This window comes from Somniosus microcephalus, chromosome 9 (genome assembly GCF_052327205.1).
Source record: "Somniosus microcephalus isolate GS21.2 chromosome 9, FLI_Smic_1.0, whole genome shotgun sequence".
NCBI classification, from domain to species: domain Eukaryota; kingdom Metazoa; phylum Chordata; class Chondrichthyes; order Squaliformes; family Somniosidae; genus Somniosus; species Somniosus microcephalus.
In genome coordinates this window covers 121,313,775-121,385,863 of record NC_140995.1, presented here as the reverse complement: position 1 = coordinate 121,385,863, position 72,089 = coordinate 121,313,775, and the positions used below count along the sequence as shown (strand labels likewise).

At 46.5% G+C, this 72,089-nt stretch overlaps 1 protein-coding gene across 1 annotated transcript; it reads right to left on the bottom strand.

Moving 5' to 3' along the window:
- Positions 1 to 36,103: 36,103 nt before the first annotated feature.
- LOC147112638 (patched domain-containing protein 4-like) lies at positions 36,104 to 57,155 on the bottom strand. Its single transcript, XM_085997098.1, has 2 exons — positions 56,496 to 57,155; positions 36,104 to 37,022 (listed from the first exon to the last, which is right to left on the bottom strand). The coding sequence occupies exons 1-2, from the start codon at positions 56,928 to 56,930 to the stop codon at positions 36,504 to 36,506; spliced, it is 954 nt and encodes a 317-aa protein (XP_085853224.1). The 5' UTR covers positions 56,931 to 57,155; the 3' UTR covers positions 36,104 to 36,503.
- Between the last annotated feature and the right edge of the window lie 14,934 nt (positions 57,156 to 72,089).

The window sequence follows — 72,089 nt, the reverse complement described above, 5'->3', positions numbered from 1 at the left end:
CAGCATGTAGCGGATGATCATGAATCTCAACACCCGCTCTGCTGAGCACTGCCAGGCTCCTCCAGAGCAGTCCAGGCAGCAGAAGTGTTGCTTCAGCACACCAACCTAGAGACGGTGTCACACCCCGTTTTATATATGCTGATGACTTATGTGTCACTGCCCAAAGCACTGATTTTAACACCGTGGAGAAAATGCTTTCTGAGGCCTTGGAGGGACTAAAATCCTACTATGAAGAAAACCACCTTTGCGCAAACCCATCAAAGACGCAAGTTTGTGCATTCCACCTCAGAAACTGTGAAGCCAAACGCTAGCTGAAAGTAACCTGGTGTGGAGCAACACTGACGCATTGCGAGCACCCTATCTACTTAGGAGTCACCCTTGACCGATGCCTCACCTTCAAGAACCACATCGAGAAGACAAAGACAAAAGTGAGCGTACGAAACAACATCCTGAATAAGCTCACTAACACAAGATGGGGAACAAGCCCGAAAACATTGCGAACCAGTGCACTTGCTCTTTGCTATTTCACTGCCGAATACGCCTGCCCTGCATGGGAAAGGTCTACTCATGCCAAGAAGATGGATGCCGTTCTGAATGCAAGCTGCCGATTTATCACAGGTTGCTTAAAACCAACAAACACCAACAGCCTATATATCCTGGCGGGTATCGCTCCCCCTGATATAAGAAGAACGGTAGCCAGCAAGAAAGAGCGACTCTGTCAAACATCAGATGAGAGACACCCTCTGCATTGTCATACACCTACACCCAGCCGCCTAAAGTCAAGAAAGAGCTTCATGAACAGTGTTGTTCCATTACAATCAACCTCATCTGAAGCCTGCATCGCCTTGTGGAAAGACCGGCTCGCCAGTCTTGAACAACCCCCAGCGATGGAAATTTTACTTGATGAAAGCCTACCCCCAGTGATATACCTATCAATTCATCCAATGAAAAGCGATGAGTTAAGATGGTAACTATAGGTTTTTATTGGCTAAATAACAGAGCCCACCCTCGTGGGTGGTCGGGTCCAACAAGGAGGAATACCAGCCAGTCGACCACCTTTATACCTGGGCAAGCAGGCGGAGCCATGGGCGGAGTCAGCTGTGGTCAGCCCAGGTATAACAGCGTGACAAGAGGTGACCTTGTGTAGTGATACAACAGTGTAAACAGTGATAACCATAGTGTAACGATATAAACAGTGATAACCATAGTGTAACGATAGTGAACGATAAAAGTGGTTTACCACATTCACCCCTTGTTTAGATTTGAGTCCGGCGGGGTGAAGTGTACTACCAGTTCGGGTATGTCAGTCTGTCCGGAGGCCTCGTAAGTCTTTCTGATCGGCGCAGCAGCGGCGGCGGTGGTGCAGTATCCGATGTTAATGCTGGTGTCTGCGTGGTCGGCGAAGGCTCGTGGGGTTCCGGCATGCCGTCTACCTGGGCTGGATTTGGGGGAGTGGTGGGGGGTAACGGTGGTGTCTCAGGGGTGCCCGAGGGTGCAAGGTCTCGTAAGGAGACTGTGTCCTCCCACCCGTCTGGGTATGCCACATAGGCGTACTGGGGGTTGGCGTGCAGGAGGTCCACCCTCTCGACCAGGGGGTCCGTTTTATGGGCCCGCACGTGCTTTCGCAGCAAGACGGGCCCCGGGGAAGTCAGCCATGTTGGTAGCGAGGTTCCCGTAGTCGACTTCCTGGGGAAAACAAACATTCGTTCATGGGGGGTGGCGTTAATGGCCGTGCAAAGCAGTGACCGGATGGAATGCAGCGCTGCCGGGAGGACTTCCTGCCAGCGCGAGGTTGGGAGGCCCTTAGACTTTAAGGCTAAGAGAACGGCCTTCCAGACAGTCGCGTTCTCTCTTTCCACCTGGCCGTTCCCTCGGGGGTTGTAGCTGGTGGTCCTGCTTGCAGCAATACCTCTCGCTAGTAGGAACTGGCGAAGTTCCTCGCTCATGAAGGATGAGCCCCGGTCGCTATGTATATAGTTCGGGAACCCGAACAAGGCGAAGAGGTCGTTCAGGCATTTGATGACCGTGGTACTGGTCATGTCTGGGCAGGGGAAGGCAAAGGGGAAACGGGAGTACTCATCAATGATGTTGAGGAAGTACACATTACGGTCAGAGGACGGGAGGGGCCCCTTAAAATCGATGCTCAAGCGCTCGAAGGGGCGGGTGGCCTTGATCAGGCTTGCTCTGTCTGGCCTAAAGAAATGCGGTTTGCATTCGGCACAGGTTTGGCAGTTCCTGGTCATGGTCCTGACCTCCTCGATGGAGTAGGGCAGGTTGCGGGCCTTAATGAAGTGGTAAAGTCTGGTGACCCCGGGGTGGCAGAGGTCATTGTGGAGGGTCTGCAGTCTATCAATTTGCACGTTGGCGCATGTACTTCGTGATAGGGCATCTGGGGGTTCGTTCAGTTTACCAGGCCGGTACAAGATATCATAATCATAGGTGGAGAGTTCGATTCTCCACCTCAAGATCTTGTCGTTCTTGATTTTGCCCCTCAGCTTGTTGTTAAACATAAAAGCGACCGAACGCTGGTCGGTGAGGAGGGTAAATCGTTTGCCTGCCAGGTAATGCCTCCAGCGTCGTACTGCCTCCACGATCGCCTGGGCCGCCTTCTCGACCGAAGAGTGTCGGATCTCAGGGCCCTGGAGGGTCCTTGAGAAGAAGGCCACAGGTCTCCCCGCCTGGTTAAGGGTTGCAGCTAGGGCAAAGTCGGATGCATCGCTCTCCATTTGGAAAGGGATAGACTCATCCACCGCGTGCATTGTGGCCTTAGCAATGTCTCCCTTTATGAGGGAGAAGGCTGCGCATGCTTCTGCCGTCAGGGGGAAGGAGGTGGACTTCATGAGGGGTCTGGCTTTGTCCGCATAATTCGGCACCCATTGGGCATAGTAGGCGAAGAGCCCCAGGGTTCTCTTCAGCGCCTTTGGACAGTGGGGGAGGGGAAGCTCCATAAGGGGGCGCATTCTTTCGGGGTCGGGGCCGATGACTCCGTTCTCTACTACGCAGCCGAGGATGGCAAGACGCGGGGTGTTAAACACACATTTCTCCTTATTGTAAGTGAGGTTCAGCCGTTCGGCCGTACGGAGGAATTTCTCCAGATTAACATCGTGGTCCTGCTGGTCGCGGCCGCAGATGGTGACGTTATCTAGATAAGGGAACGTGGCCTGCAGCCCGTTCTGGTCAACCATCCGGTCCATCTCCCTTTGGAAGACCGAAACCCCATTGGTGACGCCGAAGGGAACCCTAAGGAAGTGGTAGAGGCGGCCATTCGCCTCGAAGGTGGTATACTGGCGGTCCTCAGGGCGGATCGGGAGTTGGTGATAGGCCGACTTAAGGTCGATGGTAGAGAATACCCGGTACTGTGCAATCTGATTGACCATATCAGATATGCGGGGAGGGGGGTATGCGTCCAGCTGGGTGTACCGGTTTATGGTTTGGCTGTAGTCGATGACCAGGCGGTTTTTATTGCCGGTCTTAACGACTACGACCTGGGCACGCCAGGGGCTGTTGCTCCTCTCGATGATGCCCTCCTTCAGGAGACGCTGCACCTCAGAGCTAATAAAAGCTCTGTCCCCGGCGCTGTACCGCCTGCTCTTGGTGGCGACGGGTTTACAGTCGCGGGTGAGGTTAGCGAACAGGGAGGGGGGCGGGACCTTGAGGGTGGATAGGCCGCAGGTGGTACGCGGTGGGCGGTTTAAAGGCTGCTGGTTGTCGACTGTGAGTGGGGGGAGGGGTCCACCGTATGCCAAAGTGACACTTTGAAGGTGGGATTGGAAGTCCAGCCCTAGTAGGACGGCAGCACAGAGCTGGGGCAGGACGAGGAGTTTAAAATTTTTATACTCCGTGCCCCTAACCGACAGGGTCACAACACAGTAGCCGCTGATGTCTGTAGAATGGGACCTCGACGCCATCGAGATCCGGTTGCGCGTTGGCCGGACAGTGAGGGAGTAGTGGCTCACCGTGTCTGGATGGATGAAACTCTCCGTGCTTCCGCTGTCGAACAGGCAGGTCGTGGCGTGGCCGTTTACTTTGATGTCCATCATGGACTTGGACAGGTGATGCGGGCGAGCTTGGCCCAGTGTGACGGAGGCTAGTGTATGGCTGAGCGAGCTGCTGTAGTCTGCGGGTGAGGCGGTGGTCGGGTCTGGAGACAAGGTGGCGGTCGAGTGTGGTGGACAAAATGGCGGCGCCCACGACGTTGAATAAAATGGCGGAGAAGATGGCCGCCCCCACAACTCACATGAGGCACTGCTGGCGTCGGTGGCCTTGATCAAAGATGGCCGCCCCCACGACTCACACGAGGGGATACTGGCATCTGTGGCCTTGATGAAAGATGGCCGCCCCCACAACTCGCATGAGGCACTGCTGGCGTCTGTGGCTCTCCCCCTGCAGGCCTTCGCGAAGTGGCCTTTCTTGTGGCAGTCGGAGCAAGTCGCGTTTCTTGCAGGGCAGCGCGTCCTCGGGTGTTTCGCCTGGCCACAGAAGAAGCAGCCGGCGGCCCGATCGCGGGGCTCCGAGGTCGCAGCCGGTACCGGGGGTGGCGGCCCCGATCGGTTCTGGGGCGCCGACGCTGAGGTAGGTCCCAGAGGCGGCGGTGCGAGGGGTATTGTGGCCGGGGTCGGGCCCGAGTCCCAGGGTCGCGCAGCACAGTACCTGGAGTACACCTCGCGGTCCCGATGGGCCACTTCCAGAGAGCGAGCGAGGGCTGCAGTTGTATTCAGGACGAGGTCCTTTGATTCGAGCAGTCTTTGCCGTGAGTAGTCGGACCGAAGGCCTTTCACGAAGGCATCGCGGATATTCCTTTCAGTATTTTCTGCAGCCGTTACAGCTTTAAAGTCACAGTCCCTGCCGAGTGTTTGTAGCGCCCGTAAAAATTCATCTACAGACTCTCCTGGCTGCTGCGAGCGGGATCTTAGGAGATGTCTGGCATACATAGAATTTGCCGGGCTCCGGTACTGCTCTTTCAGCAGGTTGAGTGCGTCCTCGTATGTAGCAAGGTCCCGGATGAATGCAAATACTTTAGGGCTCACCTGGGCGGTCAGAACTCTTAGTTTGGATCCCGGAGGCACGCCGGATTCTCCCAGGTAGGATTCGAAACAGCTCAGCCAGTGTTCGAAGTCGAGGGCTGAGTTCGCTGCCTGAGGGTTTAGATCCAGGTACGGCAGTCGGAGGGCTCGCAGCCAGGCCGGCTGCTGTGGCTGTTGTAGCTGGCCGTTTGGCTGGTCGTTTGGCTGCTCCGATCCACTCATTTCAAAATTTAGCCAATAAAATTGATATACCTATCAATTCATCCAATGAAAAGCGACGAGTTAAGATGGTAACTATAGGTTTTTATTGGCTAAATAACAGAGCCCACCCTCGTGGGTGGTCGGGTCCAACAAGGAGGAATACCAGCCAGTCGACCACCTTTATACCTGGGCAAGCAGGCGGAGCCATGGGCGGAGTCAGCTGTGGTCAGCCCAGGTATAACAGCGTGACAAGAGGTGACCTTGTGTAGTGATACAACAGTGTAAACAGTGATAACCATAGTGTAACGATATAAACAGTGATAACCATAGTGTAACGATAGTGAACGATAAAAGTGGTTTACCACATTCACCCCTTGTTTAGATTTGAGTCCGGTGGGGTGAAGTGTACTACCAGTTCGGGTATGTCAGTCTGTCCGGAGGCCTCGTAAGTCTTTCTGATCGGCGCAGCAGCGGCGGCGGTGGTGCAGTATCCGATGTTAATGCTGGTGTCTGCGTGGTCGGCGAAGGCTCGTGGGGTTCCGGCATGCCGTCTACCTGGGCTGGATTTGGGGGAGTGGTGGGGGGTAACGGTGGTGTCTCAGGGGTGCCCGAGGGTGCAAGGTCTCGTAAGGAGACTGTGTCCTCCCACCCGTCTGGGTATGCCACATAGGCGTACTGGGGGTTGGTGTGCAGGAGGTCCACCCTCTCGACCAGGGGGTCCGTTTTATGGGCCCTCACGTGCTTTCGCAGCAAGACGGGCCCCGGGGAAGTCAGCCATGTTGGTAGCGAGGTTCCCGTAGTCGACTTCCTGGGGAAAACAAACATTCGTTCATGGGGGGTGGCGTTAATGGCCGTGCAAAGCAGTGACCGGATGGAATGCAGCGCTGCCGGGAGGACTTCCTGCCAGCACGAGGTTGGGAGGCCCTTAGACTTTAAGGCTAAGAGAACGGCCTTCCAGACAGTCGCGTTCTCTCTTTCCACCTGGCCGTTCCCTCGGGGGTTGTAGCTGGTGGTCCTGCTTGCAGCAATACCTCTCGCTAGTAGGAACTGGCGAAGTTCCTCGCTCATGAAGGATGAGCCCCGGTCGCTATGTATATAGTTCGGGAACCCGAACAAGGCGAAGAGGTCATTCAGGCATTTGATGACCGTGGTACTGGTCATGTCTGGGCAGGGGAAGGCAAAGGGGAAACGGGAGTACTCATCAATGATGTTGAGGAAGTACACATTACGGTCAGAGGACGGGAGGGGCCCCTTAAAATCGATGCTCAAGCGCTCGAAGGGGCGGGTGGCCTTGATCAGGCTTGCTCTGTCTGGCCTAAAGAAATGCGGTTTGCATTCGGCACAGGTTTGGCAGTTCCTGGTCATGGTCCTGACCTCCTCGATGGAGTAGGGCAGGTTGCGGGCCTTAATGAAGTGGTAAAGTCTGGTGACCCCGGGGTGGCAGAGGTCATTGTGGAGGGTCTGCAGTCTATCAATTTGCACGTTGGCGCATGTACTTCGTGATAGGGCATCTGGGGGTTCGTTCAGTTTACCAGGCCGGTACAAGATATCATAATCATAGGTGGAGAGTTCGATTCTCCACCTCAAGATCTTGTCGTTCTTGATTTTGCCCCTCAGCTTGTTGTTAAACATAAAAGCGACCGAACGCTGGTCGGTGAGGAGGGTAAATCGTTTGCCTGCCAGGTAATGCCTCCAGCGTCGTACTGCCTCCACGATCGCCTGGGCCGCCTTCTCGACCGAAGAGTGTCGGATCTCAGGGCCCTGGAGGGTCCTTGAGAAGAAGGCCACAGGTCTCCCCGCCTGGTTAAGGGTTGCAGCTAGGGCAAAGTCGGATGCATCGCTCTCCATTTGGAAAGGGATAGACTCATCCACCGCGTGCATTGTGGCCTTAGCAATGTCTCCCTTTATGAGGGAGAAGGCTGCGCATGCTTCTGCCGTCAGGGGGAAGGAGGTGGACTTCATGAGGGGTCTGGCTTTGTCCGCATAATTCGGCACCCATTGGGCATAGTAGGCGAAGAGCCCCAGGGTTCTCTTCAGCGCCTTTGGACAGTGGGGGAGGGGAAGCTCCATAAGGGGGCGCATTCTTTCGGGGTCGGGGCCGATGACTCCGTTCTCTACTACGCAGCCGAGGATGGCAAGACGCGGGGTGTTAAACACACATTTCTCCTTATTGTAAGTGAGGTTCAGCCGTTCGGCCGTACGGAGGAATTTCTCCAGATTAACATCGTGGTCCTGCTGGTCGCGGCCGCAGATGGTGACGTTATCTAGATAAGGGAACGTGGCCTGCAGCCCGTTCTGGTCAACCATCCGGTCCATCTCCCTTTGGAAGACCGAAACCCCATTGGTGACGCCGAAGGGAACCCTAAGGAAGTGGTAGAGGCGGCCATTCGCCTCGAAGGCGGTATACTGGCGGTCCTCAGGGCGGATCGGGAGTTGGTGATAGGCCGACTTAAGGTCAATGGTAGAGAATACCCGGTACTGTGCAATCTGATTGACCATATCAGATATGCGGGGAGGGGGGTATGCGTCCAGCTGGGTGTACCGGTTTATGGTTTGGCTGTAGTCGATGACCAGGCGGTTTTTATTGCCGGTCTTAATGACTACGACCTGGGCACGCCAGGGGCTGTTGCTCCTCTCGATGATGCCCTCCTTCAGGAGACGCTGCACCTCAGAGCTAATAAAAGCTCTGTCCCCGGCGCTGTACCGCCTGCTCTTGGTGGCGATGGGTTTACAGTCGCGGGTGAGGTTAGCGAACAGGGAGGGGGGCGGGACCTTGAGGGTGGATAGGCCGCAGGTGGTACGCGGTGGGCGGTTTAAAGGCTGCTGGTTGTCGACTGTGAGTGGGGGGAGGGGTCCACCGTATGCCAAAGTGACACTTTGAAGGTGGGATTGGAAGTCCAGCCCTAGTAGGACGGCAGCACAGAGCTGGGGCAGGACGAGGAGTTTAAAATTTTTATACTCCGTGCCCCTAACCGACAGGGTCAAAGCACAGTAGCCGCTGATGTCTGTAGAATGGGACCTCGACGCCATCGAGATCCGGTTGCGCGTTGGCCGGACAGTGAGGGAGTAGTGGCTCACCGTGTCTGGATGGATGAAACTCTCCGTGCTTCCGCTGTCGAACAGGCAGGTCGTGGCGTGGCCGTTTACTTTGATGTCCATCATGGACTTGGACAGGTGATGCGGGCGAGCTTGGCCCAGTGTGACGGAGGCTAGTGTATGGCTGAGCGAGCTGCTGTAGTCTGCGGGTGAGGCGGTGGTCGGGTCTGGAGACAAGGTGGCGGTCGAGTGTGGTGGACAAAATGGCGGCGCCCACGACGTTGAATAAAATGGCGGAGAAGATGGCCGCCCCCACAACTCACATGAGGCACTGCTGGCGTCGGTGGCCTTGATCAAAGATGGCCGCCCCCACGACTCACACGAGGGGATACTGGCATCTGTGGCCTTGATGAAAGATGGCCGCCCCCACAACTCGCATGAGGCACTGCTGGCGTCTGTGGCTCTCCCCCTGCAGGCCTTCGCGAAGTGGCCTTTCTTGTGGCAGTCGGAGCAAGTCGCGTTTCTTGCAGGGCAGCGCGTCCTCGGGTGTTTCGCCTGGCCACAGAAGAAGCAGCCGGCGGCCCGATCGCGGGGCTCCGAGGTCGCAGCCGGTACCGGGGGTGGCGGCCCCGATCGGTTCTGGGGCGCCGACGCTGAGGTAGGTCCCAGAGGCGGCGGTGCGAGGGGTATTGTGGCCGGGGTCGGGCCCGAGTCCCAGGGTCGCGCAGCACAGTACCTGGAGTACACCTCGCGGTCCCGATGGGCCACTTCCAGAGAGCGAGCGAGGGCTGCAGTTGTATTCAGGACGAGGTCCTTTGATTCGAGCAGTCTTTGCCGTGAGTAGTCGGACCGAAGGCCTTTCACGAAGGCATCGCGGATATTCCTTTCAGTATTTTCTGCAGCCGTTACAGCTTTAAAGTCACAGTCCCTGCCGAGTGTTTGTAGCGCCCGTAAAAATTCATCTACAGACTCTCCTGGCTGCTGCGAGCGGGATCTTAGGAGATGTCTGGCATACATAGAATTTGCCGGGCTCCGGTACTGCTCTTTCAGCAGGTTGAGTGCGTCCTCGTATGTAGCAAGGTCCCGGATGAATGCAAATACTTTAGGGCTCACCTGGGCGGTCAGAACTCTTAGTTTGGATCCCGGAGGCACGCCGGATTCTCCCAGGTAGGATTCGAAACAGCTCAGCCAGTGTTCGAAGTCGAGGGCTGAGTTCGCTGCCTGAGGGTTTAGATCCAGGTACGGCAGTCGGAGGGCTCGCAGCCAGGCCGGCTGCTGTGGCTGTTGTAGCTGGCCGTTTGGCTGGTCGTTTGGCTGCTCCGATCCACTCATTTCAAAATTTAGCCAATAAAATTGATATACCTATCAATTCATCCAATGAAAAGCGACGAGTTAAGATGGTAACTATAGGTTTTTATTGGCTAAATAACAGAGCCCACCCTCGTGGGTGGTCGGGTCCAACAAGGAGGAATACCAGCCAGTCGACCACCTTTATACCTGGGCAAGCAGGCGGAGCCATGGGCGGAGTCAGCTGTGGTCAGCCCAGGTATAACAGCGTGACAAGAGGTGACCTTGTGTAGTGATACAACAGTGTAAACAGTGATAACCATAGTGTAACGATATAAACAGTGATAACCATAGTGTAACGATAGTGAACGATAAAAGTGGTTTACCACACCCAGGAGCTAATTGCAACTGGGCAACCTGGAAGTGCCTTAACAGACTTAGGACCGGTGTAGGTTGCTCAAAGGTGTCACTAAGCAAATGGGGATGTTCAACCAGCCCGACAACTTGTGAATGTGGAACTGAGGCACAGACTATGCAACATCTCCTGCAATGCCCATCATTAGAGGAACCCTGCACTGTTGCAGATCTTGCCGAATTCAACAACAAGGCACAAAAATGTGTCCAGTTCTGGCTGGGCTATGTATAGACTGTCCGTGGACACGATAAGAAGAAGCACGCCAATGGTCTGCCTGATGATATTTCATGTGGCAGAATGGCTTTCGTTGTATGAATACTGCCCACGTGCGCATGGGTTGCGCACCGGAGTCATAAGCTCTTCTTCTTAGGCAGTCCCTTGGAACCGAGGATGACTTGCTTCCACATTAAAAATGATTTCTCAGGTGACTGATGAGTCCAATGCGGGACCTACAGTCTCTGTCACAGGTGGGGCAGACGGTGGTTGAAGGGGCGGGTGGGTGGGGTGCTTGGGTTGACATGCGCTCCTTGCGCTGCTTGTGCTTGGCTTCCGCGTGCTCCCGGCGAAGAGACTTGAGGTGTTCGGCGCCTTCCCGGATGCATCTCCTCCACTTTGTGCCAGGGATTCCCAGGTGTTGGTGGAAATGTTGCACTTTTTCAAGGAGGCTTTGAGGGTGTCCTTGAAGCATTTCCTCTGCCCGCCTGGGGTCCTCTTGCCGTGTTGGAGCTCCGAGTAGAGCGCTTGTTTTGGGAGTCTCGTATCGGGCATGCGGACGATATGGCCCGTCCATCAGAGCTGATTGAGCGTGGTCAAAGCTTCGATGCTGGGGATGTTGGCCTGAGCGAGAACATTGACGTTGGTGCGCCTATCCTGCCAATGGATTTGCAGGATCTTGCAGAGGCAGCATTGGTGGTACCTCTCCAGTGCTTTGAGGTGCCTGCTGTAAATGGTCCATGTCTCTGAGGCATACAGGAGGGCGGGTATCACTACTGCTCTGTAGACCGTGAGCTTGGTGCCGGGTTTGAGGCCCTGGTCTTCAAACACTCTCTTCCTCAGGCGACCGAAGGCTGCACTAGCACACTGAAGGTGGTGTTGGACTTTGTCATCGATGTCTGCCCTTGTTGACAGTAGGCTCCCGAGGTATGGAAAGTGGTCCACATCGTCCAAGGCCTTGTCGTGGATTTTGATAATCAGGGGGGCAGTACTGTGTGGCGGGGGCAGGTTAGTAGAGGACCTTTGTCTTATGGATGTTAAGCATAAGGTCTATGCTCTCGTACGCTTCGGTGAAGGTGTTGACGATGGTTTGGAGTTCGACCCCTGAGTGTGCACAGACGCAAGCATCATCTGCTTACTGTAATTCGACAACAGAGGATGGGGTGACCTTGGATCTGGACTGGAGGCGACGGAGGTTGAACAGTTTCCCATTTGTTCTGTAAATTAGCTCCACTCCAGCGGGGAGCTTACTGAGAATGAGATGGAGCATTGCAGCAAGGAAGATCGGGAAGAGCGTTGGTGCGATTGCACAGCCTTGCTTGACCCTGGTCCATACATGAATTGGGTCTGTGATAGAACCGTTAGTCAGAATCACAGCTTGCATGTGGTCGTGAAGCAGGCAGAGGATGGTGACAAACTTTTGAGGGCAGCCTAATTTGAGGAGGACACTCCATACTCCCTCATGGTTGACAGTGTCGAAGGCCTTTGTAAGGTCAAAGAAGGCCATGTACAACGGTTGTTGTTGTTCCCTGCATTTCTCTTGTAGTTGATGCGCGGTGAAGATCATGTCCATTGTGCCCCTTAGTGGGCAGAATCTGTATTGCAACTCTGGGAGGAGCTCTTCAGCCACTGGGAGAAGGAGATTGAGGAGGATTCTTGTGATGGCTTTCCCTGTGGCAGACAGCAGGGAAACTCCTCTGTAATTAACGCAATCAGACTTGTCACCTTTCTTGAAGATGGTCACAATTACGGCATCTCTGAGATCCCCTGGCATGCTCTCCTCCTTCCAGGTAAGAGAAATGAGTTCATGAATTCATGCCAGTAGTGCTTCTCGCCATGCTTTAGTGCCTCGGCAGGGATTCCATCTGCTCCTGAGGCCTTGTTGTTCTTCCATTGTCGGATAGCCTTTTCAACCTCATGCCGGGCTGGGGTTGTGCTGAGGTGGTGGCGGGTAGCATGCTGTGGGATGGAGTTGATGAGGACACTCGCGTTGAAGACAGAGTCTTGGTTAAGGAGATCTTCGAAGTGCTCCTTCCAGCAGGCACTGGCTGCCTCCCTGTCGTTGATGAGTACCTCTCCATTCTTGGCCCGCAATGGGGTAGTGCCTTGGGTGCTTGGGCCATAAGAGGTCTTGACTGCGCTAAAGAATCCATGCACGTCGTGGTTGTTGCCTAGCTTCTGGATCTCCTGCGCTTTCTCCAACCACCATCTGTTCAAAGGGGCTTGCAGGGTGCCAGAGCAGTCCAGCAATCTGTCCTGCAACAGATTACTAGGATTGCTGAGGTGCCGCCCTGGGGGAGAGCCAGTGGTTCCATGGAGCACAAATCTGCTGTCCTCTCTCAGGATGATTCGTCCACCCACCCCTGCCAGTCCGCCAGTGCCCTTGCTGTTGCCTGTCAGCCAGCCAGCCCAGACTGCTGCCGCTCATGCCAAGATGGTGCAGTCTGAAGGTGGGCCTTCTCGGCCCAGAGCTGCTCGAGGTCGTCCTCCAAGGCCATCTGCTGCCTCCTCCATGGAAAGTCAGTAACCTTCCACCAGCCATGCTGCAGCCACTAGGGTAGCATTGCATAGGAACACTGAAGACAGACACTAAGGGAATGCACAAGGGTGATTAGTTTACGTTTGTATGCAAATTGCATGATTTAATTTATAAATTTGGTTTGGATTGTTTATTTTGTGTTGGCATTTATTTTTGCACTGTGGCCAAGCAGACGCTGTGATAATCAGTGACAGTGGGAAGGTAAAGTGTGGGACTGTTGCTGAACATGCAATTGGGGTTGAGTTTACTGGTATCGCAGTCGGATGAGTCAGTCACCGACAGCCCGGTCAGAAAGGGGCTATCTGGGTTTCCTCCTGCCTTCCTCTTCTTCCTCCTCCTATTTCTTCTACTCCTCCTCTTGCTCCTCAGTTGGTTGCCCAATGGCTGGTGGCAAGGGCTGTGCCCTGATGTTGATGAGGTTGTGCAGCATGGAGCAGATGATGATGAATCTCAACACCCGCTCTGCTGAGTACTGCAGGGCTCCTCCAGAGCAGTCCAGGCAGCAGAAGCGTTGCTTCAGCACATCATGGACTGCTTGATGATATTTCATGTGGCAGCATGGCTTTTGTTGTATGAATACTGCCCACGTGCGCAAAGGTTGCGCACCGGAGTCATAAGCTATGTTGTTAATGGATAAGCCTTGTCTTCCAGAAGCCATCCTCTGGTTTGTTGTGGTGGCTCAAATGCAGATGGGACAGCGGACTGTTGTGGAATGAAGTCATCATGACTGCTGCCAGGATACCAGGCATTCACCTGCATGATTCATTGAGTATGGTCGCACACCAGCTGGACATTGAGGGAGAGGGAAGAAGAGGAGGGGGAGTGAGCTCCCTTTCATTTTTTTTATTCATTAAGGGATGTGGGTGTTGATGGCAAGGCCAGCATTTATTGCCAATCCCTAATTGCCCTCGAGAGGGTTGCAGTAGATCTCAGAGTTGACATGCGGCCCCCGCAAAGCAATGTGCAGCAGTCAAGGGCACCCTGCACCATAGGGAAACCTGCAATCCTCATGAAGCCGCGTGCGCGCTCTACCCGCTGTTCTCCGGCCAGAGAGAAGTAAATGTACTTAGCTCTTTTTGACTACAAAGCCTCAGTTAGCTCCATTATGCAACAGTGGATGGCAACTGGGAGATATTTTAAATATCTCCTGTTCCAGCCTGGAAGGACCCCGACGTATAAAAGTTCATGGCCACCATGAGACCTTCACAGCCATGAGCAATACAGTCATCGCCTTGCTCTGAGGTTGTAGTTGTGGCTGCAACATGTGGCAGATTTCAGTGAAGATGTCCTTGATGAAGCGCAGATCTCTGATAAACTGTTCCTTGCTGAGGTTCAGGTAGGAGTATTGCTCCCTGAACACCCTGGGTGGATATGGCCTCCTGCCGAGAGTTCTTCTCCCTCTCCTCTTCCTCCCTCTGCCAACAGTATGTCCTGCTCTGTGTCACCACTGCTCATTCTCCCTGTCATGCTGTGGGCCAAGTGGAATGCCTACTAGTGCACCCATGTCTTGGAGCAAGTGGTCTGTGCAGAAACCTTGAAGTCAGGACAAAGTCCTTCAGTACCTAACACATCATAAAGTCATAGAGTTATTACGGCACAGAAGGAGGCCATTTGGCCCATCGAGTCCATGCCAGGTCTCTGTAGAGCAATCCAGTCCATCTCATTCCCCCGCTCTATCCCCGTAGCCCTGCAAGTTTATTTCCCTCAAGTGCCTATCCAATTTCCTTTTGAAATCAGTGATCGTCTCTGTAAAGTCCGCGCCTCAATAATACACGGACTTCGGGAGAACAGTTTAACAGGTACTTTACTGAACAAGAGGCAGCTTGAAAATGAAACTACAGAAGCCTGCTAGGGCCTTTTATACAGGGGTGGTCACTGCCGGTACTGCAGTCTAAGACCAGTTATTCCCTTAAAGGGACATACACAACAATTCCTCCCCTTTTAGATAAACAGTACAGAACATTCATTTAACAACTAAATAATAACTAATTACAATTACAATTTTCTCAGTAATATATACATCAACTGGAATAGTCATTTATAAGTTCAGTCTTTGAGGAGGCTTCCTGATCCGGACTGGATAGCGCCTTTCTCGAGTATCCTGTTCTGGCGGTGGAGTCAATTCTGGCTCATTGTCATTGGTTGGTTCGTCAGCTTCCAATACCCCTGCTTCTGAGGTAGACGCAATCTTTACTTCGGGCTCATTACCAGGTGCACATGCTTGTGGTACAGGTTTGGCTTGTTCCTGTGACTCTAGAATCTGGTCAGCATGGCGTCTCACGATGCTCTCTCCAACGTCCACTGTGTACATTAGTGGTCCCTGCTGTGTGCATATCGTGCCTGGCTGCCATTTTTCTGTTCGGTAGTGGCGGGCCAAGACTGGTTGCCCTATCTTGAAGCTCCTGGTTGGCTTCTCATTTATGTGCTGGAACGGCTTATCCTCAATATCTCGTCTTATATTTGGTTTGAGCAAATCCAAGCGACATCTTAGTTTCCGGTTGAAAAACAGTACGGCTGGAGTTTGGTTGGTTACTGCATGTGTCGCATTCCGGTAAGCAAGCAGGAAGTTATCCACCTTGTGTTGCAGTGGTATGTCGTCATTATACATTGCCTTTATGGCCTTTTTAAAGGCCTGAACAAACCTCTCAGCCAATCCATTTGTGGCTGGATGATATGGGGCAGATGTGTAATGTTTCACCCCATTATTCTTCAGGAACCTCCGGAACTCCTCAGACACAAACTGTGGGCCATTGTCAGAACAGATCTGTTCTGGCAACCCATTCCTGGCGAAGATGGTCCTTAGGACTGCAATAGTTTTCTCCGTGGTGGCGGAGGACATTTTAATGACCTCTGGCCATTTCGAATGGGCGTCCACAGTGATTAGAAACATTGAGTCCATAAATGGACCAGCGAAATCAATGTGTACCCGTTGCCATGGAGATGAGGGCCACTCCCATGGATGTAGCAGGGCCTGTGGTGGAGCGTTTTGGACCTTCTGGCATCCTGTGCATCTCTTGGTCATATCCTCGATTTCTTTATCGATTCCCGGCCACCACACAAACGCCCTGGCTAGGCTCTTCATTTTTACCCCTCCCAGATGACCCTCGTGAAGCTCATTGAGCACTCTATCTCTCAACTTGGGTGGAATTACCACTCGGGATCCACACATCAAGGTTCCCCGGCACACTGACAGCTGTTCCCTCCTTGGCGAGAATGCTGGCAACAGTGAGTCGCCATATGCTGGCCATCCCTTCACCGTCAAATCATAGACCTGAGAGAGTGTTGGGTCATTTCGGGTTTCCTTCTCAATACTTGCGTTTGTAACAGGCAAACATTCGACTATGGTCGCATGGAATATCTCCACCGGGTCCACTGCAGGTGCTTCTTCCGCCATAGGCAATGGTAGGCGCGACAGCCCATCAGCGTTTCCATGTTGTTTCGTACCTTTGTACTCTATGTCATACTGATGTGCCCCTAGAAAAAGTGACCATCTTTGCAGCCGTTGCACCGTCATCACCGGAACGCCCTTCTTTGGGTTAAAAATTGAGACCAGGGGTTGATGATCAGTCAGTAGGGTGAATTTCTGCCCGTGCAGATAGTGATTGAACTTCTTCACCCCCCACACCAGGCTGAGGGCCTCCCTGTCAATCTGGGCGTAGTTACGCTCGGCTGAGGTTAGCGAGCGCGATGCAAAGGCTATTGGCCTCTCGGAACTGTCACGGAATTTGTGTGACAGCACCGCTCCAATGCCGTAAGGTGACGCATCACATGCCAACCGAATCGGTAGTGTTGGGTTGTAGTGGGCCAATACTTCTTTTGAAGTGATTTGGCATTTACATTCCTGAAAGGCACGCTTACACTCATCACTCCATTTCCATGTTACACCAGTTTGAAGGAGGGCATTCAGTGGGTGCAGAATTGTAGATAAATTCGGCAAGAACTTATGGTAGTAGTTCACCAACCCAAGGAACGACCTCAGTTGCGACACGTTTTCTGGTGCTGGAGCCTTGACTACAGCCTCAATCTTGTCCGGTGACTTATGCAACCCTTCCTCATCAATCATGTGGCCACAATACGAGATTTGTCTCCTGAAGAACTCACATTTGGGACGGTTGGCTCGTAGCCCATATTCCTGCAATCTCGTGAGCACCTGTTTCAGGTTGGCAAGGTGTTCATTGTCATTTTCGCCCGTAACCAGGATGTCGTCCAAATAACACTGGGTCCCCGGGATCCCTTGCAGGACTTGTTCCATTGCCCTCTGCCACATAGCCGGGGCCGATGCTACCCCAAATACCAGTCGATTGTACTGGTAAAGGCCTTTGTGAGTGTTTACCATGAGGTATTTCCTAGATGCTTCTTCCACCTCCATTTGTAGATACGCTTGAGCCAGGTCAATCTTTGTAAAACGTTTCCCTCCAGATAGTGAGGCGAAAATATCTTCTATCCGCGGAAGCGGATACTGTACTGTGTGCAGGACTGGGTTCACAGTCACCTTGAAGTCCCCACAGATGCGAACCTTCCTTGGCTCCCCAGGCGTGCTGCTCAATGCTTTCTTCATTACAGGAACGATGGGTGTGGCCCACTCGCTCCAGTCCACCTTAGACAGCACCCCCGAATGCTCCAGACTCTCCAGTTCAGCTTCCACAGCTGGGCGTATCACGTCTGGCCTTGAAAAATTTTGGGGTTGCGTTATCCTCAATCTTTATGGTTGCCTTTACTCCTTTTAGAGTCCCAAGTCCTTGTTGGAACACTTCTTCTGCGTCAGATAGAATTTGTGACAGACGTCCAGGTGCGACGTCATCTTCTTTTTTGTCAGTCACAGTTAGTGCCAGAATGGAATGCCAATCCAATTGTAGTCTTCGGATCCATTCACGTCCCAATAATGGTGGTCCTCCATCTCGTAGTATATACATGTATAGTTTCTGTGTTTCCTTTCCGTTATATTCAACTGGCACCCTTATTTTTCCTCTGGGGTAGACCTTTTGCCCCGTGTATGTCTTCAATACAATGGACGTGTCCTTTAAGGGTATGTGTGAGAATAGCCGCTCATAGTCTCGTCGATTCATGACAGTTAGGGCTGATCCTGTGTCCAATTCCATCTTCACTGGGGACCCTGCTATCATGAGGATGACCCAAATGGTTTGGTGATCTTCTTTTGCGATCACGTTGTGTAACTTTAAACAACTTAGTCGCCTGCTACCGGAGTCCTTATCACTCTTCTGATCTTCTGAACTACTATCTGTCAGTTTCTTTACTTTCCTGTACTGTTCCTTAGTAGTTCTTGTCGTGTTGGTCTTCTTTCCCGACCTGCAGACTCTTGCTATATGTCCCATTTTCCCGCATTGCCTGCATATTTTGTCTTTAAACCAGCAGTCCTTCTGCTCATGGGTTGTTCTGCCGCAGCGATAGCACTTTTCGGCTCCATACGCCATTTCGTTAGCGCTGTATTCTTGTGGTTTCTGTTGTATTTCCGCAGCTCCCCGTGCTGCTGCTTCGTAGGATACTGCCACGCTGAAAGCCTGTTCTAGCGTCAGGTCCTTTTTTGAAAGTAGTCGTTTCTGGGTTCCTTCACTCTGGAGCCCGCAGACAAACTTATCCCATAAGGTGTCTGCCAGTCCTGCTCTGAACTGGCAGTGCTTCGATAACTTGCGTAGTTCCGTAAGATAGTCAGCATTGCTCTCATCTTTGTGCTGGTTTCTTTTATGGAACTTGAATCTTTCTGCTATCAGCAGTGGTGTAGGGCTTAGATGTTCCTGTAAGATATGAACAATCTCCTCAAAACTTTTCTCCATTGGTTTAGCTGGGGTAATTAAATTCTGCAATAGGCCGTACGTACTCGCACCCATCAGATTTAATAATACCGACGCCCTCTTTCCATCAGCCACCTCATTTGCCTTGCAGTACACTTCAATTCTTTCCACATACGTGGTCCAGTCTTCTACCTCGTTGTCGAAAGCAGTGATACTGCCACTTTTCGGCATCTTGGCCGATTTAAAATGGCGCCTCCCGCGCTTTTGCTTCTTCCCCTTACTGCCACGCTGTTCCTAGCGTTCTACGGGGTAATGGCGGTGACCCGCAGCTTTGGCGCATCTCGCTTTCCTTCCCCCCCATTTAGTTTCTCTCCGCTGTCCTGTTCTCGAGCACCGACCGCACCCTGTGCGCTCCACCCTCTCTCTCTTGTTTTCTTTTCCCAGCGACGCTGCGCGGCCCGATTTGTAGGGCCGCTCGATCGAGCTTGAGCCCGCCGCAGTCCGGCAGGGTCAGCGCGCTACCTGCTACCAGCATGATTCGCTGGAACCACAGTCTCTCCCGCAATTCTCCAAACACCAATGGATTCTTTGGGCAGTTGCCCTCGGTTGACGCCCGTTGCTCAGACTACGACCTTCCAGGACCTTCCTTTCAGGCGAGATCCCCGTGACATGATGCCACACTGCAGGTGAGTTCGAACTTACTCGTCGCCACTGTAAAGTCCGCGCCTCAATAATACACGGACTTCGGGAGAACAGTTTAACTGGTACTTTACTGAACAAGAGGCAGCTTGAAACTGAAACTACAGAAGCCTGCTAGGGCCTTTTATACAGGGGTGGTCACTGCCGGTACTGCAGTCTAAGACCAGTTATTCCCTTAAAGGGACATACACAACAGTCTCCGCTTCCACCACCCTCGTCGGCAGCGAGTTCCAGGCATTACCACTCGCTACATAAAAAAGTTCTTTCTCATGACCCCCCCGTATCTCTTGCCCAAAACCTTAAATCTGTGTCCCCTAGTTCTTGTACCATAAGCTAATGGGAAAAGCCTTTCTCTGTCTACCTTATCCAAACCCATCATAATCTTGTACAGCTCTATCAAATCTCCCCTCAACCTCCTTTGTTCCAAGGAGAGCAACGCCAGCTTCTCCAACCTAACCTTGCAGCTAAAATCCCTCATCCCAGGAACCATTCTGGTAAATCTCCTCTGCACCCTCTCAAGAACCTTCACATCCTTCCTAAAGTGTGGTGACCAGAACTGGAGGCAATACTTTAGTTGTGGCCTAACCAGAGCTTTATAAATGTTTAGCATAATTTCCCTGCTTTTGTACTCAATATCTCTATTTATGAAGCCCAAGATCCTATATGCTTTGCTAACTATTTTCTCAATATGTCCTGCCACCTTCAAAGATCTATGCCCATGGACCCCCAGGTTCCTCTGTTCCTGCACACTATTTAGAACTGTGCCATTAAGTCTAGATTACCTCTCCCTATCCCTTCTACCACACACCTCACACTTCTCTGTATTAAATTCCATCTGCCACTTATCTGCCCATTCTGCTAGCCTATCTATGTCCTTTTGCAGTTGGTTGGTATCTTCCTCATTGTTTGCCACACCTCCAAGTTTGGTTTCATTGGCAAATTTTGAAATTTTACTCTGTATTCCAATATCCAAGTCATTGGTATATATCAAAAAAAGCAGTGGTCCTAGCACTGACCCTTGGTGAACATCACTGTCTAACATCCTCCAGTCTGAAAAACAACCATTTACCACAACTCGCTGTTCTCTGTCCTTGAACCAATTTCTTATCCAAGCTGACACTGACCCTTCTATTCCATGTACCTTAATTTTGTTAACCAGCCTTTTATGTGGTACTTTGTCAAATGCTTTCTTAAAATCCATATAGACAACATCCACTGCATTTCCTTCATCAACCTTCTCTGTTACTTCTTCAAAAAATTCAATTAGATTAGTCAAACTTGATCTGCCTTTTACAAATTCATGCTGGCTCTCCTTAATTAACTTAAACCTCTCCAAGTGCCTATTAATGTTTTCCCTGATTATTGTTTCTGAAACCTTACCCACCACTGATGTTAAACTGACCGGCCTGCAGTTACTAGGATTGCCCTTACACTCTTTCTTGAACAAGTGTGTCACATTTGCCACTTTCCAATCCTCTGGCACCTCCCCCATATCTAGGGAAGATTGGAAGATTATGGCAAGCCCTCCCGCTATCTCCACCCCCACTTCCCTTAGCAACCTGAGATGCAAGCCATCTGGACCAGGCAACTTATCCACTCTAAGCTTATCCAGCCTTTCCAGTACATCCTGCCTATCAATTTTCACCCCATCCATTACCTCTACCATCTCTGCTTCTACCGATATTTTGTCAGCATCCTCTTCCTTAGTAAACACCAATACAAAGTACTCATTAAGTATTCTAGCCTTGCCCTGCGCCTCTAAGCATATATCACCTTCTTTATTCCTAATAGGCCCCACCCCGTCTCTTACTACCCGCTTACTATTTACATGCCGATAGAAGATTTTTGGGTTCCCTTTTATGTTAACTACCATTTTATTCTCATATTCTCTCTTTGCCAGTCTTATTTTCCTCTTCACTTCCCCTCTCAACTTATTGTATTTGGCCTGGTTTTCACTTGAAGAATTCACCTGAAATGCATCATATTCTCTATCTCCCTCATCATCCAAGGAGCCCTGGCTTTGATTCCTCTACCTTTCCTCTTGTTGGAATGTACCTTGTCTGTACCTGAAAGATCTCCTCCTTAAAGATCACCCATTGTTCCATTACAGTTTTTCCTGTCAATCCTTGGTTCCATTTTACCCTGGCTAGATCCCCTCTCATCCCATTGAAGTTAGCCCTCCTCCAATTTAGAAGTTCTACTTTAGATTGTTCCTTGCTTTTCTCCATTACTAATCTAAACCTTATGATACGATGATCACTCCTACCCAAGTGTTCTCCCACAGACACTTGGTCCACTTGGCCCACCTCATTCCCCAGCACCAGATCCAGCAATGCCTCCATCCTAGTTGGGCCGAGAACATATTGGTCAAGGAAATTCTCCTGAACACATTTCAAAAATTCCTCCCCCCCCTTTCCCTTTATGCTAAAATTATCCCAATCGATATTTGGGTAATTAAAGTCTCCCAATATCACCACTCTAGTTCTTGCACATCCCTGCAGATTTGCTCCTCTACCTCCCTCTCACTATTTGGAGGCCTATAGAATACCCCCAATAGCGTGATCATTCCCTTTTTGCTTCTCAACTCTAACCAAATGGATTCTGTCCCTGCCCCCTCAAGGACATCCTCTCTTTCCAAAACTACAATGTCTTCCCTAATCAGCACTGCCATCCCACCTCCCTTTTTTCTTTCCCTATCTTTTCTGAACACCTTGTATCTGTAAATATTAAGCACCCAGTCCTCAACACTTCCTATAGACTTTAGCAACTTGAAATAACTGTACAAACCACCAAACACTTCTACAAACTCAGCAACAGCCAGTAGAAATCAATCAGCAACTAACCTGCAAGTAGTTGATGGATCCCTTTAAATAGCACTGAGGGAGGGGGGTCCTTCCTGCTACTGAACGCGTATCCAGCTGTACGAGCTTAAAAGTGGGCGTTAGCTCCAAAATGGCAGCGATGGTTTAAAATTAGTGTTACACTCTGATTGACGTCACAATCTGCCTACTCTACATACTTCCGCTGCACGCTCACTGTGCCTGCACAAATGACCTGCCCAAGATAGCGTCTGGCATGGCCCGCGCCAGAAGTGTGCGCTCGCACTGCGGATGCCACTTTAGAACATAAACGACACTCATAGCGTTCAAACAACGGGCGCTATTGAGCCAAATTTTGTGGCCAATAAGTCTAAGTAAGAGATACACGGGAGCATTTCAAAATAATCATTTCATCTGGAAGTTCAGATAATGCTATAAATTCCAAGAGCAAATGTCATCATAACACCCAAAATGGAACACGTAATTTTACACGAGCAATTAACAGCAGGAAACATACATACATACGTACGAACATACATACGAATTAGGAACAGGAGTAGGCCACTCGGCCCCTCGAGCCTGCGCCGTCATTCAATAAGATCATGGCTGATCTGATTACTCCACATTCCCGTCTGCCCCTGATAACCTTTCACCCCCTTGCTTATCAAGAATCTATCTACCCTGCCTTAAAAATATTCAAAGACTCTGCTTCCACCACCCTCTGAGGAAGAGAGTTCCAAAGACTCACGACCCTCTGTGAGAAAAAATTTCTCCTCATCTGTCTTAAATGGGCGACCCCTTATTTTTAAACAGTGACCCCTAGTTCTAGATTCTCCCACATCCCAAAAGTGGTACATTTAATTTCGCCCAATTGAGAGTAAAATCTTAACAATCGCTATTGCTCCATTCCTTACTGTGTATCCTATATGGCTTGATTTTGCCTTTTATGAACCCCAAAATGGTAATATATGCAGAAGCTGGTGAGACTTAGGAAAGAAGGTTACTGGGAACGCTGAAGAATTTATTATTAACTTTCTGAAGTCATTATAAAATTTTAACTGCTCTAAATGTTTTTGGATTATGTGCCGTACAGTACAACAATAAAATGTTTCTCCTACCACTTCTATGAAAAGATTTGGATGGCTGTTTTTAAAGAATTGCCAAAATGCTAATACTAGGGGAATGTAAAGATTTGTGTTAATCATTCAGTGTGGATACTGAAGCAGACATTGGCAAAGCCATTGTTAATGTGCAGCAGGAGACAATTATCACCAAAATAATGTATTTGTATTTTTATGCAAGGAGACGAGGTGGTGACAGGATTAAAACCTATTCTCAGCAATTTTGCAGTTACAGTAAGATGCACAGCTCGCAAAGCTGCTGCACAAATTCTAGTTGAGTGATACCGTTGACTTAAGACTGGCCAATGCCCAAGCCCAGTTGCTTTTTACAGTACAAACCTGCATATAAAATGAAAAACTTATGTCACTGTTTGGACATTGACAGTTGAACACGAATCACTGTGGTGGGCACTGTTCAATGGAAGAGCAAACAGAATCGAATCTCACATCTTATACTTAAAAAAATACATTGCCAACCTAACCATTCTGCCAGGCGGATATCTACCCAACCTGAATTGTTCTCGGGCATAAATCAATTTGACTCAATCTCACCCTGCTCTTAGGCAGAACACAAACCATCCTGATTCAATCTCGGGTAGATCATGACTCAACCAAACCACGATCTCAGGGAGAATCCAACGTAATCTTGCTGTCACCCAGAAAAGCTGAAAAAAGCTGCAATATCCGCCAACACCACTAAAAAAATAGATTACACTCTACCTGGGTGCTTATCACGTTGCCGTTTGTGGAGCCTTGTTGTCTGCAAATTTGCTGCTGTAGATCTGTCACAGTTATTGTGGAGGAACAGGAGAAACCCCAAGAAAAAAACCCAGCATATGATTCAATACACAGAAGCAAACCTTGAGTTCGAGTGGTTGCCCCGTTATCGCTAAGAATTGCTTTTTTTTAAACTCACAATTGAATCATAGCCTCATAGAATCATAGAAATTTGCAGCACAGAAATTCGGCCCATTGTAATGTCCGTGTGTAATTGAGACACGGACTGCAGAAGTTGGTTATAACAGGTGTTTACTGAATGGAGACAAAACTGGAACTACTATACAAAGTTACTACACAGCCTTATATACAGGGGTGGTCACTACTGGTACTGCAGTATACAGGGGCTGCAGAATATAGTTCCTTCTTCAAGGTACATACACTACAATTCCTCCCCTTTTAGCTAAACAGTACATAACATTCGATTAATAATTAAATAACATATTTACAATTACAGTTGCTATATACATTAGCTGAAGTTAATCAATTATAAATTCAGTCTTTGAGGAGGCTTCCTGATTCTGTCCGGATAACACCTCTTTGGGGTATCAGGTTCTTCTGGCAAAGTTGATTCGGGATCAACGTCATTGTTTGGTTTGTCTGCTTTCAACATCACCGATTCTGAGGTAGATGCAATTGGTACTTTGGTTTCATCACCAGGTGTATAGGATCGTGGTGTAGATTTGACGTTTTCCAGTGACTCTAGAATCTGGTCAGCATGGCATCTTACAATGCTCTCTCCAATGTCCACGGTATACATTAGAGGTCCTTGCCGTGTGCAGATCGTTCCTGGCTGCCATTTCTCTGTGTGGTAGTCCCGGGCCAAAACTGGTTGACCTATCTTGAAACTCCTGGTTGGCCTTTCATTCATATTCTGAAACTGCCTGTTCTCCACATCTCTTCTGATGTTTGGCTTAACCAAATCCAAGCGGCATCTTAGTCTTCGATTGAAGAACATCATGGCTGGAGTTTGGTTGGTAACCGCATGTGTCGCATTCCGGTAGGCAAACAAGAAGTTATCCACCTTGTGTTGTAGGAGTATGTCTTCATTACACATTGCCTTGATAACCTTCTTGAATGTTTGAACGAACCTCTCAGCCAATCCATTGGTGGCTGGATGATATGGGGCAGATGTGTAATGCTTAACACCATTGTTCTTTAAGAACCTCCGGAACTCTTCAGACACAAACTGTGGTCCATTGTCGGAGCAAATCTGTTCAGGCAGCCCATTTCTGGCGAATATGGTTCATAAGACTGTGATAGTTTTTTCTGTGGTGGTTGAGGACATTTTTATTACCTCTGGCCACTTTGAATGTGCATCCACCGCAATTAAAAACATCGAGTCCATAAATGGACCAGCAAAATCAATGTGTACCCTTTGCCATGGAGATGAGGGCCACTCCCATGGATGTAGAGGGGCTTGTGGTGGGGCGTTTTGGACCTTCTGGCATCCTATACAGCTCTTGGTCATCTCTTCGATTTCTCTATCGATTCCCGGCCACCACACAAACGCTCTGGCTAAGTTCTTCATTTTTACCCCTCCCAGATGACCCTCATGAAGCTCATTGAGCACTCTATCCTTCAATTTGGGTGGAATTACTACTCTGGATCCACACATCAAGGTTCCTCAGCACACTGACAGCTGTTCTCTTCTCGGCGAGAATGCTGGCAACAGTGGTTTGCCATGTGCTGGCCATCCCTTCACCGTTAAATCATAGACCCTGGAGAGTGTCGGGTCATTTCGTGTTTCCTTTTCTATGCTTGTATTTGTCACAGGTAGACATTCGACTATGGTCGAGTGGAATATCTCCACAGGATCCACTGCAGGTGCTTCTTCCACCGTCGGCAACGGTAGGCATGACAATCCATCAGCATTCCCATGCTGTTTAGTTCCTTTGTACTCGATGTCATATTGGTGTGCCCCTAGGAAAAGGGACCACCTCTGTAGCCGTTGTGCTGTCATTATCGGGACACCCTTCTTAGGGTTGAAAATGGAGACAAGAGGTTGATGATCAGTTAGTAGAGTAAATTTCTGTCCGTGCAGGTAGTGATTGAACTTCTTCACCCCCCACACCAGGCTGAGGGCCTCTCTGTCAATCTGGGCATAGTTACACTCAGCTGCAGTTAACGAGCGTGATGCAAAAGCTATTGGCCTCTCTGAACCATCAAGGGATTTATGTGACAGTACCGCTCCAACGCCATAGGGAGACGCATCACACGCCAGTCTTATCGGTAGTGATGGGTTGTAGTGAGACAATACTTCTCTTGAAGTGATCAGGCCTTTACACTTCTGAAAGGCCCGCTTACATTCATCGCTCCATTTCCATGCTACTCCAGTTTGTAGCAGGGCGTTCAGTGGGTGCAGAATTGTGGACAAATTCGGCAAAAACTTATGGTAGTAATTCACCAATCCGAGGAATGACCTCAGTTGCAACACATTTTCAGGCGCTGGAGCCTTAACTACCGCTTCAATTTTGTCAGGGGACTTATGTAACCCCTCTTCATCAATCACGTGGCCACAATACGATATTTGTTTCTTTAAAAACTCGCACTTGGGGCGATTGGCTCATAGCCCATGTTCTCTTAGTCTAGTGAGCACCTGCTCTAGGTTGGCAAGGTGTTCACTGTCATTTTCACCTGTCGCTAGGATGTCGTCCAAGTCCCCGGAATCCCTTGCAGGACTTGTTCCATCGCTCTTTGCCATATAGCCGGAGCTGATGCAACTCCGAATACCAGTCGATTATACTGGTAAAGACCTTTGTGAGTGTTTATCGTGAGATATTTCCTGGAGGATTCTTCAACTTCCATCTGCAAATATGCTTGCGCTAGGTCAATTTTTGTAAAACGTTTCCCTCCAGATAGTGAGGCGAAAATATCTTCTATCCTCGGAAGCGGATACTGTACTGTGTGAAGGACTGGGTTCACAGTCACCTTGAAGTCCCCACAGATGCGAACCTTCCTTGGTTCCTCAGACTTATTGTTTAACGTTTTCTTCATGACAGGAACGATGGGTATCGCCCACTCGCTCCAGTCTACCTTAGTTAACGCGCCTGCATTCTCCAGATTCTCCAGCTCTGCCTCGACGGCTGGGTGAATTGCATACGGTACCGGTCTTGCTTTGAAAAACTTGGGAAATGCATTCTCTTCTATTTTTATTGAGGCGGTTACGCCTTTAAAAGTTCCCAGTTCTTGTTGAAATACCTCTTTAGCTTTAGCCAAGATTTTTGACAATCATCCAGGCAAATGGAATTTAACCCTGAAAAGTGCGAGGTGATGCATTTTGGACGGACAAATAAGGCAAGGGAATACACAATGAGTGGTAGGACCCTAGGAAGTACAGAGGGTCAGAGGGACCTTGGTGTACATGTACATAGATCCCTGAAGGCAGCGGAACAGGTAGATAAGGTGGTTAAAAAGGCATATGGGATACTTGCCTTCATTAGCCGAGGCATAGAATATAAGGGCAGGGAGGTTATGATGGAGCTGTACAAAACGCTGGTGAGGCCACAGCTGGAGTACTGTGTGCAGTTCTGGTCGCCTCACTATAGGAAGGATGTGATTGCTTTGGAGAGGGTGCCGAGAAGATTCACCAGGATGTTACCTGGGATGGAGCGCCTCAGCTATGAAGAGAGGCTGGACAGGCTGGGGTTGTTTTCCTTGGAGCAAAGAAGGCTGAGGGGGGACCTGATTGAGGTGTACAAAATGATGAGGGGCATAGATAGGGTAGATAAAGAGGAACTTTTCCCCTTAGTAGGGGGGTCAATAACAAGGGGGCATAGATTCAGGGTAAGGGGCAGGAGATTTAGAGGGGATTTGAGGAGGAACTTCTTCACCCAGAGGGTGGTTGGAATGTGGAACTCAATGCCTGAAAGGGTGGTAGAGGCAGGAACCCTCACAACATTCAAGAAGCATTTGGATGAGCACTTGAAATGCCATTGCATACAAGGCTATGGACCAAATGCTGGAAAATGGGATTAGACTGGACAGGGATGGATGGGCGGCGCAGACACGATGGGCCGAAGGGCCTCTTTCTGTGCTGTAAAACTCTATGGCCTAGAAATTGAGTTGACGCCGCGCCAGGGCTTTAGCGCCGGAAATTTAGCGCCGGCGCTAATTCCCTTGCACGCGCCAAAAATTCAGTAGCGCCGCGCCCAGACGGCTGCCGGCGCTACTGGCGGGCGTGAGTGCCTCCCAATGGGCGCTGAGTGCCGCATTGCGGCGCTACTCCGGCGCTGTGGCACCCGATGCGGTGCGGCAGGCTGGGGAAGTGCAGGCCTCCTCCTCCCGTTAAGGAGGCGCTGCCTTCACCCGATCGCTGGCCGTTTGATTTTTTCAAAAATGAGCCTGGCACCTCGGACAAGTGCCGGGCTTGCAGGCCAGACGCATCTGTTCCGCGGGGGGGGGGGGTGGAGGAGTCCGGGGAGGGAGGTGCGGGCAGGCGGCCGGCGGGAAAGCGGCCGGCCGCCGCGCGACCTTAATGCGCCGGCGCTAACTTGTGTAAGACTCGGTTGCCAGAGTCTTAGTTGCGGCTGCCACGGGCGAGGCGGCCGCAACTGAATTTCGGCGTTCGGGCGCGTTGCCACGGCAACCGGGATGCTGCGCACACCGATGACGTCATCGGTGCCGGCGCAGCGCAACCGGCTAACGCCGATGGCAGCGCCGAAGTGAATTTCAGAAACGGCTATCATTGCGGCGCTAGGCCCTCTAGCGCCGCAAAATGGGCGCTAACCCTACTGAATTTTCAGCCCTATGAATCTATGGCCTAGAAATTCGGTTTTGGCGCAGCGAGGGCTTTAGCGCCGGAAGTTAGTGCCGGCGCTAAGTCCCCCTGCGCGCGCCAAAAATTCAGTAGCGCCGCGCCCAAACGGCTGCCGGCGCTACTGAGGGGTCTCAGCGCCTCAAAACTGGCGCCACGCGCCGCATTGCGGTGCTATTCCGGCACTGCGGCGCCCGCTGCGGTGCGGCAGGCTCGGGAAGTGCAGGCCTCCTCCTTCCATTAAGGAGGAGCTGCCTGCACCCGGCCGCGGCCCGCGATAATCTTTTTAAAAATGAGCCCGGCACCTCGGACAAGTGCCGGGCTTGCTTCTGTTCCGGGGGGGGTGGGGGGGAAGTCCGGGGAGGGAGCTGCGGCCAGGCGGCCGCCGCGGGGCCTTTAATGCGCCGGCGCAAAGTTCTGTAAGGCACCTCTGCCAGAACGTTGCTTGCGGCTGCCACGGGCGAGGCGGCCGCAACTCAATTTCCGAGTTCGGGCGGGTTACCATGGCAACCGGGACGCTGCGCACACCGATGACGTCATCGGTGCCGGTGCAGCGCTACCGGCCTAACGCCGATTTAGGGCCCCTGTCAATTTCTAAACTGGCCATAACTTCGGCGCTAGGCCCTCTAGCGCCTCAAAAGCGGCGCTAAGGCCAGTGAATTTCTAGGCCTATGACTCTATGAGGTGTGATATCGTCATCCTTTTTACCAGCCACAGTCAGTGCCTGAATGGAGTGCCAGTCTAAACTTATCTTTCTGATCCATTCATGTCCCAATAACGGTGGTCCACTATCTTGCAGTATGTACAGATACAATTTCTGTATTTCCTTGCCGTTGTATTTGACAGGCACCCTTATTTTCCCTCTGGGGTATACTTTCTGCCCCGTATATGTCTTCAAGACAATGGATGTGTCTTTCAAGGGTACGTGTGAGAATAGCCGCTCGTAGTCTCGTCGATTCATGGCGGTCAGAGCTGATCCTGTATCCAATTCCATTTTGACTTGGGACCCTGCTATCGTGAGGGTGACCCAAATGGTTCGGTGATCCTCTTTTGTGATTACATTGTGTAGTTTGAGACAGCTTAGTCTCTTGTTCCCGGATTCACTATCGCTCTTCCGGTCTTCGGAACTACTGTCCGTCATCTTTTGTACTTTCCTGTACTTTTCCTTAGTAGTCTTTTTATTGTCGTTAGTCTTCTTCCCGGACCTGCAGACTCGTGCAATGTGTCCCATCTTTCCGCATTGCCTGCATGTTTTGTCCTTAGACCAGCAATCCTTCTGGTCATGGGTTGTTCTGACGCAGCGATAACATTTTTCAAATCCCCGTGTCATTTCATGGGTGCCATATTCCTGTGGCTTTTGCTGTATTTCTGCAGCTCCCCTTGCTGCTGCTTCGTACGATACTGCCACGCTGAAAGCCTTATCTAGCGTCAGCTCTTTCTCTGAGATTAACCTCTTCTGGGTTCCTTCACTCAGGAGTCCACAGACAAATTTGTCCCGTAGGGTATCTGCCAGTCCTGCTCCGAACTGGCAGTGCTTTGATAGCTTGCGTAGTTCCGTAAGGTAATCAGCATTGCTCTCATCTTTATGCTGATTTCTCTTGTGGAATTTAAATTGTTCTGCTATCAGCAGCGGTGTAGGATTTAGGTGTTCCTGTAGGATATCAACAATTTCGTTAAAACTCTACTCCATCGGTTTGACTGGAGTGATCAGGTTCCGCAATAGGCCATACGTTCTTGCGCCCATTAAGTTTAGTAGTACCGATGCCTTTTTCTCATCGGCTACTTCATTTGCCTTGCAATATACTTTGACCCTTTCCACATACGTGGTCCAGTCTTCTATTGCATTATCGAAGGCAGTGATATTGCCAGTCTTCGGCATCTTGGAGATCTAAGATGGTGCCTCCCGCGCTTTGCCTTCTTCCCCGCTGGATTAAGATGGCGCCTCCCGCGCTTTCTGTCTTTTCCGCTGCTGCCAGCGCTGTTGCTGGTGTTTTTATGCCTTGATGGCGACGCCCTATGGTCTTCACGCGCTCCCCCCCGTGCTGCTGCCAACGCCGCTCTCCGCGGTCCCCGTGGCAAACTGCAGCACCTCGCGGCTTTCTGCGCTTCTAATTTCTTTTTCTTTTATTTTAATTACTGTTCCCGTCGTCAGAGCAGACCCTATGGGACACTTCCCTCCCTCTTCTCGGGTCTGTACGCTGCCCGGCTTCGTAGCACCGGCCGCGCCCTGTGTGCTCCACCCTCTCTCTCTCTCTCCTCTTCCCGACAACGCTGCTCGGCCCCGTTGAAAAGCCACCCGATCGAGCTCTAGCCCGCCGCAGCCCAGGAAGGATCAGTGTACTACCTGCCACCAGCCCGATTAGCTGGAACACCATAGACTGGATAACCACGCCCAGCTCTCGACAGCCTCTCCTGCAAATCTTCGAATTCAATGAATCAGAGGGCGGTTGCCCACGGTCGACGCCCGTTTCTTCTGTTTTTTTTTTCTTTTTGGATTTCTTCCTTCTGGCTTCGACCTCTAATAAATTCGCTTCAGGGATGGATCCCCGTGAGGTGGTGCAGAACTGTAGGTACGTTCGGATCTGTTCGTCGCCAATGTAATGTCCGTGTGTAATTGAGACACGGACTGCAGAAGTTGGTTATAACAGGTGTTTACTGAATGGAGACAAAACTGGAACTACTATACAAAGTTACTACACAGGCTTATATACAGGGGTGGTCACTACTGGTACTGCAGTATACCGGGGCTGCAGAATATAGTTCCTTCTTCAAGGTACATACACTACACCCATCATCCCTGTGCCGGCCGAAAAGAGCTATCCAGCTTAATCCCACTTTCCAGCTCCTGGTCCATAGCCTTGTAGGTTATGGCATTTCAAATGCTTATCCAAGTACTTTTTAAATGTGCCTCTACCACTCTTTCAGGCAGTGAGTTGGAATCATAGAAACATAGAATGGTTATAGCACAGAAGGAGGCCCTTTGGCCCATCGCGCCTGTGCCAGCTCTCTGCAAGTGCACCTCAGCTAGTCCCACTCCCCTGCTCTTTCCCCGTAGCCCTGTAGAGGGTGGTAGGGAGTTTCAGACCTCCCATCACCCTCTGGGTGAAAAAAGTTCTCCTCAACTCTCCTCTAATCCTTCTACCAATTACTTGTAATCTATGCATCTATGCCCCCGGTTATTGACGTCTCTGCTAAAGGAAATAGGTCCTTCCTATCTACTCTATCTAGGCCCCTCATAATTTTATACGCCTCAATTAAATCGCCCCTCAGCCTCCTCTGTTCCAAAGAAAACAACCCCAGCTGATCCAATCTTTCCTCAGAGCTAAAATTCTCTAGAATTGCTCTAGAAATTCATCAAATAACTTGAATTGCAACTGTTACATGTGCACTTGAATTAAACTGTACAACTGTAATACATCACTTATTAAATCAAGCAATAAACCAGCAGATCCCGGTGAACACTGAATCAAATGGGTGAATTCAAATCAATTTGAAGCAGGAGTGCCACCTTTTCACAAATCCAGATTAGAACCGTAAACACGTTGCAAGCCACAAAAATGCATAAAACATTAGAGTTGACCGATGTTGAACTTTTTGCCTGCAGCAGGATACTCTTCTAAACTCGCTCACTCTGAATAGGTGACTGGAATTTCAGTTTTGAGAGTGCATGAATTTAACAGAATATTAAACCAGTCCTGCAAAATGTCAATGCTCATCCTACCAGCAGTGCAATGGGTTTGTATTTCCATAGCATCTGGATTGCCCATTTCAAACCTACATGAAGATTAGTGCAGGCGACAAAAGTTGTCGTATTCTTGAAATAGGCTTTCAAAAAGTCTAATCTTGTTACAGTGCAGTTAATTGATATAACATTGACTTTCAATGATTAGTGAATTATCACGACTCGATAGTGCACCCATAGATTCAATTGTGTACTTCAATTGTTACAATTTTTGCACAGAACTGTCAACATGAAAATGTCTCATGAAATGCAGCAATGGCCTAAAGTATATTTTTTCCCATTTAAAACATATGGGCCTAGAAATTGAGTTTGCGCTGCGCCGGGGCTTAACGCCGGAAATTTAGCGCCGGTGCTAAGTCGCGCTGTGCGCGCCAAAAATTCAGTAGCGCCGCGCCCAAACGGCTGCCGGCGCTACTGAAGGCTGTTTGCACCTGAAAACTGGCGCTACGCGCCGCATTGCGGCGCTATTCCGGCGCTGCGGCGCCCGATGCGGTGCGGCAGGCTCGGGAAGTGCAGGCCTCCTCCTTCAGTTAAGGAGGAGCTGCCTGCACCCGCCCGCTGGCCGGTTAAATCGCCACAAAAATGAGCCCGGCACCTCGGGGAAGTGCCGGGCTCGCAGCCGAGAAGCATCTGTTCCGCGGGGGGTGGGGGGGGGGGAGTCCGGGGAGGGAGGTGCGGGCAGGCGGCCGGCGGGAAAGCGGCTGGCCGCCGCTCCACCTTTATGCGCCGGCGCAAAGTCGTGTAAGACTCTGTTGCCAGAGTCTTAGTTGCGGCTGCCACGGGCGAGGCGGCCGCAACTGAATTTCGGCGCTGGGGCCCGTCACCACGGCAACCGGGACGCTGCGCACACCGATGACGTCATCGGTGCCGGCGCAGCGCTACCGGTGTAACGCCGATGTTGGGCCCTCGTCAATTTCAAAACCGGCTGTAAGTCCAGCGCAATGCCCTCTAGCGCCGCAAAATGGGCGCTAAGCCCACTCAATTTCTAGGCCATAAAATACACATGATCCCCAACCTCAATGTTGTAGTAAATCTTCACAGTGATGCCAAAAGGCTGATAATATGAGTAACAAACTGCCACAGATTGAATACAATCTAAGTGAGATTCTACAACAGTTATTAGGTAATCATTTGAATGTTTTTTTTTACTGAAATCCAATTAGTAAACCTTTGGGATTTTTTGTGCATAAAAATGATTCAGGGTATTTTTCCACATCATTCAATATTAATAATGAAACTACTTCACTACAAGAAGAAAATTACTATACTTGCTAGAAGCATACTGTAAAGCCACAAAAATAAGTAATTTATGATAATTGTCTGATGCTGGATAAAGGTTCTGGGCTGCGGGAGGCAGGAGGACACTCTTTAGGACTTTGGGATGATTCCAGATCAACATTAAAGACACTTCTCAGAATAATGTCACATGTTGAGTGATCATTGTTGATAGCTGAAATGAATAATTGTAAAGAAAACGAGCACAATTGCATTTCCATGCGCTCAAAATTGAATTGAAAAAATGCCAACTCTGTCAAGGAGATGAAGAAAAGACACAATTATGTAGAGTGGGACGTTGTGATGTCCATACATCAGGACTTTGAGATCTGACAGCACATCCTCCAGCAGTACCATTGGCCCAGGTTCACTCGGCCAAGCAAATTCTGTGTAGTATTCTTTGCTCTAAGGTACTGGTTGTGAAAATGGACCATGTGTGGGGTCCTATTGTCCCGTAGAATTCAATAAATTGAGTGAAACTATAACAGTGATCTTCCAACTGTTCATAAGTTATTGGTGATGTTTGCTCTTATTTACTAAACTAAATTGCTTTGCTGAGCTAATGAGTCCTATAAAATAAGATTTTCTGCAATGAAACATGCTCAGCCTGATTTTGTACACAATGCTTTATGGGTATCTATGGGGAATTTGTAAATCTTCAAGGCAAGGACAAAAAATGTCTGAAATAATTTGATTCTCTAATGTGTTCGTGCAGCTGCTTCAGTGATGCAAAAATCCTTGCGGCTGAGTTGTAGCCTCCTTTCTACATCTCTGTGAAATGCACAAAGTATACTGCACAGCAGGGAGTTCCCAACTGCAGATACCTGACAAGTGGGAATGCTCCATAATTCAGAGATAGAGATTTTCTTTTGTTGCAATGGAGATCCTCGAAGAATAACAGCTGCAATATTCTTTCATTTAGATTATGACTGCTTTATATAGATAGGAATTCAATTTAATTTTAAAGAAGGATGTAATTTCATTCTCTGCTCTTCCCATAGTTCTCAGTTGTAAAAATAATAGCAATTATTCCAATACCCCATGTGGATAAGGGACTAAACTACCTAAAGGCTAGATCTGGAGTTCGTTTGGCAGAATGGGTGGAAGCACTGCATTGAAACAATTCCTTTGTTTTTCTCGAGTGGTCTTGAATAGCTAACTTAAATATATAATTTTATTTCCAGTGGGCCTTGCATGTTGTGGCTAACATACATAGGAAGAACATAAGAACATAAGAATTTGTGCAGGAGTAGGCCATACTCGAGCCTGCTCCGCCATTCAATAAGATCATGGCTGATCTTCAACCTCAACTTAACTTTCCCACCCGATCTCCCTATCCCTTAATTCCCCTAGAGTCCAAAAATCTATCGATCTCAGCCTTGAATATACTCAATGATTCAACATCCACAGCCCTCTGCGGTAGAGAACTCCAAGGATTCACAAAACTCTGAGTGAAGAAAATCCTCCTCATCTCAGTCTTAAATGGCTGACCCCTTATCCTGAGACTATAACCCCTAGTTCTAGACTCTCCAGCCAGGGGAAACAGCCTCTGGCAGTATTTGCCAGCTACCTCTGCTTTACAGGAAGTTGGTGAATGCCCAAAAGGCAATGTGGCTTTCAAAATGAATTATTTTGTTCATTAAGTGCTCAAAATAATAACTAGAGTTTTGTCCTGCCAAGAATTAAACTTCATGGCACATTTTAAATAGAAATGAGCACAGGATGCACAATTAGGATTCTGAGTTAAGATAAATAAAACTAGGGTTTTACTGGCCTTATAAGTATACCACTTGGCAAGTGGTTATGATTTTGGCAAGCTTCTTAATTTTATTGATGGGTAGAAAATTAAATTACTGCTGGCAGCAAAATCTGCTGAATATTTTTGACTTGTGATTGTCAGTTGGGAAAATTTATGAGCAGTATTCCTGGTTACCACAAGGGAGAAAATCTATTCCCACAAATTTTAAATCTCAATGGAATCCAGTTATAGATTACCAGTGAAGCTATCACTGTGGAAATGGAATCTTCTTTCATTAAGTATCCTATGCTTCATTTTTCTACACTTTTCTTACAGGTGGGAGGAGTGAAATTCGCCTTGGGTGGTAGCACAAAACGATTGCTAGTGAATCGGCAGCCCATTGTAAAAGAATCATGCAAAGTGTACAAGGGGTTGCCGATTTGCTATCACCCAAGACAAATTCCACCCCCCAGATACTTTGTGATCCTTAAAATGGAGTCCTTATCAATTGATATATGCATATATTCTGTGCTGTCTCCTTAATCTGACCTTTCTGAATGCAGAAGTCTACATAATAAAAAACAGTTGTGACTTTTTCTCCAAACTTTACCCATTTCTCCAGCAGCCTCCTTACTCTATCGGATTTTACATTTTGTAATCACACAGGGGGAAGTAAAAAATAAAAGCAGCATTGAGACAGTTGGTCTCATTAGTTTAATTGGTTTGATAAACTATTACTTTGACTATTGCATGGTGAATCTTTCAGATTAGATTTTTAATTGAGTTGGTTTGACATCATCATCCATTTTAGAATGAATAAAGCACAGGAAAAAATCCAGATATGATCTGTACAGAGTAGCTATTAATCTTTCTCATTACCTAATCCTTTTTTGTCAGTGAGTTATCTATCTAAATGTCAGTCTGTATCCAGTCAAGTAACAGAAAATTTAAGTTTTTCTGTACAATGCACATATTCAAATATTCATAGAGATAGCCAACATTTTTTTTAAATGACAGTACATTTAACATAGCTTTGTAAAGTTTGCATCGTATCAATTATAAAAGTGATATAAGCATCACAAATGTATTCTTGAAAACACACACACTAAAACTACAGTTTATTAAAGAGAGAGGTTTTGGAGCAATAATTACCCATGGCAAAGAAGGGGATTCCCAGTAGAGTGGAGTTGTATTTGCCATCAGTGCTGATGAATATCCCTGCTGCAGTAACAGTGGAAAGGCAGATTGTGATAACTCCCAGCAGTCCCAGGAAGGGCTTGCTGCGGAGGCAGTCCCTCATTGTGCTGGTGAGAGTGGCAGCAATCAGAACCAACACTAGGCTCACCACCACCTCAGACCTGGCCACAGTGTTGGTCTTATAGAAGTCCTTCCACAGACCAGAAGACGTCAGGGGGTACAGCTGCAGATCGCTGTGCTCCTGTTGAAATTTAAACATGAGCTGGCAGAATTCAGTTTCCCATTTCTCTGCAACATCTTGTAAGGCAGACCCGTAGCTTTGCAGGTAGTAGGTGATCTGTACTGCACTGGCTGATTTAACCTGGTGTTCTCTACTGTTGGGGATGAAGATCACTCCTCCAAGCTGATGTCCGATAAAAGTCACCCTGCCGTCCTTTAATGATAAAATGATTATGTTCATATTAACTTTCAGTTCACAAAAAAGTTTGTACAATTTTTCATTAAATATATTAGAGCTAAATTATGCAGTATTATATTACTAATGAAAACTGATAAGCATTTACTGTTGTCATGCTGAGATAAAAATAAATAATCAGAATAATTCCTGTCCCTTAGAAAGATGATCAATTCTGACTATGAGATTTAGTAGCAGATCAGTGAGTTTAGAATTTACGCACTGGTTTTTTTGGCATAGAGTTAGTATAATCTGGATGTGTGAGGAATCTAGGGAGGAACCCCCTTCCTGTGGGATTCTTCCCCTTTTGGGCCTCATTGATAAATTCTGATGGGAGGAGGAAAGAAGTTATCTTCCCCACTCAACCACCATCATGATGTCACATTCACTGGTGGGATGCCAAGCTGCCCCAGAAATCTCACCAGTTCTGCCCAGTGTATGGTCAACAGTAAGTATGCCCACATGAAGCAGGAATACAAGAATTGTTAGTGAGCTCTGCAAATACATATCCCAATTGTAATCGATCTTACGCAGATTAAATGCAATTAGGGAATTGGTAGGCGATTAAAGGGACACCCAGCAAAATAACTTGGGCTGTCAAACTCAGACTGCTTCCCCATAGAGTGACAAGGTGCCACGCTGATTCCACATGATCCTGCTGGGCACGCTCTCAGATAATGTGTGAATGACATGGGCACCTGTTTCCATTATGCAAATTGTTTTGTTCCAGGAATTTGGGACAGGTTCAAGACAAGTGCAAATGGGCGTATGGAATTCCTGTCCTACCACACTTGCAGTGGCAGAGCTGTATGTGCAGTGAACAATATATGTATATATAATACTTCTAATATATACAATTGTTTTCTGAGTTCATTCTTACAAGCATAGAAATTATTGTTGGTATTTGTGGACATTCCTCTCTCCACTATTTTAATGTAGGTGTTAAACAATTTATTTATATGTGGTAATGCTACCATTAATATAACAGGTAAATAAATGTCATACAAACAAATCAATCATTTGTCTGTGAATATTTCACTAACAGTAATTTCTAAGTTCTAGTGAAAGCAATAAACTAGATGATGTTGGAAATATATGTAGTATGACATGAAATACAGTACAATGATTTTGACTGTCATAGTTTTAAACCACTAATGTAACAAATATTACCAATAAAATTGTAGATGCCCATGGAGTTGCAGTTAATATGCAGTTGTACTGACACAGCACATTTTCAAGGCTAGCAAGAATATCCTCAGTTATAGATTTTTTATAATTGGGTTAATAAAAGTGCTGTGGCATACAAGCACAAAATTAACTTTAAATATTGTAGTGACCTTCTCAATGAGGCTTTTTCACAATCTCACCCCAAACTGTTTTATTGAGATTTACCAATTGATAAGCTCAAAATTGTCAGTCATTTATTATACTGCTCAGAAAAATGAATGTTTCCAGAGAAATGAGTGAAAGGACGTCGTCTTCTCTGTCCATTGATTCCTAAGGGGTTGGGCCCACAGCTTAATTCTGGCACTAACTAGCACTAAATTAGCAATCTCATTCAAAGAGGGCACAGGATTGCTGTTGTGAGAAATGAAACAGTGGTGCACGAGGGGGTGCTTTTCTGAGGATGAGGTTGAGGCATAATTATATATGCCAACAATGGCCATTTTGATAGTCATCGTTTCAACTCATATGTCAGTTTGTTCATGTTTTAGAAGAAAATTCAGCTTTCTCACGAGGATTCGCTGTTGTTATTACCAATCGACCAGATGAGTTGAAAGGCATGACTGAAGGTTATTAGAACCCAATCAAGCAGATTGGTGCAGTGACAAAATATTTTTGTCTTCAGATATAGCATGGTAATTTTTGTCATGGTACATAAGGGGCTAAGAAGTAGCTTTACTCAAAGAAATAACAGCCCAGTTTAAATTGATACAACTGTTACAGATTTTAGTCACTGTATCTGTGTTTAATGTCCATGGGAGGACTCAAGCCATTCAATTCAAACATGTGTCTGACATGTGTTTGACTGGCAGTGTATATAAATTAAAGAGTTTGTCAAAAACTTTCAAAGAGAGATAGTCAAGCTAGACGGTGAAAAAAGAAAGGGAAGGAACAGTTACATAAGAACATTGCTCATATCATGGTTTAGCAAAGCAGTTTTGAACTATTTATTATTTTCTACTATTCTAGACTCTTAATAACTACTGTAAAAATATATGTTGTGCTACTATTCACTTGTTCTTTTACTGTTTAATACATTACTTGGCAGTTAACGTCTAAGAAGAAGTGTAATGCAGTGTTATTCTGCTGCTTTCTGAAGTCAAGGGGGATTATGTGATAAAACCAGTAGCTGAAATAAACAGATGCAGGTTCTGGGTTTGATCTCTGGGCATGCTATGAAATTATAGTATAATATTTGGGCAAGTGAAAGCACTCTCTGAGACGTACAGGGGGAATTTTGTCAGCCCTGGGGAGGCGGGTATGGAGGCAGGACTGCCGGGAAAATGGCAGAAAATGGGAATGGGTACTGAACCAGCTCCCAACCCACCTCCTTGCCATCTTCCCGGGAGGCGGATCCCCGACTCGCGCAGGGACCCGCCTCCTCAAGGCAGGAAAGGGATTACAGCCAATTAACTGCCTGTTAACAGGAAGTTAACAGGCAGTTAAGAGGCTTATCCCCATTTTACCCCTGCACGTGCAGGCTTCCCGACGACTGCGAACCCTGCCAGGGTCAGCGAGACGAGCAGTGGGTCTGCGGGGTGAGAGGGATCGAAAGGTCTGCTGTGAAGGTGAGTGATGGGTGCAAGTGTGGAGAGGTAAGTATCAGAGGTGAGTGTAAAGTGTTAGAGAAAGTTTATTTACCATTGCTTCTTCCTGCAGGCTTCAACCCTTGGGGATCCGGAGGTGACTCATCTCAACGGCAGAGATGACAGAATGGCTGCTGCATTCTCAGATGCAGGGCTCACCTTAGAACAGAGATTGTCAGTGTTTGACAGCTTCTCAAAGCTGTCAAACACTGACAATTCAGCTGTCAAAAGTTTTTGACAGATGAACTGCTATATGCTGACGTCCTCTGTCACCGGCTTTCCCTTAATTGGTCGGCTAAGCCCGCAGGGCAGGATTAACAAGGTCAATCAAGGGAAAATAGCGTGGGTTGGCCGGATGTCGTTGGGGGCGGGACTGAAACCCGACAACCAGCAGCCCCGCCCCCCAACGCACCCCCATTGAGAAAATCCATGTGTGGGGCTCACCTACAGGAGTAGCCTGAGACACAGAAGCCAAAAACAAATATATTCTAGTGTAAAAAAAATAAAGAAACCAAAAAAATGGTAACAATTATTTTCTTCCATTGTTGGCTGTATACAAACTCAAGATTGAGGTTTAACAACACGATATTTATTATAAATAAACTACTAAAATCCTATTTTAAAAACTTTTTATTTTTTTAGCCCAGTTCTTGCCTAAGGTGGAATTACAACTTATATTAGAGATAAGGAGGGTGCTCCCGGGTGTGAATGCATTAACTGGATGTATTTGAGCATTCCCATCACTGCACTTGTGGAATTGCCAAGGTTTGGAAATACAATAGGGAGCAGGTTTAGGGTGGTGATGAGTTTAATTTGATTTTTTAAAATATTTCAGATTTTGCTACAGTCTATTGCCATGATATGTAATGTGGCTCTTTGGCCTACTTGTGGGTGAGTTTTAGCACCTGGTTATAATCTCTAACTTTAAAAGCTGTTCTCAATTTATTTACATGCTTGTGGTGGAGCTTAATTTGTTACTGTGCAATACTAAAGAGTCCATATTACAGTGGTCAACATCCACAGGGAAATGTAACTAATGATTGATAACAGCACGGAAACTTGCAAACCTCAGACTGGAGGCTGTCAATCAGATCCACCTGAGCAAACTGAATCAGCTCCCTGTGCCTATTCCTGCAAATCATGCGTTCGTCAACTTTAGATTTTTTTTTTAAGTGATTACAGTATAGTCATGTTCAGTACAAAAATATAACCTTTCTGATAGAATCATGAAAGCATTATAGGTTAGAAATTACTGTTAGCAATTATAGTAGTCAAACATTTAACACATTCATATGACATTCCTCTGACCACTATTTTAATAGAGGCACTGTTGTGTTTCAGGATTTTTAACTATTTGGCTAGAAGAGATTTTTGGTTTAATCTACAGAATGATTATAAGTTAAATTTAATATTCTAAGGATTAATTCCCAAACATCCAACACCAGGGAAAACCTCTTCATCTCAATAAAAGATGTGTCAATGTCATATTTGTCAGCTTTGGATCAGTGTTGCACTCTTCCCTCTAAGTCAAAAGGTTAAAGCCCCACTCCAGAGACTTGAGCACATAATCTAGGCTAACACTTCAATGTAGTACAGAGTGAGTGTTGCACTGTTGGAGGTGCCATCTTTCAGGTAAGATATTAATATAAGACCCTGTCTGCCTGCTTACGTGGAAATGAAAGACCTTATGACACTATTTGAAGAAGAGGACGAGAGTTCTCCAAGTGTCCTGCCAAAATTTATCCCTCAACCAACATCACTAAAATGATGAAGGCCTGAGGATCTTTTTTTTAAATTCGTTCATGGGATGTGGGCGTCACTGGCAAGGCCAGCATTTATTGCCCATCGCTAATTGCCCTTGAGAAGGTGGCGGTGAGCCACCTTCTTGAACCGTTGTAGTCGTGTGGTGAAGGTACTCCCACAGTGCTGTTAGGGAGGGAATTCCAGGATTTTAACGCAGCGACGATGAAGGATCAGTGATATATTTCCAAGTTAGAATGGTGTGTGACTTGAAGGGGAACTTGGAGGTGGTGGTGTTCCCATGCGCCTGCTGCTCTTGTCCTTCCAGGTGGTAGAGGTCGCAGGCTTGGAAGGTGCTGCCGAAGAAGTCTTGGCGAGTTGCTGCAGTGCATCTAGTAGATGGTACTCACTGCAGCCACGGTACGCCGGTGGTGGAGGGAGTGAATGTTTAAGTTGGTGGATGGGGTGCCAATCAAGCGGGCTGCTTTGTCCTGGATGGTGTCGAGCTTCTTGAGTGTTGTCGGAGCTGCACTCATCCAGGCAAGTGGAGAGTATTCCATTGCACACCTGACCTGTGCCTTGTAGATGGTGGAAAGGTTTGGGGAGTCAGGAGGTGAGACACTCACTGCAGAATACCCAGCACCTGACCTGCTCTTGTAGCCACAGTATTTATGTGGCTGGTCCAGTTAAGTTTCTGGTCAATGGTGACCCCCCAGGATATTGATTGTGGGGATTCGGCAATGGTAATGCTGTTGAATGTCAAAGGGCGGTGGTTAGATGCTTGCTTGTCGGAGATAGTCATTGCCTGGCACTTGTGTGGCGCGAATATTATTTGCCACTTATTAGCCCAAGCCTGAATGTCGTTCAGGTCTTGCTGCATGTGGGCATGGACTACTTCATTATCTGAGGAGTTATGAAAGGCACTGAACACTGTGCAGTCATCAGTGAACATTCCCACTTCTGACCTTATAATGGAGGGAAAGTCATTGATGAAGCAGCTGAAGATGTTTGGGCCTAGGACACTGCCCTGAGGAACTCCTGCAGCAATGTCCTGGGGCTGTGAAAATTGACCTCAAACCACCACAACCATCTTCCTTTGTGCTAGGTATGACTCCAGCCTGTGGAGAGTTTTCCCCCAATTCCCATTAACTTCAGTTTTACTAGGGCTCCTTGATGCCACACTCGGTCAAATGCTGCCTTGATGTCAAGGGCAGTCACTCGCACCTTATCTCTGGAATTCAGCTCTTTTGTCCATGTTTGGAACAAGGCTGCAATGAGGTCTGTAGCTGAATGGTCCTGGCGTAAACCAAACTGGGCATCAGTGAGCAGGTTATTGGTGAGTAAGTGTCGCTTGATAGCACTGTCGATGACACCTTCCATCACTTTGCTGATGATTGAGAGTCGACTGATGGGGCGTTAATTGGCTGGATTTGTCCAGCTTTTTGTGGACAGGACATACCTGGGCAGTTTTCCACATTGTCGGATAGATGCCAGTGTTATAGCTGGACTGAAACAGCTTGGCTAGAGGCATGGCTAGTTCAGGAGCACAAGTCTTCAGCACGATAGCCAGGATGTTGCTGGGGCCCATATCCTTTGCTGTATCCAGTGCGCTCAGCCATTTCTTGATATCATGTGGAGTGAATCAAATTGGCTGAAGACTGGCTTCTGTGGTGGTGGGGACCTCAGGAGGAGGCCGATATGGATCATCCACTCGGCACTTCTGGATGAAGATGCTTGCAAATGCTTCTGCCTTGTCTTTTGCACTCACGTGCTGGGTTACACCATCATTGAGGATGGGGATATTCATGGACCCTCCTCCTCCCGTTAGTTGTTTAATGGTCCACCATCATTCACGACTGGATGTGGCAGGACTGCAGAGCTTTGATCTGATCTGCTGATTGTGGGATGGCTTAGCTCTGTCTATAGCATGTTGCTTCCACTTTTTAGCATGCATGTAGTCCAGGTTGGCACTGCATTTTTAGGTATGCCTGGTGCTGCTCCTGTCATGCCCTTCTACACTCGTTATTGAACCAGAGTTGGTCCCCTGGCTTGATGGTAATGGTAAAGTGAGGGATATGCTGGGCCATGAGGTTACAGATTGTGCTGCTGCTGATGGCTCACAGCGCCTCATGGATGCCCAGTTTTGAGCTGCTAGATCTGTTCTGAATCTATCCCATTTGGCACGGTGGTAGTGCCACACAACACGATGGAGCGTGTCCTTAGTGTGAAGATGGGACTTCATTACCACGATGTCTGTGCGGTGGTCACTGCCACCAATGCTGTCATGGACAGATGCATCTGTGACAGGTAGATCGGTGAGGACGAGGTCAAGTAGGTTTTTCCTTCGTGTTGGTTCTCTCACCATCTGCACCAGGCCCAGACTGGCAGTTATGTCCTTCAGGACTCGGCCAGCTCGGTCAGTAGTGGTGCTACTGAGTCACTCTTGGTGATGGACATTGAAGTCCCCCACCCAGAGTATATTCATGATCTTCAGGCCTTATCTAAATATTCCAGGCAAGCTGCTGGCACCTGTCGCATCGTTGCAGGCAGTTCGCCTCACAGAAGCATACAAGAAGCAGATGCTTTGCTGTTAGCAGCCCTCAGGTAACTCCCGGAGGCCCGGGGGGGGAGAGAGAGTGGGGGCAATGGGGGAGGTGATGGGGGCAGTGGTGAAGAACAGTGGGAGGGAGCTGATAGTGGCTATCAGTGGCTGTCAGGCCCACATAATTATTTTTTTAAATTACTGACTTTTTTGGTGACAGCCGCTGGCTAGGCCACATCTATGTCCCAAAAACTGAGCGGAGTAGGCCTCGGGCCAGCCCAATTTCTGGTACTGGTCCTTCAATAGGCATTAGGCCCTTCAGCTGTGGCTCAATGGGTAGCACTCTCACTCTCTGAGTCAGAAGGTTGTGGGTTCAAGTCCCACTCCAGACTTAAGCACAAAAGTCTAGGCTGACACTTCAGTGCAGTACTGAGGGCGTGCTGCACTGTTGGAGGTGCTGGTTTTTGGATGAGATGTTAAACCCAGGCCCCATTTGCTCTCTCAGGTGGACATTAAAGATCCTATGGTACTATTTTGAAGAAGAGCAGGGGAGTTATCCCTGGTGTTCTGGTCAATATATATTTGTCAATCAACATAACTAAAACAGGTTATCTGGTCATTAACACATTGCTGTTTGTGAGAGCTTGTTGAGCGCACATTGGCTGCTGCATTTCCTACATTCATTACAACAGTGACTACACTCCAAAAGCACTTCATTGGCTGTAAAGCACTTTGGGACGGGTGGTGGTCATGAAAGGCTCTATATAAATGCAAGTCTTTCTTTCTTTCTTTTTCTCATCAGCATATGCAAGGTGCTTAACGCCTGTTTTAGGCAGCTGTCCCTATTGCCTGAAAAGTGACCTGGCCCAATTTCTAGTCGGACATTTTTCAAGCATCCTTGGGGCATAGGACATTGTGCCATTGTAATGTATTATCACATGGTTTGTCACATGGTTTGGTATGAGCATGCTCAGTTCACTCAGACCTAATAAAGCAAGCACATGGACTAGCAATTCATCGTGTCTCTGTCCTTCATTTGTTCTACCCACATATATGACATTTGGGGGCTGCGAATGGAATCCCAAAGCCATTTTTAGGGATCATGGAAGGACACAGTATTCAACCTTCGAGTGGGCAAGTTTAAGATGAATTTGTGACACCTAAACTGAATTTTTTGCAATGTTTTACCTTTAATGCTCATGCAGAATCATCTGTGCTTTGCCTTCACGTGTATGTATACACAGCAACAATGACGTTGATTCTCACAGGTACACAAGTAGCATGCTGAGTCACTGTTCGACGGGATCGGGACAATCATGGCCGTGCCTATGGGATTTACCGGAAGCCTCAGCACGTATGACTGAGCTCGCGAACCATTAATTTCTTACATTGAGCAGATGGAGATTTTTTTGGGGCCAATAACGTTATTGAGATCGAAGGTGCAGATGAGAATGTTCAAGCTCAAAATAAAGTAATTTGTGAATGGAAGAAAGCAATTTTTCTAAGGGAGATAGGGCCAGATGTCTATGGAATGTTGACAAACCTACTCGTGCTAGGGAAAGCGAAGGATGCGTCGTTTGAAGATATTGTCGAGAAACCCGAGGACCATTTTGACCCAAAGCCATTAGAAATAGCAGCGAGCTATAAGTTTGGTACCAGAAACCAAAAACAAAGTGAAACCATCAGTGAGTACATTGTAGCTCTTAAAAACCTGTCTTTGCATTGTAACTTCACCACATTTTTGGATCCTGAGTGGCGAGATAAGTTTATGTGTGAACTGGTGGATGAGCAGCAGTCCAAGTTACTGAACACTCCGAATCTAACGTTTGACATAGCATGCAAAATTGCCCTGTCTATGGAGATGGCATCTAAGAATGCTAGGGAGCTGTGTCCAACTCAAGCGACTAGTGCAGCTGAGGTTGACAGTCACAAAGCCACTGCCAAACCTAAAGCTGTGAGACCAAGTCAAAAGCATGTTGGTGAGAGCAGTTCAATGAATTGTTATCACTGCAATGGAAATCACTCACCACAGTCCTGCCAATACAGAAATGTGAAGTGTTTTCACTGCCAGAAGCAAGGCCATATTTCAACAGCTTGCATGAAGTAAGAACCATTCTAGTGGCAAAACAATGACAACAAAAGGGAGGAATTCACAATATTGAAGTGAACACACCTGATATTGAAGAACTAGGCATCTATAGTATCTATGCCACCAGTGGCAACACTAGCAGTCGTGAGAAAGACTTCTGCACAAAACTTTTTATCAACGAACAATATATTGATATGGGTATCGACACAGTGGATTGCTCTATCATGAGTAAGGGCACTTATGAGAATAAGTTTAATCAAATACCACTTACAAAGAGTACCGAAGAGTTAAAAACCTACTCCGGAGAAATCCTAGAGACATGTGGACAAATGGAATGTACAGTTCAACACAATGGCCAGTCAGTAAAGGTGCCTATTATTGTAGCGAGCTACAACAACAGGCCAACCCTCATGGGCAAAGACTGGTTGAGAAAGTTAAAATTAGACTGGAAAAACATCTACTGTGTAGATGCTTCAAAGAAGCGACTTGACACAATGCTGAACAAGTATAAAAGCATGTTCTCAGACAGTTATGATGGCATCACTGGGTATGACGTGCATATCCGCATCAAGTCCAATGCAAAGCCTGTCTATTGTAAGCCAAGGCCAGTACCCTATGCGTTGAAAAGTCAAGAGGAGGAAGAGCTAGTGAAGCTCAGAGAGAATGGAGTGCTTGTAACAACTGACAAAAGTGAATGGGCTACCTTGATTGTGGTAGTGCCCAAAGCAGACAAAACTGTATGCTTGTGCGGTGACTGCAAAGTCACTATCAACCAAGCAGTTGACGATGAGCAGTACCTGTTATCTACATCACAAGATTTGTATGTAGCACTCTCGGGTCAAAGGTTTTCTCCAAGCTTGACCTGTCACCGCTTATGCTCAGCTGAATGTTGACAAAGAGAGTCAGCAGTATCTCACCATCAACACACACAAGGGACTGTACTCATACACCAAGCTGCCGTATGGTGTAAAGTCCTCCCCCCAAATCTTCCAGGCTACGATGGATAAGATTTTGCAAGGAGTTCCAAATTGCTTATGCAATCCAGACAATGTGCTGATTGCAACAAGCAATGAGGAAGAAAATCTAGAAGTGTTAGATTTAGTGCTTCAAAGGTTAAATGCCCACAATGTCAAATTGAAAAGGAGCAAATGTGCTTTTGTGCAGCCCGAGCTTGTGTACCTTGGTCTGAAAGTTGATGCAAACAGCTTGCAACCAGTTAAGGAAAAGGTTGATGCTGTCATCAATGCTCCAAAGCCACAGAACGTGTCTGAGTTAAGATCTTTCCTTGGAATGGTTCAGTACTACGCATGTTTCTTACCTGAGTTAGTGACCATGTTAGCTCCATTGCACGAGATCCTCAAGAAGAATGTCCAGTGGAAGTGGATGAAAGCGCAACAGAAAGCTTACAACGCTTGTAAGAGAAGTCTCTCTAGCGATGCTCTACTTGTGCACTATGACACAGAGCATGAGCTTAAGTTAGTGTATGATGATTCTAGCTGTCAGAAGCCACGTAATGGATGACGGCCAAGAGAAACCAATCAAACCCTCACAAAGAGAGAAAGAAACTACGCGCAAATTGAAAAGGAAGCACTCGCCAGAGTGTTTGGAATCATGAAATTCCAACAATTCCTGATAACTGATCACAAACCGCTCCAAGCAATATTGGGGCCCAAATCTGTCACAATATGACTACATGATTGGATATCGCACTTCAAAGCAAAACGCAATTGCAGATGCCTTGTCCAGGTTACCACATGAGGACTCATGTATTGGGAGTGAAGGTGAAATTTTCACACTGGTGCAGTTAACAAAGACGTTCCCGTGAATGCAACTGAGATTGCAGATGAGACTCAAAAGGACTCAGTGCTGAAAGAGTGTATGAAAACACCTTGAATGGATGGACTGATCAGTGTATGGACACAGAATTGAAACCATTCTATAACTGTCGTACTGAATTGTCTTGTGAGCAAGGTTGTATCAAGCGGGAAAACAGAGTGGTGTTACCTACTTCTTTGAGAGATCGTGTTTGACAAATTTACTAGAGTTCTTTGAAGATGTAAAGAGCAGGGCAGATAAAGGGGAACCAGTAGATGTAGTGTATTGGGATTTCTAGAAGGCATTCGATAAGGTGCCACATAAAAGGTTCTTGCACAAGATAAGAGCTCACGGTGTTGGGGATAATATATTAGATTGGATAGAGGATTGGCTAACTAACAGAAAACAGAGAGTCAGAATAAATGGATCATTTTCAAGTTGGCAAACTGTAACTAGTGGGGTGCCACAGGGATCAGTGCTGGGGTCTCAACTATTTACAATCTATATTAATGACTTGGATGAAGGGACTGAGGGTACTGTTGCCAAATTTGCTGGTGATTCAAAGATAGGTGGGAAAGCAAGTTGTGAGGAGTATACAAGTCTGCAAAGGGATATAGATAGGTTAAGTGAGTGGGCAAAAATTTGTCAGATGGAGTATAATGTGGGAAAATATGAGGTTATCCACTTTGGTAGGAAGAATAAAAAAGCAAAATATTATTTAAATGGAGAGAGACTACAGAATGCTGCGGTACAGAGGGATCTGGGTGTCCTCATGCATGAAACACGAAAAGTTAACATGCAGGTACAGCAAGTAATTAGGAAGGCAAATGGAATATCGGTCTTTATTGCAAGAGGGATGGAGTATAAAAGTAGGGAAGTCTTGCTACAACTGTACAGGGTGCTGGTGAGACCACACCTGGAGTACTGCTTACATTTTTGATCTCCTTATTTAAGGAAGGATACACTTGCATTGGAGGCAGTTCAGAGAAGGTTCACTAGGTTGATTCCTGAGTTGAAGGGGTTGTCTTATGAAGAAAGGTTGAGCAGGTTGGGCCTATACTCATTGGAGTTTAGTAGAATGAGGGGTGATCTTATTGAAAAATATAAGATTCTGAGCAGGCTGGACAGGGTAGATGCTGAGAGGATGTTTCCCCTCGTGGGGGAATCTAGAACTAGAGGGCATAGCTTCAGAATAAGGGGCTGCCCATTTAAAATGGAGATGAGGAGGAATTTCTTCTCTCATAGGGACGTGAATCTTTGGAATTCTCTACCCCAGAGAGCTGTGGAGGCTGAGTCATTGAATATATTCAAGGCGGAGATAGACAGGTTTTTGAAAAACAAGTGAATCAAGGTTTATAGAGAGTGGGCAGGAAAGTGGAGTTGAGGCCAAGATCAGATCAGCCATGATCGCATTGAATGGCGGAGCAGGCTTGAGGGGCCAAATGGCCTACACCTGCTCCTATTTCTTATGTTCTTATGTTCTTATGAGAAATAGAATTCTGGCCAAACTTCATAATGAATATCCAGGGATCGTCAGTATGAAATCAATTGCCAGAAGCTTTGTTTACTGGCCTGGATTGGACAGTGATCTTGAACCACTTGATCATGAACACATACATGGGTTTAACTCAGTTCAGACATCAGTAACTGAAGTATCAGGTTCAAACAAGTCTGAGATAGAAACAGGATCATCTTTGAGTCCAGGACCAAAACAAAACAGCCCGAAAATTAGTTCAACACTAAAGCCTTCTTTAAGGAGATCAGGAAGGCTCCGCAAACCTGTTATTAAACTGGATTTGTAGTTCATATAAAATAAAAAATGCCAGGAGTTTTTGTTATGTGGCACATATAATGCTGGGAAAGGTGGGACCATAGTTTTGTTGTATTTGAGAGGGAAATACATACATTTTTCTTAAGGGGGAAAGCAGTGTAATGTATTATCAAATGGTTTGTCACATGGTTTGGTATGAGCATGCTCAGTTCGCTCTGGCCTAATAAAGTAAGCACATAGACTAGCAACTCATCATGTCTCTGTCCTTCATTTGTTCAACCCACATATATTACAGCCATAACATGGGTCCTTTTTGCACCCATTTTACACCTGTAAAACAGGCGCAACAAGCACCAATTTCTACCTCATTATGTGGTTATGTTTTTCATTGCTCTTTATGGGAGCTTGCTGTGTGCAAACTGGCTGGCGTGTTTCCCCATTATAATAGTGACTGCACTTCAAAAATGGCTGTGATGTGCTTTGGGACATCCTGAAGTTGTGAAAGGTGCTATATCAATGCAAGTTCATTCTTTTATTAGACAACAACTGGGCATGCCTGAGAAAAATCCTCTGTGGTACATGAAAATGCTTTATAAAACTGGATTTTAGCAGCTTATTTAAAGGCTGCAGCTGCTGGAACAAAAGGGGACCAGCTGTCATAATGATATCTTCCAAACCATAATGAGCCTGCCATCAAAATTATTATCTTTATCACTTTGAGACAATGGGAATGTCATTAACACATTCCAATAATTAAAATAAGAATTCCTACATGGCATGTTGGAATGGTTGCAATCATGTGGGCTCAGCAGGTGTTCCACTTATGGGAGGGACTGGTGACTGAACCCAAGAAAATATCTAGTCCAGACTCATGTATTTTAAATTAAATAATAATGTTCACTGTGATGGCCAAGAGTAATTTCTAGCCTCATGTTCCAAGGTTTTTAAAATAGAAAACATTTGAAATGTACAACATGTTGATTAGTGTTTAAAGAAGGAAAGGTGTGTTCATGTTTATTTTAAGTTGTTAAATTAGCATATTCTTAATCCAGGTAACTCCCCTTCTGCATCTGGGATTGGGACAGGAGAACACACGTGGTAGAATGAACATTTGGGATGTGTGCTGTAAAATGTTTCAGTTTACATTAATGGACAGAAAATCATGGACACTTACAATTTTGAGAGTCGACTAAGCCTCGTTGAGGGAAATCGACAAGAAGAGAGGGTAGCGGGGAAACTGGTTGAAGGTAAGGGGCCTCTGGCTTCTTGGGGGAAGCAAATGGGAGTGGGAAAGGGTTAATGGTGAAGCGGCTGCAGTGGAACAAGGGGGTGGGGAGGATTCAAGGGCTGAGTGGGCCATTGAAAGAGGAAGAGATGGGGTAGTAATGAGAGTGAGGAAGTGGTCACAAAGAGGAAGGTGAAGGGGCAGTCAATATGATGGGAGCAAGGAGGTGAGTAGAAGTGCAAGTGATTGGGGAAGGGGATGGAAATGAGCCACAGAGGGTCATATTTCCCCTATTTTGTTACATGGAAGCAAATTATATTTTCTCTGTCCAGCAGTGGTTATTTAAATATGTGAAAAATAAAAATTCACTTGTTCAAATGGTTAGCTAAATGGGTGGCACCTGGGATTAGCATCCTTCAATGCAGTCAATAAGATCACCTGGATCTGAAAGGTAATACAAAATACAATGATAGCAAGTTTAAAACATTCTTTCCCTTAACTTATGGTAATCATAACTCAACCCACCCCACATCAAAAATAGCCTGCAGCCTTTGCTGTCTCCTTTCCCTGCCACACCACCCACCATCTTCCATCTGAAAGGAGAGAGAAGAGGTCATAGAAGCAAAAAGAGTTAAGGAGAAAGAAGCAGCAACGTAAAGAAAGAAGCAAGAAACAGAAGCATGAGAGGATAGAGAAAATCAGCAACATGAAGATTTCAGAGACGGGTAAGAGAGTGACAATATTCACTAACTTACCGTGAGCAATGTCACAGGAGATTGACGAGTATTAGAATAATAATGGTGTGTACCTTGTGTTTGTTTGCAAGAATGAAAGGTTTGCAACTTGGAGCAATCACCAATATGATTCATGCAGGTAACTGAGTTATGATTACCTTAAGTTAAGGGAAAGAATGGTTTAAACTTGCTGTCATTTGTATTTTGTATTACTGTTTAGATCCAGGTGATCCTATTGAATTAATTGCAGGATGCTAATCCCAGATGCCATCCATCTAACCATTTGAACAAGTGAATTCTTATTTTTATTTTTCACATATTTAAATAATCACTGCTGGGCAGGGAAAATATAATTTGCTTCCATGTAACAAAATAAAAGAAATACAATAAGTAACCATTGTTAGTGGATTTATCACTTACTTAAACACACAAACTATTTATTCATGTCATTTTAGAAGAAAATTCCTACTGAATAAAACATTTCTTTTGATGGGAATTTGCTAAAAATCCTATCAAAGTTTTCAAAAGCGCATAATATAGTGCTCCTGATGATATGTTAACCTTGTTTTTTCCTCAGTGTCAAAGACTTACAACACACAAAATCTACTTATGAAGGTCTTGTTAAAAGGGTGAAAGAAAAGCCTGAAATATCTATCTGAACTTATTCTACGTTTGCCAGCCTATACAATATTGTAAATGTAGAGGATACTGAATGGAGATTGATAACATTGGTTCACTCAGAAAACCTCAGAAGTGTAACATAATCTGCATCTAATGTGTTCTAATTAGTGTTCCCTTTATCCCACACTATATTATTCTAATAAAATGTGACACTTTTTAAAAAATTGTCACAATCAGCTTGCTAATGGACAAGTGGAAAGAATGTTAATACATTTATGAATTATAATAAAATAATGCTAATTCTGAGCAGTTATATGAAGTGGACTCACATTACTGACTGTAGACTAAATTAATTTTGTTTACTAGGAGTCATTAGAGAGGAGACTGCATTCCATCAGTCTGTGCTGGATTCAAACATAGACCCAGAACTAAGAGTATGGTTCCAACCCACTACACCACTCTGTCAACTGCAACGACTTGCATTTATATAGCACCTTTAATGTGCAAAATGTCCCATGGTGTTTCACAGAGTTACAAGGAAAGCAATTGGATGCCAAGCCAAAGAAGGACAGATTAGGAAGGGTGGCCAAAAGCTTGGCCAATGATAGGGGTTTTAAGGGAGGTCTTAAGAGGAGGAAGGTAGAGGAGTTTAATGACATACCTCCAGAGCATGGGGCCCCAGGCAGCTGAAGGCACCCACCATTTGAGGCCAAGAGATGAATGAAGATTTTGGGGGATGGGGGGGGGGGGCAGGTTACAGGGCTGTAGGAGGTTAGAGATGTGGATTTAAACACAATCAGAATTTTCAATTTGAGGCATTAGGGACTGGAAGCCGCAAAGTTTAAAGGCAGAGGCCAAAGACAATTGCTTATGTCTTTCGAATGTTTAGCTGAAGGAAATTGCAGTTCATCCAAGACTGGATGTCAGACAAGCAGTCTAACAGCACAAAGGCAGTGAAGGAGTTTAGAGAGGTGGTAGAGAGGTAGAGATGGGTGTCACCAGCATACATGTGGAAGCTGCCCCCAGATCTACAGATAATTTTGCCAAGGGTCAGAATTAGATGAAGTTGAGGAGCAGGCTAAGAATGGATCCTTGGGTGATTCTGGAACTAACAGCACAGGGGTGGGAGGAGATGCCATTGCAGGAGATGCTTTGGCTACGAAGAGTGCAACCAAGAGAGGGCCACAGAGAAAGGCTATTGAAGGAGGATAGTGTGGTTGACCATGGTGAAAGCTGGAGAGGTCGAGGATGATGCAGTTGGAGCCCTAATATTCTTCCGTTTATTCCTGTTTTTCTTGTTCCCTTAGTTTTAACACTGATGGTTAATGACTGTAGTTAGGTTCGCTGGTTTGGAGGAGGTATTACATCTGGCACTGTGAGGAAAATGATTGAAAGCACTCAATTGGAAAGATAAGATTGCTGAAGTGCTCTTTGTAAATGATTGTATCTCTGTTCATATTAATTCACCTCCCTCACGCCGATGGGCTCAGTATCTCCTACAAGCCAGTGCACCAGTGCTATCATCACAATTACTGTTTAAACAGTTTTTTGATAGAAAATGTAATAAGTTAATGATGATCCTATGTAGCTAATTTTGATTTTCTTTTTGGCATTTCCATTCAATCTTTAAAACTGTTGCTATCGAGATCCTGGAGGACAACTCATCCGCTGTTTTTTGACGAGACCACTAGTTCTGGTCACAATCTATGCTATTCTTTTACTTGCTGTAACTTCTCACCTTTACACCCTGCCTGGAATAATATTTAACACAATTTGGGTGATGTTTCATGTGTGCTTTTATTTGATTGATATTTTACTGCCTTTACCTTACTGCTACTAACCTTACTGGAATTGCATTAATGCTATTCATTCTAACATATGTATCTTTTCACAGATATGTAAATTCCCCCCTCCCCCATCACTTGCAGTGGTAATGAACGTCTTTCATGCTGAACTAAGTTAACACTTATTATCTATTATGTTTCAGGTAGCAGTATATTTAAATTGACAAGCAATCCTATACATGGACATGTAATTCATGCACTGAAAAAATGTTCCTGATAGCACCTTTATATAACACAAAAAATTGCCCAATAACACATTCACCCACCACCAAGATGTACAATAATGATTTCACGCACACAGCACAAAGAAATTCTCGCTAGCCCCTTCAAGCATGGCAAGGTGGCACTCAATAGTCCTTTCATTTAATTTGAAATTCTTTCTTCACAATTTCTACTTGCACCACAACTGTTAAAACTAATGTACGCAATCATGCTTTCTAGTGAGTTAGTTCTGGTATCACGCTGTCCAAAGCACCATCTGCTCAAACAGACTACTGCAGACACTCCCTGTTTTCTATTGATTGCAGGCTTATTTCCCAGGACCCTTAAACAGTATAAGAACTGTTATAACATCCTGAATGGAAAAAAACTCACACTGAAGAGCTTTCACAAGAGTTGATGAGGTGCTGCCTCAATGTGAGCAATGATATTAGCCTTGATCTGAAGCCACTTCACTGGCGTGTACGGCATAACAACAGTTCCAAACAGTATTTCTCAATGCAATAAAATAATCAACATCTTATCAACACATTCCTCCATAAAATGCACATCCTGCAATGTGATACAATACTCTATTTTGGGAATTATTTAACACATGCATGCCTATACCGAATGTGAAATAAATTTTGAATAACTAAAGGCAAGTACACAGTGTAACTCTCGAAGTGTAGGGTTCCCTCTTTCATTAAATGCTGTCACTAAACTAGTAAGCTATTCAGACACTTATCCCTACTAACTGATCTTCATTCTTTCATCTTTTGCGCGAGTACATGGCAACAGTCATCCCACCACTATCCGAATACTCTACTCGTCCAACCTGAGGCCTGCGTGTAGGTATAGAGATTCCGATCGGCTGTTTTTTTATCACTATCCTTACATGACAGTGCAGATAAATCACTGCAAAACATTTTTAAGCTAATATTTCTTTTTTGATCATGTTCTGATAAATACAATATTAATATATTAGGAGGGTTATCCAAGCAATTATCACAAGCTAATACCCTAAAAGGCTCAGTTAAAACTTCATGCATTTCAACTGCATCAGACCCATGTAGCTGCCCTGATAATCCTTCCAACATGCTGGGACTGTACCGTGCTCTGTACCAGTCTACTCGGAACAGGGGAGATGTTTAAGTCTGGCACATAAAGTTCAGGGTTATTTGAGTTTGAATGAAATAAAATAATTTACTTGCATTCCAAAGCATAAACACTAGCCTCTGAACTTTAGGGACAGGATACCTAGATTATTGAACATCAAATTAGGGATGAAACTCTATAAACATGGATATCGACGTGAAGTCAATTTTTAAAATATCCATCTGATGCTGTTTTATTCTGACTGATAAGGCTGTGTCCATTGAGTTTCTGTAACACGCCATTAATCTGCAAGGATAGAAAAGGGGAGACCCTACGTTATAAGATGCCCCTCTAAGTACCAATTCCCTCACGCGTCTAATTTCCTCTTAAATACAGTTGGTTAGCCTGGTGTCCAAAATAATTCCTGTGAGGCTTGCCTTCTTAAAAGTATCACAAACTTCTCGTTCAGTTTTACAATTAACACATTTTACGATTATCTTATTTACTTGAGGACTGTTTTGGAATCGATTAGAGAGTTACTTTTTTTTGCTAATGAGAGAAATAATTCCGTGACTGAAAAGTAAACCAAGACAGCCCATCAATTTTCATCATTGTGTCTACAAATGAAACAACGGAAAAGCCCCGCGGTGTGGCTGTGTGTATGTTTCAAAGCAATCTCGTCAATCCTGGCGGGTTCCACATAAAGCAGCATCAAAATGTAGAGAATTAATGTAACAAATAAATGACTGTTTGGAACTACAATCTTCAAAAACATAAACGTTAGCTTTCACCTTTAATTTAGTATTAGGGTAGCGCAGTGACTTCCTCGGTCCTGTATTATTAGACAGTGCGGCTTGACTAAGATCCTCCAACACTTCGATGATATCGTCAAGCACGCACCTCTTGTCGCGGTTCCGCAACATACAAATATGAGAGAAAGAATAACTGAAGCCCGACCCGTTGACTCGCATCTCCAGCACGGCTTTGTGCATCTGCAAGATCTGATCGGCTCTCTCCAGGATATCAGCCCCCGAAAGGGAGGTGAGTACCACCCTGCCGTATTTGCCCGGGGTATGCAGGTCCGAGTACAGGTTGTTCTTGGACTGGTTGATGGAGAAAAGACTGTTCACCAGGGTCCTCTCGATCTTGGCCAGGCTGTGCTTGGGCGCCACCAGCAACTCCAGGTCAGTTTCACGCTGAAATTTATTAAGGAAGGTCGCCCCGAACAGAATGGACAGGATGGAGGGGACTGTCAGGAAAAAGACGGGATGCCTGCTCACGAATAATCCCAACCAGTAGAAACATTCCTTCAGCCCTGAGTGCACGACTTCTCGCAGCATCCTCCTCCAGCTCTTGCAGATCCCCCAGCCCTGGATCTTCCTGTAAAGCTCATCTGACATCTGGCTTTGCCCCTTTTACATGTCAATCCACACCAATCCCTTTTGGGTATTACTCTGGAAACACTGCAGCAATTCGCAGCAGACGGACAACTATTGATCACTCAGGGCTTTTTTTTCTTATTAAAGGCCAGCCCTCGTTTCGCCATTGAGCGGCAATAGTTGTATTATTTTCACCGCATCGCCCTCCATACATGTGTGCATTAGGGAGCAGTATAGGACTGTTCGAAGTGCTGTATAGGCGTACTCTAATTTATGGACCTACTGGAACCAAGTGTGTGATTCTGAATGGGGGAGGACGCCGAGTGTCTATTTTTAGAGCTTGCCACACAACGCTGGATCCCGATTGAATGGAACACAGGCACTGAGCTAGAATCGTACAAATCACCAGCAAGATTTTGGTGCAATTGACTAAACTCGCTGTGATGGGTTTCTGTTTTAAAATTGCTCAAGTTGCAGTTTCTGTCCCCCCTCCCCCCGCCACCCCCCCCCCCCCCCCCTCGTGTGCGGTCGCGGGCCGGGCGAAGTCTTGCTCATTGTTTGGATTTGTATTAATAGATGAATCTTTAAAACCGATAGAAAATAAAACGCCTTCTGATTGTCTGCTCGCGCATCATTCGGTTCCTGCAACTGTTAACCAGAAATCAAAGGATGGAGAAATCGCTTTGAGTTCGGTCTCTGTCATACTCTCTCTCTGTATTATGGTTTAACCCAGTAGGCAGTTTTTTTTTACAGTAACTACAGTATTTCCTACAGCGCGTTTATGTTTATAGCTAAACACAGTAGGTAGAGTGCCACGAGATTTTACCAATTTCTTGTATTTTTTCTCTTTCTGCCTTTTCACTGATCTTCATATGAAATACAGATTTTATTAATAAGAGTGAATGATCTCAATTATCTAGTGGGTAGAATATATTGAATTCATTATCAAGGTTGTTTAAAACACGTAGCAGAATTTAAAAAATAATTTTTTACTTTTTAATTGAGCAATTTAATTATTTTCTAATGAGGGTGATGGAAGGTAAATCAATGTTATTGCTCTAAAAATAATCTCGTTAATTCCCAGTCTGTGCTGAGTTAGTTGCTCTCAGCTCCTGAGAGGCTCCCATTGCTCTGGCTACCCCAGACCAGGGATGGGTAAAAAAAAACACTCAAGATTCCTTCTACTGATCGCTTGCCAGTGACCTTTGCTGGAAAGTGGATGTTTCTGGGTGTTGAGTGAGGACAGCATCAGGCTTGGCTTCAAAGCTTTCCAGTGAGCAAATGACCGTGACCACTCATTGGCTCCAAATTTCCTCAGAGTCTGGAGTTCAGTCCCAATGGAAAATGACTGGAAGTGCAGCGGAGTAGGCAGCACAACAGGCAGGATCTGGGAACTCCTGGTCACAGTCCAGAAGAGCGACCATGGGGAATTATTGCAGGGGCCGGTGTGGTCCACCCCATACAAGGTCGATTACTTCAGGAGGTGGGCTGGCGGGATGGCTCCCGCACACCCCACACCTCTTGAGTGCCCAGCAATTTGGATGTCAGCAAGATCCCAGCATCTAGGCCCATGGAGGGAATGCAAGTGTTGGCCATTGGGGTCTCCAGGCTGGGGTCGTGGCCTGGAGAGCCCCAGAATTCATTTTTTCCCATCCACCCGCTTACAAAGGGGGCCAATTAACTGCATTGCAGCGGTTGCGGGTCCTTTCAGCAGCATCCCCATGTGGCCATCCAGCACCGCATCTTCCTTTCTCCCCCTCTCTCCCCCACTTTAATGGCACCGAATTTGGGCCCATTACTGGCAGAAGCCCCCCACTGGCAATATTTAAATTGGCTGGCCTTGGCCCCAGATATTTTGATGGAGTGAGGAACAGAGGTCAGCGGTGCACTGCTGCACGTAAGACGGCTGAGCGAGTCTCAGGATTTTCCGCCCCATTATATGGGCTCAAAGATGAAGCATTCCACTTGTTTGAGGTTCTAGGGGGCCTGCTGATGATTGTGGCACCATACCCAGCCAATGTCATCAGCAGAGTCAAGGACAAAGGGAATAAAATTAGCAAAACAAAAAGATTTATGTGTGAAAAACTACATCTCTACTCACCAAAAGACCTCTGCAAGCACATAGCGAGTATGTTGAAATTAGAGAATTTAGAGTAGGTTAATAATGAGAGTAGAATAAGGAAGGAGCAGCGATCAGAAGGTTTGGTTTTGGTTGGAGAACTGTATCAAGGAGTGGAGGCAAATGACTTAAAATAAAGTATACAAATGCAAAGAGCATTAACAAAAGTTATACAGTGTGAGCAAAGGTGAAGGAAGTGAGGCTAAATGGACAGCTTATTTAGAGAACTGGTGGAAGCGCGATGGTCCAAGTAGTCCACTCTTGTGCTGTAAAATTCTGTGATTACACGAGTCTACCTGGGGCTCCATGTATGCTTCCAGATCAAGTTACAGCACAAGAGCATTGAGGAATGAGTTAGGCCACTAGATAGCAATAGAGGAATGGATATGGATATGACTGCAGACCCTCATAACTATCATTTACTGCAGTATGTGAGAGGGCCAGCTGAAGACAGTACATCAAGTGTAATGCCCTACAAATGCTTCACAAATTGTACCCCTCCTGGCTGATGAGAGGGCTACATTTAGAAAAGTGCACTGTTACACATGCTATGGTTGGGTCCCACATCCAGCCATTCTGGACAGGGGTTTGGTGAGGTACAGAGAACACAATGACATAAATGTAGACCCAGGTCTGTATCTATTTGGCCTAACCACTGGATAATGAGTCATCGGAAATATGCAAAGTAATGCAACTATCACTGCTGGCCGCAAGTTGTGACATATTGCAACCCTCACCGCAACAAACATGTGGATGAAACACTTGTGAGAAATATGCATGTAAGAATGGATAGATACAGAAGCTGCCAGATCTCTGGAAGTGCCCTTTCCTGGAAATCTACACAATCCGGACATACCTGTCCACACAAAAGAGCTGCTCCCAGGAAGATGAGAGTGAACCAATGCTGAACACAGTCACAAGCTATCAAGGATTCCCTTCTATTTGATTGGGCCACTAAAACCCTACATAGGGTAATGGCCCAGCCCTGAGACCCCTCTCCTATGTACCTCAGAAAAGTCAAACCTGAAGGATACCACCAAATTGTCCAATGCACACAGTTCCCAGAATACACGTAATTGCACCAACATCCTTGATGTACTTTGATAATTTTCCTGAACCTCCAAAGATTTACTCAAAACGATAACATGGCCAAAGTTGAAGAAATCATAAATCATGAATGTGAATTGTTGTTAGCTTGGCTCAGTGGTAACACTCTCGCCTCTGAGTCAGAAAGTCATGAGTTCCAGCCCCACTCCAGAGACTTTAACACATAACCTAGGCTGACACTTCAGTGCTGCACTGTTGGGGATCCAGTCTTTTGGATGAGACATTAAACCAAGGTCTTACCTGCCCTCTCAAGTGCTTTAACAATTTTGAATAATGGCAAATAAGCAACTTTTTTTTACATAATACAAGATTTTGTTGTACTTAAGCAGTCAGTTACCAAATGCATGATGCACTCATGGATCGCGATTTCACCTGCTGAGGTGGGCTAAGTGCGGCCGAGGTAGGTGTTGGATGGCAACCCTGCTCCCGGTTCCATCCCGCTCTGTGAGAAGAATTTTCCATTGATTGGGCTTGTTAAGCCCTTCCTACGAGGTTCCCAGCCAATTTAAAGGAAGCGGGTCTGAAGATGTCATTTGATGACGTGTCTTCAGCCGGTTCTCTTCCCTTCCAATGGGCGGAAGAGACCTCCCCAGGACACCAAAGCAGCCTGGTTGCACAAACAGGGATGTCGTCAGGAGGACCTGGCTGCAGTGGTGCAAAGCTTTCAATGATCTCAGTAGATCATGAAACATTACTGCAAAGCCACACTCAACCTCATCCTGCTGTGCTACTCATCACAACCCATCACTCTGCCTTCCCTACCCTACTCCTGCACATCCTTACACCAACTTACCTTGCACCTCCATCCATCCCTCTCTCTCTATCTACATCATCACTTCCCCATCTCACTAGTCGCCCCACACATTCACCCTCATCCTATTGCAAGTATACCAACTAACAGCACACAAGGGTAGGCACTTGGGTTTTTTCGCTAATGTTCATGTAAAGTTTCTGTTAATGTGTTGCCAAACATTGAAATCTTTATTTTCCACACTTTGCCTTCTTGGACAGATTTGTGTGCACCTTTGGAAGTGGCTTAGTGAGTTGCAGTGAATGGTGAGACATAACGGTACCCCCCGCAATGGTGATGAGTGTGAAAGGACTTAGACATTGCAGGGATGTTTTATGGTGTTGGTGTGGGGTGGTGCCAACCTGACGCATTATTTGGCAGCCAGGGTGTACAGCATCAAGTGAAGTAAATCTGGCCATAGTGAGGCCATCCCTGGTGTCCCGGGCAGCAACGTGGTTGGGTGCTGATGCCCTGTGGTTGGGTGCTGTTGCCCTGTGTCCTGTGCAGCATGAGGTGATTGTGGAGCAGGTTAGTGTTGTTGTTGTTGATGCTGGTGTGCCTGGTGATGTTGGTGTTGGGGCTGATCGTGGTGGGATTCTGAGGACCAAGGTGAGATTTTCTCAAGGGTACCGATGCTGCTGGAATAGATGGCAGCTGAAGTTGAGATGACAGAAGCGATCTGTTAGCGGTCAGAGAGGTTGCTCCAAGGAGGTGACAGTGGATAGAGAGTTTACTCCAAACACTTCCAAACTGCATAAAGCTGAAAAATGTATTCCAAATCCTGCGGGCTCCAGCTTCTAACATTGGAAAGTGAACAGCTGTGAAATGGTAGCTTTTATACCACTTTTGAAGCTGTCAACTATTTAGAGGAATGGAGCGTCATTGAGAACCCAACATACTTAACTGATGTAATCCCCACATGTCGGGAACCTCGTGAAAAAGCTGATAAAATGGTAAGTACATGGTAAAATGCTGCTTAAGTACCTTTTAACAAGCTTTTAAGTATCTGAATTGGCTGGCCCGCTGCTTGGTGTCGGGTTCTGTGCAGGGATGATAGACCCGACACTTGTGAAACTGACACGGAGACGGGAGACAGCGGGATACCGACTCGCTGTCCATCTTTTTGATTTTGACTGCGGATCCGCCTCCGAACCCCCCCCCCCCCCCCCCGCCACCGAGCGCCGGCAAAATTCTGGCCATGATGTCAGAACATAAAAGTAGTTCTAAAAGCCAGGAAGTAAAGATCAGTTTTGTTAGAGCCGTTGTAAACTGGTTTTCCAAATCCAAAGTGACCGCAGGAGTGATTTGCTCTCAGTTCACTTTGTGCAGTGTAAATGAATCCTAACAGTGCTGTCCTTGACCAGTGCGTGATTGATACTGAAACTGGCTGCCCAAAATGTGAAAGTGTTCTGTTTCCCATGTTCCATAAAACAATCAGATTATTTTTAAGTAGTTCAAACTGGTACATCCAGGGATATACAATATTTAGGAAGGATCGGCAAAAAGGTAGGGGAGGTGGGGTAGCATTGCTGGTAAAGGAGGGGATTAATGCAATGGAAAGGAAGGATATTAACTCGGATGAAACGGAATCTGTATGGGTAGAAATGAGAAATAGCAAGGGGAGGAAAACGTTAGTGGGTGTGATATATAGGCCTCCAAATAGTAATATGGAGGTGAGGGAAGGCATAAAAAGGGAAATTAGAGAAGCGTGCGATAAGAGCACAGCTGTCATCATGGGTGACTTTAATTTACATATTGATTGGACTACCCAAATTAGTAAAAATTCTGAGGAGGAGGAATTCCTGGAATGTTTTCGGGACGGTTATCTGGACCAATATGTCGAGGAGCCGACTCGAGATCAGGCCATTTTAGACTGGGTATTGTGCAATGAGAAGGGACTTATCAGCAATCTTCTTGTACGAGGCCCCTTGGGTCAGAGCGATCATAATATGATCGAGCTCTCAGTCGAGATGGAGAGTGAGGAAATTGAATCAGAGACTAAGGTCCAGAACTTAAATAAAGGGAATTACGAGGGTATGAGACGGGAATTGGGTAAGATTGATTGGGTGGTGTTTCTGGGGGGATTGACAGTGGATAGACAATGGCAAGCATTCAAAGATAGAATGGAAGAATTCCAGAACATGTTTATACCGGTTTGGCATAAAAATAAACCTAAAAAGGTGACTCAACTGTGGATAACGAGGGAAATTAGGGACAGCATAAAATCAAAAAAAAGGGCATATCAACTGGCAAAAAAAAGCACCAGACCGGAAGATTGGGGGCAGTACAGGATACAGCAAAAGAGGACAAAGGGATTAATCAGGAAGGGGAAAATAGAATACGAAAGTAAACTTGCAGCGAACATAAAGACAGACTGCAAAAGCTTTTATCGGTATATCAGGAGGAAAAGACTGGTAAAATCCCAAGTCGGTCCCTTGCAGTCCGATTCGGGAGAATATATAATGGAGAATAAGGAAATGGCAGACCAATTAAACTCATACTTTGGTTCTGTATTCACAAAGGAGGACACAAATAACCTCCCAGGAATATCGGCAAACATAGGGACTAATGAGAGGGAGGAGCTGACAGAAATTAGTATCTCTAGGGATATGGTGTTGGGTAAGTTGAGGGGACTGAAGGCCGACAAATCCCCGGGGCCTGATAAACTACATCCTAGGGTACTTAAGGAGGTGGCCCTGGAGATAGCAGATGCTCTAAGGATCATCTTCCGGAACTCCATTGACTCGGGAACAGTACCCGTGGATTGGAGGGTAGCTAATGTTACCCCAATATTTAAAAAGGGGGGTAGAGAGAAAGCAGGGAATTATAGACCAGTAAGCCTTACATCGGTTGTGGGCAAAATGCTAGAGTCCATTATTAAGGATAAAATAGCGGAGCACTTGACAAATGGGGAAAGGATCGGACAGAGTCAACATGGATTTACAAAGGGTAAATCGTGTTTGACTAATCTGCTGGAATTTTTTGAGGAAGTAACTGGTAAAATAGATGGGGGAGAGCCAGTGGATGTGGTGTACCTTGACTTCCAGAAAGCCTTCGATAAGGTCCCACACAAAAGATTATCATGCAAAATTAAGGCTCATGGGATTGGGGGCAAAGTATTAACGTGGATAGAGAACTGGCTGGCGGATAGAAAACAGAGAGTTGGAATAAACGGCTCGTTTTCGGAGTGGCAGGCAGTGACCAGCGGGGTGCCGCAAGGATCTGTCCTGGGACCCCAGCTGTTCACAATATATATAAATGATCTGGATCAGGGAATTGGATGCAATATTTCCAAATTCGCTGACGACACTAAACTAGGAGGAGGGGTGGGCTCTGATGAGGATGTCAGGAGGCTACAGTGCGATTTGGACAGGTTGGGGGAATGGGCGGATACGTGGCAGATGCACTATAATGTGGATAAATGCGAGGTTATCCACTTTGGGGGTAAAAACAGGAGGGTAGATTATTATCTAAATGGCAATAGATTGGGAGATGGGGAAGTGCAGAGGGACCTGGGTGTTCTTGTGCACCAGTCACTGAAGGAGAGCATGCAGGTGCAACAGGCGATTAAGAAGGCAAATGGTATGTTGGCCTTCATATCAAGGGGGTTCGAGTATAGGAATAGGGATACCTTACTACAGCTGTACAAGGTGCTGGTGAGACCGCATCTGGAGTATTGTGTACAGTTTTGGTCGCCCCATCTGCGGAAGGATGTTCTTGCCATGGAAAGAGTGCAACGGCGATTCACCAGGCTGATACCTGGAATGGCGGGAATGACCTACGAAGAGAGATTAAATAGTTTGGGCTTGTACTCACTGGAGTTTAGAAGATTGAGAGGGGATCTCATCGAAACATATAAAATTATGGCAGGCCTGGACAGGCTGAATTCAGAGAGAATGTTTCCAATGGCCGGGGAGCACAGAACCAGGGGCCACAGTCTAAAAATAGCGGGCAAATCATTTAAAACAGAGATGAGGAAAAATTTCTTCACTCAAAGAGTGGTGAGCCTGTGGAATTCCCTGCCACAGAGGGCTGTGAAGGCTAATTCAATAAATATTTTCAAGAGAGAATTGGATATATTTCTGAAGGCTAAGGGGATTAAGGGTTACGGAGAAAAGGCGGGGACGGGGTACTGAACTGGTAAGATCAGCTATGATCTCAGACGAAGATCAGCCATGATCTCATTGAATGGCGGAGCAGGCTCGAAGGGCCGAATGGCCTACTCCTGTTCCTATCTCTATGTTTCTATGTTTCTATGTTAAATTGTGACATTTTGTACTATGCATAAATATAGATGACTAGATCTTTCAAACTATTCCCATTTTCCTAATGGACTTTATTTCTAAGTGTTTTATCTCTCCAGGTCCTTTGAACTACGTATATGATTTTCAATACCATCTTCACTGATCAACAGATGACAAACAAAAACTGATTATGATGCTAAATGATCTTTCAGTTATGCAAAGATTTGATTATAGGTTGCTTGCTCTTTGATGATTCTATACTAATTTTCATAATTATGCTGCATATAGAGAAAGTGGTTGGTCTAAAAATATTTTTAACTTGATGAAGGAAATGAAAGTGTGGCATGATAACAGACTATTCAACTCCAATAGGACCACACAATTCAGGATTAATTGGTACTAAATTGTGACTTTTATAATGGATATGGATACAGACAACTATTTCTTTCAAAATGGCTTCTCAGATGTATACTTTTGGAAAATGAAGTCACATTGGCTTTACCTGAGGCGGTCTACTGGAGCTCAGGATGAGATGTTTGGTGGGAGCAGAGTTGAGGAAACATTACTCTGTATCTATTCTGAAATTATATCTGACATTGGCCTCCAAAAGCAGAAACCTCCTAATTCTGACATTATTCGCCCTAGTGCGTGTGATCAAGTGATCAAAATTAAGTATTTGATTGGTCACACTTCTATTAATGTCAGATAGCGGAAGGTTTTGCAATGTTGTCCCAAAGATGCAAAAATGCTAATGTTATGCCAAAGGTATGTGTCAGAGAATATGCATTCCTTTTATTTATAAACTTCATTGAGTCGTTTAGGGAAAATATGACGGTTTATTCAGAATCAATTTGTAGTTATTTTATACTTTAATCCATAGAAGGTTTTTTTTGGTGTGTACATTTGATTTAACAAGTGGAAAGTTACCAGTTTGCTTTCAGTGGAGGACAGAGCTCACTTGTCAGGACATTATACCCGCCTGCCCCAGATAAGCAGGCAGCTGTTAATACAGAACCTTGCTTTTATGCTGGCAGGCATTTAATCCCAAGAGAAATTCTATAATTGCACTGAAACAAACATTCTAAAATAAGGTAACACAGTACAAAATGCATATCCTCAAGTACAATACTCATTTAATTATTATGTGCCAGTTTCTATTTCTATTTCTATTCAGGAGCAGTTTTATAATATGTTTTGATTTTACTTCCACCCAAATGATGTGTGTGCATAGTCTTTGTAAGCTCTTGGGAAATACATCCTCTTCTGCTGTTGTGTTTCTTTTATAAGGAACAAACTGGAAGTTGTTTTTCACCAAATGCTATAGCTCAACTACTCTGGCAATGTTAAGTCATTAACATGATGTATTTTATCTCTGAATGTTTAAAAACATTTTTTTGACTTCCTTGGAAATATTGGGGTTGAATATAGTGATCCCACTCCACTGCCATAGCTATGGAAATTGAGTCCCACTAGCGTCCTCCAATCCTGATCCCATTGGAGTTCCTGAGGTCAGGCAATTTAAATATTCCCGGTGGGTACCTGTGCCAGTATCAGTGCATCTTGAGTGCCCGCTAGGGGGGAGGGTGTGCAGGGAATTCATCATTGGCCAGCCACTATTCAGGATAGTTGGAAGGTTCAGTTGCAGTATCTGTTTAAAGTAGAAATCAACAACAACAACTTGTATTTATATAGCGCCTTTAACGTAGTAAAACCTCCCAAGGTGCTACACAGGAGTATTTTAAGACAAAAAATTTGACACCGATCCACATAAGGATAAATTAGGGCAGGTGACCAAAAGCTTGGTCAAAAAGGTAGGTTTTAAGGAGCGTCTTAAAGGAGGAAAGAGAGGTAGCGAGGCGGAGAGGTTTAGACAGGGAATTCCAGAGCTTAGGGCATAGGCAACAGAAGGCACGGCCACCAAAGGTTGAGTGATTTTAATCAAGGATGCTCAAGAGGGCAGAATTAGAGGAGCGTAGATCTCTTGGGGGGGGGGTTGTGGGGCTGAAGGAGATTACAGAGATAGGAAGGGGCGAGGCCATGGAGGGATCCATGGTAATCAGCACCTATGATAAAAGGACAGATTTCACTAGGGCAGCATTTTCTCTTCTAGGTTGTTCAAGGCCTGGAATATTCCCGTTGATCATGCTGCTCCATTGTACTGAACCCAGTATCTTTTTGGTGTCTAGTTTGTTTAGGGCAGAGAACGTGGGAGCAGTGGGAATTCCAGCAGATGATAGCATCCTGCCAGCCCCGCCTCCTTTTCAAAAGTCAGGCTTTCAGGAGCACTCATCCGCTGAGGAAAATCCTACTGTTCAGGGTGGAGACCCAGCATTACCGGCCCTACGCCATTTCTTTCTCCCACCTACCTTTACCTGTCATGATGACCGCACAGGCCCTAAGGAACAGGTTATGGTTCATCTGGAGTTGGATATTACACAAACAATTGGGCAGCACAGTGACGGCTTTGGAACCAAGGGTGTTGGCAGACAGATAGTTTTGCAGAGGGGACCACAGAGGAAAGGCAATGGAGGAGAAGTGAGGAGGACAAGGAAAGATAGACTGCTGCATTCATACACATGGGATTTTGCTGGCAACATTGACCACTGTTGGCGGGACAGAAATATAAACTTGGTGCTGTTGGCGGGACAGAAACCAGACGAGAAGGACTTGGATAGGGAATGATGAGAAAGCACAAAGTAGGGTGGCAAGGATGCATTTGAGGACCTTAGAAAGGAAGGGGAGGTTAGAAATGTAATGCACATCGGCTGTACCATGTCTGGATGATATAATATAAATACCAATTTTGTAAAAGTCGAAGATCCACCGTAGAATCATTGCTGTTTGCAATTTTAGTCGTTTCTTTTTGTTTTGTATGTTTGCATGATGATGTTCCCATGATTCTTTTGTTCTTCTTGGTGGTAGAGGTCATGGGGATGGGAGATGCTGTTGCAGTAGCTTGGCGAGTTACTGCAGTACATTCAATAGACAGTACATACTGCAGCCACAGTGCGTCGGTGCTGGAGGGAGTGTATATGATTTCAGCGGCAAGGGTGTCAAAGTCAAGTGTTGAAATCCTATGCTTGCATTGAAGGCAAGCTTGCAGATCTGTCGTACAAAGATCGGAAAAAGTTCACAAAAGTAAATGAGAACACATTTTTAGTGATTCAAAGGCTGGCCTTTAATACAAACACAAGGGGGGAGTTTAACTCAGGTGCGGGATGGTGTCGTGTTATCCGAATTTCGTGTTTCCCACCTGAATCTAAATGGATGTGGGAGATTGATGAATTTTAACTGAATTGGCCAATTGATTTCCAACGTGTGGGAAGCCTTTGCAAATGAGTTTTTCATGACTGAAAGTCCCCTCCGATGGCGTCATCATTGCTGCTGCATTTAAGGTCCACAGCAAGCCTTGTTTCTTCTGCAGACTGCCGAGCTTCTTGACTGTGCAGTGTGAGGGAGCTGCAGCAAATATGACAAGCGGGAGGGCCAGATCAGCTCCTCGCTTTGACGAGGTGGCACTGCAGGCATTAGTGGATGGGGCTAGGGCCAACAGGGAGGTACTCTTCCCTTCATCAGGGAGGAAGAGGCCTCCCACTCAGACCAAGGCAGTGTGGATGCAGGTGGCTGAGGAGGTCAACTCCTTGGGAGTAACCCGCAGAACCTGGATACAGTGCAGGAAAAGATTTCATGACCTTCAGCGCACTGGAAAAGTGAGTATGAATTTCCCATCACCCTCAATCTGATCCCCATTGCCTTTCCTCACCAGCACTCAGCTTTAGCAATCTCTTCCTCCACATCCCACTTGACACTGACATCCATGCACCCTTATCCATTCCCCCTCTCTCTATGCTCATATTCACATAACTATTCCACCATGCAGCCTTCACACTCCCTATCACTCTGATGCTTTGAACACAACTGACAACACACAGGGAGGGCCCTTCGTCTTGCAACCTCACTCCATCTTTGTCTCCTTCTAAGTATCTATGCTATGCAGTCTCTACACTCACTCCTTCATTCTCACTCAACCTCCACTTGTCTCCCTCATTGCAGGAAAAGAGCGCTCACAATAAAAGAGAGTGAACCAGGACAGGAGGAGGGACAGCCTCAATAGCCCACCTGACCCCCTGGGAGGAGGCCATCCTGGAAATTATGGGAATAGAGGATGATTTGCGCATGGGGGACGGACAGACGGGTGTAACACAGCAAGCTGGTGACAGAAAAGTTTCCCATCTCTCTCTTTGACATTGCATGAGTTGCTGATAATGATTGTGAAGCTGTAACAGATGGACTTATGAGCATCTGCCAAAAGCTATGTGCATGTAGCCTTTGCATCACACCTCTGACTCTTTCCTTTACTCCCCCACAGGACCATCACAAGCATCCGTCCCCCCTAGCCTGGAAGAAGAGGCTGAGCAGCCAGACTCCTCAGAGGAAGCTGCAACCTCTGAGAGTGCAGCGTCAGCAGAATTCAGCGCACCCAGCACCAGCGCAGACATCACACCTCGGTGGGACTTTCGGGACATAGAGTAGTGTTGTCACCTGGTGTATCACAGCTCACAGAATAGAATGACGTCTCTTGAGGAGTGAAGGGCATCCATTGAACAGAGAAACCAGACCTTCATGGAAGTCCTTCTGAGTAGGACTGCCATTGCAGATACGGGTCCCCATGGTCCCCCTGATATGTAGCAAGGTGCTCTCCAGCCACTTCCAGGCGCTGGCCCCTTCTGGCCTGTGCAGCTTCAGGTGGGTGAGCAGCAGCCTGGCGCTCCTGTTGCTGCTGATGTTGCTGTTGCTGCTGTTGTTCCTGGTTCTGCTGCTGCCGCGGCTGGTGCTCAAGCTCCTTTAATGCCCAGATGGGAAGGAAATAAATGGCTCCCATGCTTCTGGTATATGCCTCTGTTGAGGAAGCTGAGTGAAGGTGGCGAGAGGGGTTTCCCAGGAGGTCACACTGGAGATGGGTGTGAGGCTCCAACCTTCCACAGGTGTGGTTAAGCCTTCTAAAAGTTGCCCCAGACCTGAGACCACTAAGTCCTGCCACCTGCAAATGATGGCTGATCAAATCTCCTCTTTAATGGTTGACCTGCAGTTGATAGTCAGCAATCCAATAGTGCTCCTGCCAGGTTTCACATTCGTGTTTCCCACCAGGCGTGTTTCATGTAGGAAAAGGGTTAAATTCGCAAGGGCGTTTCAAAATAGGATTATAGAGGCCATTTAGTGGTTGTTAAGGGCCTTAACGACCAGTCCCGCCTATTGGATGCGGGACGGAGTCGGGACCATCAGACACGACTGAGTTAAAATTGCTTGGAGTCGGGAACCAGACCGGGGGGGGGTCCCGCCTGCCAGTTTTTGCGATTTTTACCCCCCACACGCCTCCAAGCCCGCCTCCACGGCTCAATGAAAATCAAGCCCACAATGTCAGCACATGGCTTCAATTTTATTAGCATTCAAAACTGTGATAGTCCATAATTAATCCTTTTTTGAGTGAGTTTCACAAATAGCAAAGTGGGAGATGCCAGTTAAATGAAATAATTTGCAACTTTGCGAGTCCAGTATCTCCCTCTCCTCACCGGAGAATTGGAGACTTCTGCCCTGAAATTCTGCTGGGTTTCTCCTGGTCGTCCGTCAGAACTCCAACAGGAAAGCAGGGGAACCCCCAGTTAATGGCGTAAAGGGCTGAATATAGCCAACAATGCTAATCAGCTATACAAACAATTCCCTTCAGAAATTTGAGTTAACATTTGTCAAGCACAGCTTCTGGCCCAAAACATTACTTTTCATGTAATTCACTTTCTAGATGCACTAAAAAATATTTGCATCACGGATTGATATCCTTTTGTTTGTCGAGTGCCAGCATTGCTAATCAAAGTGATGCAATCTGGTGTCTTCATTTTTGGCTCCTTGATCGACTGAGAAACTAACAGAAGCATCACAAACGATCGAGTGCTGGCATGTAACAAATACATGGTTTAAAATATCAATTCTTCATACATAAGCACGGTGGCATAGTGGTTAGCACTGTTGCCTCACAGCGCCAGGGACCCGGGTTCGAATCGGGCCTCGGGCGACTGTCTGTGTGGAGTTTGCACATTCTCCCCGTGTTTGCGTGGGTTTCCTCCGGGTGCTCCGGTTTCCTCCCACAGTCCAAAGATGTGCGGGTTAGGTTGGTTGGCTATGATAAATTGACCCTTAGTGTTAGGGGAATTAAATACGTGGGGTTACGGGGATAGGGTGGGATATGTGTTGGTGTAGGGGTTACGGGGATCGGGTGGGTTATGTGTCGGTGCAGGCTCGATGGGCCAAAATGGCCTCTATCTGCACTGTGGGGTTTCTGTGATTTCTGTGAAATCATAATGTGTTCAAAAACAATGTATTAGTAATATAATTTGCAGCAAATGATCAAGGTTAATGACAAACTTTAAAACTGCTGGTAATTATTTATAATGGTCAGTTTGTTCCCTACTAATCAATTGCTGATTGCTAAATAATAGTGATTAAATTACTGTTATTAATCATTTCATGTACATGAATATTGACACCACAGAGTGCACTTGCTGTTGTGGTCTAGTCCAAAAATAGTGCCACAACATAGGTTAATACTACCCCCATGAACTCCGTGGTACATGGATATACCTCAAGGCCACACTCTCAGTTTGGAATTCTAATGACGGTTCTGTTTATACCCAAGAGTGTCCATGGCTCAGTGGGTAAATGTACTGCCTGATATTGTACCACAGCATGGAGATCAGGAAGGTCCCGGGTTTGATGCCTTGCCTGTGCAGAGTTAGTTGATCTCATTTGGGACAATGGCTTTGGAACTACCATTGCCCTCAGCATCCCTGCCTTAGGGAAAGGAAAAAGTAGCCACAGTTGCTGCTCTTGGTCGTTATCTAGAGACCCCAGTATGTAAAAACTTTGGG

Coding starts and splice junctions, on each gene's coding strand:
- LOC147112638 (XM_085997098.1), bottom strand. CDS start 56,930: ATGTCAGATGAGCTTTACAGGAAGATCCAGGGCTGGGGGATCTGCAAG. Junction 37,023..56,495: donor AAGCCGTGCTGGAGATGCGA/GTCAACGGGTCG, acceptor TTATCATTAAAG/GACGGCAGGGTGACTTTTAT.